Here is a 68,048-nt window from a genome sequence, read left to right on the forward strand (position 1 = left end):
TGGGAATGATGTAGGGATGTTGCAGTCAACAAAGATATTTTTATCAGGTAGATTTTCGATGAAGGATTTGGGTGAGGCATCCTACATTCTTGGGATACAGATCTATAGGGATAGATCTAAGAGAATGATAGGACTCACTCAATCAACCTACATCGATACCATATTGAAACGGTTTTCAATGGATGGGTCCAAGAGAGGACATCTACCCATGTGTCATGGAGTTTCTCTATCCAAGTCTATGTGTCCCAAGACTGATGCAGAGATAGAGAATATGACACATGTACCATATGCGTCAGCTATAGGTAGTATCATGTATGGGATGATATCTACCAGACCGGATGTAGCATTTGCTCTGAGTGTCACGAGCAGATATCAGTCTAATCCTGGTCAGATGCATTGGAAAGCCGTGAAGGACATTCTTAAGTACTTGCGAAGGACTAAGAATATGTTCATGGTTTATGGAGGACGAGAACTCAAACTGGAAGGCTATACCGACTCTAGCTTCCAAAGTGATGTGGATGACTCGAAGTCAACCTCTGGATTTGTGTTCATGCTCAATGGTGGTGCTGTCTCTTGGAAGAGTTCCAAGCAGGACACCACAGCGGATTCCACCACTGAGGCTGAATACATTGCAGCATCAGCTGCTGCTAAAGAGGCCGTTTGGATGAGGAATTTCGTCCAAGAGTTGGGCGTCATTCCTGAATTTGTTGGTCCAGTCCCGGTGTACTGCGACAACACGGGTGCCGTTGCTCAAGCAAAGGAACCAAGGTCTCATCAAAGATCCAAACACGTACTGAGGAAATACCACATAATCCGGGAGATTGTGGAAAGAGGAGACATCAGTGTCGAACGAGTGGCCTCTGCAGACAATATCGCTGATCCACTTACTAAGCCTTTGCCAGGACCATTGTTTGACAAACATCGCGAAGCAATGGGTCTACGTAGTATGACTAGTTGGCTATAGGGCAAGTGGGAGATTGTAAGAGTGGGTGCCCAGTGAGCCAACTGTGTGGCTATGGGCTTTGTTGACTCTTTGTATAAACAATCTTTTGTTTAATATTATTTACACTTTTATGGCAATGACTTTATATTACTTCATATTGTTATATTGTGATATACTATTGTTGTTTTGATAAAGACCTTGAATATACTATAGTGTATGTAAGATGTGGTAGAACATGGAGATGTCTATCATGAAATACATCTTATAGTCACTGTATATTCTAAAACCGTTCCTAGTCGATTGAGCCGTCCGATAATAAGGATAAGGATCGCTCGAGTTTGAGACTAGCATTTGCGATGCGGAGTACCACGTTTCATTGGTAGGGAACATGGAGATGTTCGAAGCATGCAAATGGATATTCATAGGATGAATAGTCGAACTACCCTATCCGGACTTTCCAAGTGGTTATCACTTATCGAGTGAATAAAGTCCGCGGTTTTGGTTGTACACCATTAGTCCTTACGACTTGAAACATCATGGAGACTCTATATGCTAGTACTGTGCTTTGACTCGTTTACCGACTCTGAGGGGGTCATCAGGTGTCGAGATTGGGTACAGTTACGACACATATAGGAGTCAATGCATTGTTGTCAAGGATTCACCACATACTTGCGAGTGTGGATATCCTATGCGATCTGAGGAGATATTAGTGTGACAAATCTCTGGCCAGAGTACTTGATGTGATTTAAGAAATGGTTTCTTAGTAGCACATGCGATGTCACTAATTTGATCTTCAAGATGCATTGCATAGTTATCGAATCTTGAGCGACTCTCGATATACCAATGGTTGTTGATTCGATCGGGATATATGGATGAAGGGACCGTACTGTACGCTAACCAAAATCTACTGGTTCTTGTAGGCACTATCAGTGATACCTAGGGAATCATGGGGCGATGTTGCTAGGCGCTTTACCATGATTCGTTGGGCAAGTCGGAAAGTGTTGTTCCGAGTCACAAGGAGTTGTGAGCCCACGGCTAGCTGTATCCCTGAACCATTGAGGGTCACACAGTGTAATGGAGTTTTAATCCCCGTTGAGATAGTTAAATTTAAAGAGTTAAATTTAATGAATAAAGAAGTTGGACTTCTTAAGAGTAAGGGAGTAGGATTTCCTAAAATGACATAGGGATGTACATTTTTGGAAACCACTGAATTCGGATTCAGGAAAATTTATTTTGACTTTAAAATGTGCAGAAATGGTTTCTGTGCACATTGGTGAAATCGGTTCATCAATCGGAGTCACGATGAATTTTATATTAATTTCTGAACGTGCGGGCTTTGCTTGTCGGGCCCTAACTTATGACTAATGGGCCCTAAGGTGTTAGTGGCCTGCATTATAAATAAGTTATTTCAGTACAGAAATTACACACGATAGCTCATAATTTTGAGAGAAAAATCGAAACTCTAGCCCCCTCTCTCAAGCTTGGCCGTCGCCCCCCCCCCCCCCTCCCTCTCTGTCTGAGAAATTCCGGTCTGTGATTTTGAATTGCAGTCTGGAATAGCGAATCAAATTCGTGTATTCTCTTCGCAGAAAACTTCTGATAGATTTTCTAGTGCAATCTATCAGAGGGATTAAACCTCTGTTCGTGGACCTGATTGAAGGCGTTCAGCGGTTCCAGGGAGCGACACCAAGAGCAGAATTGTTCTGTTGGTGTCCATTAATCTCGTTGCGAGATTTGAGGTAAAATTTATTTAATTGTTATTTAAATTTTACACACACGTAATTCAATCGATGAACGGTTGATACCCATACCATGGAAACGTTCCATGAAAAATTTTTAAACTTCCGCTGCACCGGGTATCAATCGTAATTGGTCTGGGAACTCGCCAGTTTTCCAACAGTCAGCATCCATATCATCTCCAAGGAAGTAAGTACACCAACATCCCCATAGAAATAAGTTGCAGCTACAACAACACCATCAGGATTTGATCGGATGAAATGAAATTTGACCAAGTGAATAAGTGATTATGCTCCTAATAAGCAGGACCGAGCAATGCATGGCACGATTTGGACACGCGATTGTGCATAGAGATGCTAGGATTTCAATGACCTCGATGGTACATGGATGTGAGCAGCTAGGAGGGGCGTGTGATCTCAAGGCTGTGCTGGTGAGATTTGTTTGCGCAAGGAGACGACTGGTGGAGAGGTGCAATCGCGTAAGATTGAAGTGCTGATGGTGGCTAGGTGCACATAAGGTGAAGCGCAGATGGATATGCTCGTTTGCTCAGATGGTTGCGCGGTTGGGCAGGCGGGGAGCACGATAGCTCAAAGGGGAGCGCTGATGGGCATTGTTTGCGCAAGGTAGTAGCTAGCTGAGGATGCGCGATAGCGCTACAAGAAGCGCAGATGGGAAGTTGTTGGCGCAAGGTTATGCGCCGTTGGGGAGGCTGGAGCGCAATAGCGCTGTGTAGAGCACGGCTGGTGAGCGAGATAGCGCTGAAACTGGCGTGGATGGGAGCTTGTTAGTGCTTGTTGGTGGTGCGCGGTTGGTGAGCGTGATAGCGCTTAATGTAGCGCATTTCAGCTGCACGATAGCGCTAGGTAGTGCACTGTTCTTGCATTAGTGTGGCGCAGAGGAAGCACGGGCGCTCAAGAAGAGTGGCGCGGGCGCGCTGCTTGTTCGCACTTCAATATTATTTTCTTCCTAGATGCAGCGCCGGTGCTCAAGAAAATTGGGCGGGGTGCCGTTTGCTCGAATTTGAGTTTCTGAGCCTGAAAAAAAAATTAAAAATTAAGAAAAATTAAGCTCAAAAAATTAAAATAAAAAAAACTTAAAACAATTAAATAACAAAAATTAAATAAACTGAAAATAAAAGCAAATAAAATAAAATAAAAGAAAATGCTTGGGTTGCCTCCCAAGTAGCGCTTGGTTTAAAGTCGTCAGCCCGACTTTCACCGGTGTTAGATCTTCCCTTTCTCTTTTACTCGCCAAATAAATTCCACGAACCGCCTTTTAAATTTTGCTTTTTATTTTTTTGTGGCCTTCTTCGTTGGTAAATTTGGCGCTTCCAGCTTCTCAACCGGCTCAATCAAGCACAATTCCTCGATTGGTGGGCTAGATGTCTTCGTAAAGAATTTAAAAATAACTCGTTCGCACTCCACACCCATCGATAATTTCCCCTTCTTCAATTCAATTTTTGCATCCGCTGTGGCCAAGAATGGTTTCCCAAAGATAAGTGGAGCACCATGATCCGCGTCAATGTCCAAAATTACAAAATCCGCTGGGAATATGAATTTATCCACTTTGACTAGCACATATTCAACAAAACCCAATGGATATGTGATGCTTCTATCCGCTAATTGCAATGAAATCATAGTCGATTTCATCTCTCCCAACTTCAAGGCCCTGTAAATAGACAATGGCATTAAATTAATACTGGCCCCTAAATCACATAGTGCAGTAGTAAAATGAGAACCACCAATAGAACAAGGAATAGTAAAACTCCCTGGATCTTTCAGCTTTTGTGGCATTTTCTTTTGTAACACCGCACTGCACTCTTCAGTTAGATTCACCACCTCGTTCTCTAGCAGTTTCCTTTTCTTGGACATCATCTCCTTCATGAATTTTGCATAATTTGGCATTTGCTCCAAAGCATCAGCAAAGGGGATGTTGATGTGAATTTTCTTGAAAACCTCTAAAAACTTGGAGAACTGCTCATCTAAAGCTTTCTTCTTGAACCTCTGCGGGTAGGGCAGTGGCGGCTTGTACATTGGTTTTGGCTCAGGTTTAGACTCCTTCTCTTCGACTTTTTCCTCAGATTTCTCCTCTTCAACAGTAGGTTCTTGGACTCCAACTTCTTTTCCACTTCTCAACTCTATGGCATTGAAAGAGTGGGTGCCCAGTGAGCCAACTTGTGGCTATGGGCTTTGATGACTTTTTGTATAAACAATCTTTTGTTTAATATAATTTACACTTTTATTAATGGCAATGACTTTATCTTTCTTCATATTGTTATATTGTGATATACTATTGTTGTTTTGATAAAGACCTTGAATATACTATAGTGTATGTAAGATGTGGTAGAACATGGAGATGTCTATCATGAAACACATCTTATAGTCACTGTATATTCTAAACTGTTCCTAGTCGATTGAGCCGTCCGATAATAAGGATAAGGATCGCTCGAGTTTGAGACTAGCATTTGCGATGCAGAGTACCACGTTTCATTGGTAGGGAACATGGAGATGTTCAAAGCATGCAAATGGATATTCATATGATGAATGATCGAACTACCCTATCCGGACTTTCCAAGTGGTTATCACTTATTGAGTGGATAAAGTCCGCGGTTTTGGTTGTACACCATTAGTCCTTACTACTTGAAACATCATTGAGACTCTATATGCTAGTACTGTGCTTTGACTCGTTTACCGACTCTATTGGGGTCATCAGGTGTCGGGATTGGGTACAGTTACAACACATATAGGAGTCGATGCATTGTTGTCAAGGATTCACCACATACTTGCGAGTGTGGATATCCTATGCGATCTGAGGAGATATTAGTGTGACGAATCTCTGGCCAGAGTACTTGATGTGATTTAAGAAATGGTTTCTTAGTAGCACATGCGATGTCACTAATTTGATCTTCAAGATGTATTGCATAGTTATCGAATCTTGAGCGACTCTCGATATACCAATGGTTGTTGATTCGATCGGGATATATGGATGAAGGGACCGTACTGTACGCTAACCAAAATCTACTGGTTCTTGTAGGCACTATCAGTGATACCTAGGGAATCATGGGGCGATGTTGCTAGGCGCTTTACCATGATTCGATGGGCAAGTCGGAAATCGTTGTTCCGAGTCACAAGGAGTTGTGAGCCCACGGCTAGCTGTATCCCTGAACCATTGAGGGTCACACAGAGTAATGGATTTTTAATCCCCGTTGAGATAGTTAAATTTAAAGAGTTAAATTTAACGAACAAAGAAGTTGGACTTCTTAATTAAGAGTAAGGGAGTAAGATTTCCTAAAATGACATAGGGATGGACATTTTTGGAAACCACTGAATTCGGATTCAGAAAAATTTATCTTGACTTTAAAAGGTGCAGAAATGGTTTATGTGCACATTGGTAAAATCGGTTTATCAATCGGAGTCACGATGAATTTTATATTAATTTCTGAACATGCGGGCTTTACTTGTCGGGCCTGAACTTATGACTAATGGGCCCTAAGCTGTTAGTGGCCTACATTATAAATAAGTTATTGCAGTACAAAAATTAGACACAACAGGTCATAATTGAGACAGGATTTTTGAAAACCCTAGCCTCCCCTCTCATTGTGGCCGACGCCCCCCCCCCCCCCCTCTCCCTCTACTCGAGATATTCCGGTCTGTGATTTTGAATTGCAGTCTGGTTTAGCGAATCAAATTCGTTATTCTCTTCGTAGAAAACTTCTGATAGATTTTCTAGTGCAATCTATCAGAGGGATTAAACCTCTATTCGTGGACCTGATTGAAGAAACGTTCGATCATCAGTTCCAGGGAGATACAAGAAGAGCAGAGCAATCTGTTTGGTGTCCATAAATCTCGATTCGAGATTGAAGGTAAAAATTTAATAAACGTTATTTAATTTTTACACACACGTAATTTAATCGTAAGGTTTGATACCCACACTATGGAATCGTTCCATATAAAATTTTTAAACTTCCACTGCACTGGGTATCAATTCTGATTGATTTGAACGCCGCGTTTTCCAACAGGCATTGCACTGTTCCTTAGGATTCACCTCAGTATTGCTAGGGAACTGGTCGCGGTTGTTGTCTTTCAATGCGTTTGCCAACTGCCCAATGCTAGTCTCCATGGATTGCAACACCGCGCTCATGTTGGCCATGTGCGTCTCCAAGCTGTCAAGGCGAGACTCAGTTCTGGCCATCCTTTTACCTGATTCCTGCACAAACGTACTAACCATACCCTCCAAAGACGGCTTACCCTCACTCTTATTTGTCATGAACCCCGAAGGATTCAACACATTATTATTGTTAGCATAAGAAAAATTTTCATGATTTCGCAAGCTAGTATGGTAAGTATTAGGGACAGGGTTACCTCGATAGCCTCCATAACCTCTTTGATTGATGTACTGAGCTTGTTCATGATAGTGAGATTCATCCATATCACCCAGCACATCTGCTGGTTCTGCAACACTCACTTTATTCAACGCAGCTACCTGTGTAGTCAGTGCAGATAATTGAGCAGTGATGGATGTGAGAGGATCCACTGCATACACTCCAGTTGGCTTCTTTACCCCCATACGCTCAGATGGCCATTGGAAACTATTGACCGTCATCTGCTCTAGCGTATCATAGGCCTGCACATGGTCCTTAGCAAAAATGTTACCTCCAACCGCAGAGTCCACATTAGTTCTCGTAGGCGCATTCAGTTCGTTGTAGAACCACTCGATCTGTTCCCAATCTGCAAAATTGTGGTTAGGACAACGTCTTAATAATTCTTTATATCTTTCCCACGCCTCGTATAGATGTTCAGTGTCCATCTGCCGGAAGGTGCTGATCTCAATCTTTAGTTGGGTGGTTTTGGCAGGAGGAAAATATTTTGCAAGGAATTTTTCTGCCATCCCCTCCCAAGTAGTAATGCTTCCAAGCGGCAGTGACTGCAATCAACTTCTAGCTTGATCCCTGAGAGAAAACGAAAACAAGCGTAAGCGAATAATATCTTCAGGAACACCGTTAAATTTTACCATATCAGTAATTTCTAAGAAGGTCCTGAGATGCAGGTGAGGATCAGTTGTGGCACTCCCATTAAATTGGTTCTGTTGAACCATGTTGATCAAAGCCGGCTTTAACTCAAAATTGTTTGCATTGATGGTTCCTCGAGCGATTCCAAAATAGTGAGCCTAGATCGTCGGCCGAAAGTGATCTCCGATTGGCACCATGGGAGCTTGATTGACGTTCTCTTCAGCCATTCTCACAATTTCTTCTTTTCTAATTCTTCTCAAAGCACGTGCAGTGCGCTCGATCTCCAGATCAAAAAGTAAAGAATCGCACTTTGAGATTGTCGCATAGACTGCAATTAAAAATAAGAAGAAATCAATTAGTAACTTAAAATAAAAAAAAACTCTAAATTAAAATCTAGACTAATTGGTAACAAGACTAAAAAAATAATCAAAATTTACTCCCCGGCAACGGCGCCAAAAACTTGTTGTGAAAAATGTTCGCAAGCGTACGAGTATCAAGTTTTAATATAGTGATTTAAATCAGATATCGATCCCACAGAGAGTAAAATGAAAATATTTAGTGCTTGTAATTAAAATAGTCCAAACTTTATCTAGAAAATAAAACTTTGGAAATTTGGCAGAAAAATAAATAAGCAATGAAGTTTTGATAAGCACGCACACAACTTTCAGATAAAAATCAATCAGAGAATAATGGTCTAGAGGTATAGATTTCACTTGGTTTCAACAACAATCAATCCTAATTAATTTAGTTTCATGAATTCCAGTTAATTAATAGCCAAGAACACTTAAGTTTATTATTTCTCTCTCCCGAGAAACAAATAATGTTTATCAACTACAATTAAATTCCAATATCCCTATTAAGAATTTATCGCAGTGATCTATCACAAAACAATGTTCTTTTTAAAAGCTCTGTTAAAATTATACACTCTCTCGAGCTGTATAAATAATTAACAGTGTATTTTCTAATAGTCCTATTCAAAATCTCCTCTCCTGAGTGCCAGATTTCAAATAAATATAACAAATCAATTATTGATCAGATAATTGAAAAGACAATCAATTCTAGAAAAACAATTAATCTAGAAGAAACTCAATTCAATAAAATCAAGAGTTCATGAAAATGTCTACACCAGGTTACATCCGACCTCTAGACTCTAAAAATTAGTTCATAACTGAATTCAAATAAAACCAAAATATATTCAAAAATCTAGACATGAATTCAGAATTAAATAAATAAAAGATAAAAGAACAAATCCGTCGTCGACGCCGTGTCCTATCTATCGAACTCCGTCTTCGTTCTTCACCAGAAATCTTCCAAAAGTTCACGATCCAATCCTCTAAAAATATTTCTCTCTGATGTGTGTTTTGTTTGTGTGAGGCGGCTCCTCCTTATGTCTGACAAAAATCTCTTTTTATATCGCATACAAAAGCCCACAAAATCAAGCCCATAAAAATTATTGCCCGATTTAATAAAACTTTCCAATCCACGATCGAGGCGGGCGCTCTAGGAACGACGCGTGCGCGCCTTAAGTTCGATGATTTCAATTCTCAAAGTTTCCATGATCAAGTGCGATAGCACTTATTTAAGCGCTAAAGAGAAGCACCGTTCTTTCTTCAATCAAGGCCCAATAACAAAAGCCCAATATAGTTTCTCTTCTTTCTTCTCTGATCGTTCTTTTCTTTTATTCTTTTCTTTCTCAATTCTTTTATTCTTTTAATTTCTTTATTTTCTTCTTCAATTCTTTTTCGAGCTTTGGACATGCTCGACAAAATTTGCTTTAGCAGCAACCGGAGAAAACAGTCGTCTTTCAGAGCTCTTGTTGTCTTCCTCGATACGAAGTCGAACAATGAGTTCTTCAACATTCATCACCTTTTGCTTGTGTTTCAAGTAGTTCTTGAAATCCTTCCATGTCGGTGGTAGCTTCTCAACAATGGCCGCCACTTGGAAGGATTCGCTCAAAGTCATCCCCTCAGAGTGAATCTCGTGAAGAATCACTTGGATCTCTTGAACTTGGCTGATAACTGGCTTGGAATCCACCATCTTAAAATCCAGAAAGCGGCCTACAAGAAAATTCTTGGCCCCCGCATCCTCGGTTTTGTACTTTCTGTCAACGGATTCCCACAGCTCTTTGGCCGTTTTCTTTTCGCAATACACAATATAGAGAAAATCTGCCAGTCCGTTAAGTACGTAATTTCGGCATAAGAAATCAGAATGATTCCATGCCTCCAAAGCACTGACGGATTCAACATCTCCCTCACCCTCCTTGAGCTTAGGAGCATCCTCCGAGAGGAATCTCGTCAGGTTCAACGTCGTCAAGTAGAAGAGCATTTTCTGTTGCCACCTCTTGAAGTTCGCACCAGTGAACTTCTCTGGATTTTCTCTGTGACTGTTTGGAACAGGAACGGCAGCACCACGTGGGAAAACAGGAGGAACGACACGATTTGGAACCGTGACAATAGGGGCAACCGGAGTAGTCTCACTTGAAGCAGAAGTCATTTCTTAAACAGTTCACGTAATGAGCACCAAATCTGTTTTAAGTTTGTTAGCCAAAATGCTAAACGCAAATTGATCAAAAACAATACAACAATATAACGAATGCTTAAATACTGAACAGTAATAAACAACTGATTAAGCAACAAGGAAACAGTAAAGCAAATGATAAATAATAAAAAAACTGTAAAGCAAATCGAGGCCTGTAACAAAGTACAGTTTTCTTAAAACAGATTCGTCGCCTCCACAAGATTCTTGAGGATCAACACGTACCGACGTCTGTTTCTCAGGATACAACGGTTGAACCAGTAGAAAACTAAGCACAAATTCACTACTCCGACGAACTCGAATCGTACCTTTACTTTATCACCAAAAATTAAAGAGGCCAAATGAAAAGCTAACAATATGAAATGCAAGAGACTACTTGAATGAGATCTTCAATATTGTGTGTGAAAATTTTTTTCAAAAATTGTGTGGATTGAGGAGATAGACACACTATTTATAAGCTTCAAAAAGCATACCAAGAGTCATACAAGTTTAATTGACTCAATTAATCTTGCAATAAACTCAAGAATATGGAGAGCCAAAAGTCTCAAATTAACTCAAGAATGTGGAGAGCCAAAAGACACTCCCACATTCATGAGCCATAATTTTTCATTCAAACCTATTTTAATTAAAATTTCCAACAAATTTAAATATATGGAACTGTAATATATATTAGCATTTCTTATCAAATTTTTCGACTCGACCTAACCCGACCGACCCGAAATAGTGTTGAATGTGGTGATCATATTGTTACACCCATCTATATATATATAATAACTGAGTTTTTGTCATTTTTGGCAAAATCCCGCCAAAATCATATTGCCAAAAACGAAAATAGTATTATGTTAATTAATTACATATAATTAAGTGAAAAATAAAATTTTAAATAATGCATAGATGATATATACACGTATATATAAATATAGATTGATATATAGATAAATAATGTTGCTAAATTACCATATATTTATAATCTAAATTCCATGATTTCATGTATTCCATATATGATTATTGATTTCCAAAGAAGTTAAAAATGAATTCCATGATTTCGTATATTCCATATATGATTATTGATTTCCAAAAAAATTAAAAATCATTTTTTTAGATTAAAAAAATCTCGCTTAATACTTTCATATATTTATATACATGCACAATATTTCATTTTCAAATTGACAATTACACATCTAAAATTTAAGAAACCAATCCTGATTTGTATTTCCGAATGAAGTTCGGATATTTAAAGCTATTTTTTATATATAGCATATGTTTATACGACATATTCATATTTTTTCACTATTTAATTAGGGTCCGTTGATTTCAGTAGATTTTTTTAAAAATAAGTGTTTTTTTAAGTTGACTTTCAAAAACACTTTTTAAAATAAAAATAAGTATTTTTTTAAGTTGACTTTTAAAAACACTTTTTAAAGTAAAAACTGAAATAATTTTTAAAAAATACTTATTTTGGCTTAAATAAAACACATTTTAGTTAATAAAAGAATTTTTTTAAAAAAAACATTTTTTTTCTTTATTGTCTACTGAAATCAAACGAGCTTTTAGTCATGTAATCTATCATAACATAATCACATCAAATCAAATAAAATGTATTTAAAAATTTATATATTTGTGTGAGAAATACATAATATTTCCAATTTGAACTAAAATTAACGTCCATCTTTCAAATGAAAAAAATTAATATTGATAAATATTAAAATTACACCAAAAATATTATATATATATATATAATTTCCGTATGAATATGAAATCAATAAATATTTAAATGATCAATATAGATAACATAATGTTTCTAATTTACCATATATATATATATATATATATATATATATATCTCAACTCCGAGATTTCAACATTCTATACATAATCATTGATTTCGAAAAAAAAATAAAAATCATTCTTAAAGATTCAAAAATAAAATCATGCTTAATACTTTCAAATATTTTAATCAATATACAATATCTGATTTCCAAAATATTGACAATTTTATCTTTATAATTCAAAAAACAATTCCGACACAATTAAAAATTATAAAACTTAACAAAACTCATTAAGAATTTTCAATATTAGTTTGAAGACACTTACTGTATAAATACTATTTACGAGCAGAAAATATTATTTAACATTTCAAATTTCAATAAAATATTTAACACTCAATTGCAAAGCAAATGATACATTTATTTAAAATGATCTGAGAACTAGACCTTTTAGATTGACATTGAGCGTTGAAACTACGGTTAGTATATTCCTACGATCTACCTTCATATCAAGACAAACAAAATCTCACGATGGAATGCATATTTTAAGATGTTGAGGTATACATAAACTTTTTGTGATTTGTTTTTATATTCAATCTATCTTCGATTTTATTATAACATTTTCTCCATTTTTTAGGGAACACACATACATATCATAATTTGTGTATTTTACACCGATTATTTAATGAAACATATATTTGAAACATTTTTTCACTGGGTTCAAAATACAAGTGAGAGTTGTTGACATCACCGGAAATATGAAGTTTTCTTATTGTGGGATAGATAGTATGCTGAACTTTTTGAAAAAAATATCTTTAGAGTTGAAGACTGAAATGAAAATCAGGTTTACGAAATAAGTTTTTGATTATTTTTTTCATTGTAGACGATTATTAAATATAAATCTTGCATATATTATTTCATGGTATAGATGCTACAGAAATGTTGAAATAATTTCAATATATAGCTTATCGAAATGTTTTGTTCAAAATTCAAGTGAGATAACCAAATTCATGGAAATAATGGAACATATATTGTCATCAAAATGGTAACATACCCTATAATTGTAGAAAAAATACGTTGGAAATTTTTTTGAGAGCCAGGAATAATATTTTTTCTTTGAAAGTCATTATTTCAAATTTAATATATTATTTTTTAACATTCTCGAATTGTTACAGGAATCCGATTTATTTTAAAAACTGAAAATGACATAAACTGGAGATGTGGAGGTGTGCTAATCATGAAATTAAGTATAACATCTAGAAGAATTTGCTACATTACCTAATAAATATTTTTTCCCACAGGTTTTATCGTCGTAATGTGAGGTTTCTATACAATTAAAATTTACAAGCAAAACTCTTATTTCACAAGATGGTTTGAAGGATTATACTCTGAAAGGAACGTAGATGAATGAGTTTTCTTCAAAAATAATAGAAAAAAAAATTAAAAACTACTATCAAGAAGGGAAAAGATTGAAATATATTTTTCAAAATATAGAGTGCTAAATTCAAATTTTATGTAGTGGTTGGAGTTTCATTCGTCAATGAGTTTTGATTGGTTTAAACATTTTGATAATTCAAGGATTTTCAATTATGTTGGTATTGTTCGAATAATTTTATTAATAAAGTTTAATTGCCGATTTATAATTTTTTTAATACATCCACTTTTTACTTTTGGTATTACATAATCTCTATAAAATATAAACATCTATGTTAAATTAATGCAACTTCAAATAAACAATTAATGATATAAAAAAAATTTAAAAATTGGACACTTAAACAATAATTATTTATCACAAGATAGTCATAATGATGGAAAATATCACAAGTTTTGGATTTAATCCCATAATATTTGATTTCTTAATATAGAACATATTAATTAAAGGAGTAATACTACAGGTACAACGAAATATGTACAACAAATCTTACAACACAAAAAATTCAATACAATAATTTAATTTATCAAAATCTCACGATACATTAAATGCAAAATCTCGCGATAAAATAGCAAAATCTCACGATATTATTGTTGTAAATATCGCTGTACACGATATTTGTTGTACCTCTAGCATTTTCCTAATTAAAGATTCAAAACATCTATAATAAAATTAATTTCTTAATTTAGTTTAAAACTCTACATAAATACTTTAGTTTCAATCAAATACATGCAAATATGACACCTTCTAGAACAGATTAAAAAACATATATTAAAAAATTCATGCAATAATTACAATAGAGTATGATCAATCTTATCAAAATTTCGAATATATTTCTTTTCTTAATATACAGTATCAACTAAAGATTCAAAACAATATCAATCAACATAATTTCCTTAATTTAATTTAAATTTCAACTTTTATATTCGATTTATTATGAGATATTTTATATTAGATTAAAAACATGCAGATTAAAAATTGATATGAATATTGTAATAATTTATTACATGTCAATCAACTTGGCCAATCAACTTTTCGAATATTTTCGTAGTTAAATTTTCAAAATTAAAACCATTCGAAAAAGGAAAATTACATAAGTAAGGGATTCAATCCCATAAATGTAAACATCTACGTTAAATTCATTCTTTCACATAACCAACTTAATAATACACAAAAATTAAAATACCGTACACTGAAAGCAATAATTATTATTAAAAAAATTTAAAACTTTATAACATTGTTAGCTTATGAATAATATCTACTAATTATTATTGCAAAAAATAGTCATGATGATGAAAAACAAACAAGTATGAGATTCAATCTCATAATTTTTGTTTTCAAAATATAGAACATATCAATCCAACTTTAGAAAATCAATAAATCAATCAATCTAATTTCTTGATTTAATTATATATTTAATATGAATACACGTTTTAGTTTCTAAATATTTCTGAAAAATATGACACATACCATAAAAGATTAAAAAAACATGTAACTGAAAAATTCAATGTAAAATTACAAGAAATCATGATCAGTCAATCAAATTTTTGTGTATATTTCCTTTGTTGATAATTGATATACAATATCAATTAAAGATTTAATAAATCAATCAAAATAATTCGTTAGTTAAATCAACCTTTATATATAATTTAGTTTTAATGAAATACCAGCAAGTCTAACATATTCCATATTAGATTACAAACATATAATTTGTGAATTCATACTAAAATTGTAATATATATAATTACCCCAGAATCAACTTTTTTAAAAAAAAAAAATTTATAATTAAGTTTTGGATTCAATCCCATAATCCATGCTTCTCAAATTTAGAGCATATTTAATCAAACCACTCCTCTCATCTTCTTGGAAAAAATTTACCACCAAATTCAATCTCAAATCCAAACTCACATATTTTCATAAACAATCATCACATAATCTCCCATATGAAGCATATTTAAGGAAGTATTTCAAAAATTTTAAGATAATTTGTTTGTTTTTTTTATTTATATGATATATAATCCATATTTCGATTATTCGTTCAAATATTCATTCTTATCATTTTTATCATTAATTTTATAAAATAACTTCACGTGCATCGCATGACATATTTTTTTTAAAAAAGTTTTTTGTTTCTTTTTAAAAGTACTTTTTTATCGTTATTCTTATTACTTATTGTAAAATTAAATTTATTTACAATTTAATTTTATATTCAAAATTTTCATTTAATCTAATTTAATTATATTATACACAAGATATAATCCGTGCATCGCACGGGTGAAATACTAGTTTATATAAATGGTTGAGAAAAAAATTCCAAGACCGTCCTTTTTTGACACAATGTGACAACCACAAATGGCCTTCTGAAGTTTCCATGAAATTAATCAAATTAAACCCCCACAAAAATGAAAATATTAATTTTCTTTGTTAATTGTCTCAATATGAAACCTATATGATTTTGACCAAATTTTCGAATGGTGATGGACTAAAAGTTATGAATTATTGTCCAAGAGAAAAACTTTTGGTAGGTTATCATAATATCTTTCGCGATATCCAAATTACTCATGTTTTTAATAGAAGTCACAATTCTACGAAATAATTACAAAAATTGACTAAACTAAAAAAAACGAAATTAGAAAAAACAATTGTACAAACACGTAACGTGCACAGATAATGAAAATTTTGTAATAAGAAGTTAGGTTTTTAATTTTTTGTCAATGGCCATGAAGAGGCTACTAATGTCTGCCGACGCGAAGCACCATCAGTTTTGGTGAGGGGGAGTTTCTTTTTCGGAGTTTAAAGTAGTAAAGGGTTTGGTGAAAGTGCGTCAAAATTTTAAACTATATACTAATATTTAGCTGTACGTATACTGGATTTTGATAAATCGAACTAACTAATAGAACCGTATTAATTTGGAAATTTATGTTTTATGATCGTGAATTTGCAAAATGATCTTATCCAGGTTGGTATAACTCGATTTTGATTGTTTTTTTACCCCCAAATTATGAAAAAATATATTCTGTTTTCTCTATGTAATTTTTATTTGGTAATTAGTTTTAAAAAAAAAGAAAATAAAGAGAAATTTGTGCTCTTCTGTAACCATTTTTCGGTATGGTATATGTTATACATTTTTCGATATGATAACTATGTCCACTCTCTAGTATGCCAAGCTTTCAAATTTATAATATCAGTTATTTTCCTAAATTATCTACCCAAATCGCCTTCGGATAAAAAAAAAATCATTTTGGCCACCTTTAGTTGAATTTCTGGTTCCGTCCCCGTATATTGCAGTCTGGCAGATATTGCTTATGGAAATCAACGTGTTTTATTCTGATTCAAAAAACTATCGTTACTAAAAAACGATTGAAATGTGATATTTGATTATATATAATTTAAAATATTTGGTTGCATGATTAACCTCGTTATTCGTTTATTAATTCGGACCCATTAGATGGATGCAGTACTGTAATTTTCTATTTTAAATGGATGGTGTATTTTTTTATTTTAATAGTTTTAGATACAAGGATGCATGCCTTTCTAATCCCCTGTAAATATATATATATATAGACACAACGATATTGTTGGGATCGGTTCAGAGGGTAGAGGGGGGGTGAATACACTCTGAAACTTTTCTTCTTCTTCTTTAAAAATGATCAAGTGAGGTTTAGTTCACTTAATCTGTTTTCTCAACTTCTAAAACGGTTTGAACAACTTAAATAGTGCGGAAATAGTTCAGAGGTTTTAGTGATGCAAAGTTTATAATGCAATGTATGAGCAGTATGTAAGATAAATAGCAGTAAAGACTAAGGCACGATTTATGGAAGTTCGAAGGTTTAATCCTTCTACGTCTCCCCTTCTTCCACTTAGGAAGGAATTCACTAGAAGACTTTGGTTATTACAACGTCTTGTAATACACCCACTTCAGACTTAGGACTTATCCAATGCCTAATCCGAAACTCCTAGATTTACACAGATAAGATTCTCAGTTCTTATCAGACTGGTGGAAGCTTTCAGAGTAGCTTCAAGTCTCTTCAACAATGAGTATAGTTGAGTTGAGCTTCTCAAACTGCAGAGCGGTCGAGAGGCTTGGAAACCCTAGGATGATCCTTGTATCAGATACGTGAACTGTAGGCGAGGGTTTATTTGAGCAGCAATTGAATGATCTTGTGAGTGTGCTCAAGTATTGCTTCTGTATATCAGATGAGGACTTCTGATATTAATCAAGTGATTGAGTTGATTGAGATTTTTCGAATTGCTTGTCTCCCAGTGCTTCACTTCTTGAGCAATCTTCCCTTTATATAGGTCAATCATCAACGTCTTTATTTTGAACGTTCTGATGCTGCATTGAATGCACATTTAATGCTCATAAATGCATTGATGATTCTGCATGAAGATCGTACACTGCAGACAACTTCCAGGGTCCAAAACTGGAATAAACGGTCGAATGCTTTATCTGTAGTCATTCTGTGTTTTTGCCATTTTGGTGCAACCTGTTGTCTCGATTGCAGGAGTCAACATATCTTCTGACACGCCGGTTCTGCTTTTAATAAAAGATCTTGCAAAGAACATCTTGTCACAGGTACTTGTCTTGAGATATCCTGATAAGCAGTTGGCATTCTACCTGTAGAGATATTTGTCCTCTGCTGGTTTGAATAACCAGTCGATAAGCTTGTGACTTTAACCGGTCGAGAGACAAAGGCGGTTGACAAGCTTCCGGTAGATAGATTTATCCTCTGCTGGTTTTGATAACCAGTCGATAGGCTTGTGACTTCAGCCGGTCGAGAGCAAAGGCGGTTGACAAGCTTCCGGTAGAAGTTGTAGTAGATTTCTGAAATACAATGGTTGGCAGCACATTCCTATACAATGAGTTGTTGTTTGTTATCACCAAAATATCGGATTCAACAATTTCCCCTTTTTTGGTGATGACAAAACTTAAGTGCTCCAAGAACAATATGAAAGCATTAAAATGAACTTCATTGAGAGAATGAATTTCATTAAGTACAATAAGCATTTTTATTACACCTACAGAAGAAAGACAAAAATAAGATGCAGCTGCGATAAGTAAAGAAGAGATAAGTTGTTCATCTTTTGAACCAACTGGCTCCTCCTGACCTATCGCCTTCTCTTCTTCTTCTGGCGGCTTCTTCTTTTCTTCTGGAATCTTCTTCACGTCTTCTTGCCTCTGCTGCTCTACGTTGCTCTTCTTCCCCCTTTTTGGCATCACCTTGGTTGAGTCGAAGGATGACCTCAGTGAGTTGAGTGCCAAGGCAGGCTTGCATAGTGTCTATTTTTGCATCGATTTGAGCAAGTAGAGTGGCTTGCATAGAGTCCATCCGATCATTCAACTGCTTATGAAGGCGGTTTTCGGATCGGATAACTTGTTCGGAGACGGTAGAGAGCGTGTTGATTTGAGTGCGATGATGATTAGTGATCTCTGTGGACAGACGAGCAAGGTCTCGAGATACGGTCTCGAAATGCCTAATCATCGTCTGGCGTGAATTATCGACCGATAAGGATGAGTTTGTTATGTCTTGAGAGAAGGACCTAATCGTTTGCATGAGCTCATGAAGCCGATTTATCAAGGTATGATCTAGAGCTGCGGCCATGGCTTCAATTAAAGAATCATCAGTCTGAAGCATTTGCCCTTCTGGGTCATTTCTTGGTAAAACCGGGCTAGACTCACGATGATGTGGTGCGGGTGAACTGGCTGGAGAGCTACCCGATGGACCTTCCAATAATGGTACAGTTGGAGATGTAATAGTTTCGACTGCAGCCAATATGGTTGGTGAAGTATCAGGATCAGCACTTGGTTCATCCATAATGAGATCTTCCATAAACTTTTCAGTAGATGGAGACGGTTGAAGTGCTGGATCAGCATCAGTCACTTGCTGTTCTGGAGATGCAGGTGATACAATAGTGCTTGATATCTCCGTTGGGGGAACTATTGCTTCACTACTGCAAGGAGCCTCTGTCACAGAGGTGACAGGTATCTCTTGTGCAACCACTTCTAAAACATCTTGTGAATGACCGGGAGAGGTGTGAGCGATCGTCACTGGAGAGGAGTGAGCAATCACAACTGCTTCCGGTTGAGTGACTGCTTGAACTGCGGTTGAGGAGGGGTCGACTGATGAAGATGCTGCCACACTCGATTTTAGAGCAGATGATTGAAAGAGGTCAGCAGTGATGAGATCGGTCAGAATCCCATCTGAAGAAGGGAGAGCATAGACGTCTTCTTCACCCTTATCTTGAGTGAGAAAGGTCTTCATCATCACTTGTGCTTCCAGCACATAAGCTTGTAAACAAGTTGCTGAAGCTGGTGTTTTGACATTGTTGAGAGCTTGGAAGTGCTGAAGTAGTGGAGTGATTTGACGTAGACTATCCTGTAATCCAGTCAAAATCACAAATTCATCGGTAGCGGTAGGACTCTTGGATTTGAAATTCTTGACACGCTCATTAATTAGCAGAGATAGCAGGCTTCCTCGAAGCTTCAAGTCTATGAGCTGTCTTCTTCCCAGAGCCTCCACGATGTCTTCAGTATCAGCAAATAGAAGCATCTTCTGCTCAATGACGTTTAGAGATTTCCATTTAGGAAATATTTGAGCGAGTGTCAAGTGAGTGCGGGAGTGATGCCATCTGTCAAAACGTTGTAGATGACGCTTGACAGTACGGAGAACGTGAGAGATGATCAAATTGAGTTCTACCGTAGCTGCTGGTTGAGCCTTGGATGTGTAGATCATCACACCTTTCCCTTTGTCTTTGGGATCAGCTAGAGTGACCTTAGGAGCTGATGAGGCACCTTCCCGGATTATCACACCCTGAGAAGCAGTAGAAGCAACAGCGATAGTAGTCTCGACCGTTGGCAGGGTAGGAGCAAGTCCAGAAAGAGACTTTAGCTTCTTGTGCTGCCTCTTCTTCTCGCCTGCAGGCGTGGATGACACAGCTGCTTTGGAGACCGAAGGAGATGACTTGCTGAAAGCTTGAATCAGTGGAACATTCTCACGTGATTCGTCTTCAGAGTCAGATTCGATGATCAGTTGGCGCTTGGCAGACTTCTTGGTATAGACTGGTTTGGCCACGACCGGAACCGTTGAAAGCGGTTGAGGGATAGCAATAACCTTTGCGGTTGAGGGCAAGGTGTCGACCGCAGTCTCTTTCTTGTTCAGGAATTTGAGAATCGTAGACTTGTTGAGCCATTTGGTGGGATGCAGAGGCTCAGTCTTGGAGAAGTCCACTCCAAGGACGCCCAAGATGTGGCAGATTTGCAAAGCAAATCCCTCGGATTGCCCTTTGCCCCTGATCATTTCACATAGAATATTGAACAGAATATCTGACCAGTTTATGTTGATCTTGGAGGCAATACAAGCCATCTATTGAAATTTCTCCAGCGTCACCTTGTCGTAAGATCCAGCCTTGGCCAGAAGATTCTTGGCCACTATATTAGTCAGTAGCCTGAATGGAGCTTTGAGAGATGTCTTCTGGGCCGGCAGTTTGATCGGAGCATCAGTAGTTGAGAACTCCTTCAACCAGTAAGAGCAGTTACCATCTGGAAGATCCGTGCATTTTGTCAAACCCCTGGAGGGCAGATCAAATGTGCTGGCGAAGAACTTCTGATTGAAGGAGTAGGTCTCTGTCTTGATCAAGCATTTGATAGTCCCATGCTCGATTTGAGCGGTTGCAAAGAACTCCTTCAAAACGGCAAATCGCAGATGGCGCTGCATTCCAGAAATTTCTTCAGTCCAGAGGCTTCAAGCATGGTGAAGACCTCAGTTATTCCCGCATTGTTTGCCTTAACAACGGAATCAAAGTTGATTGCGAGGCAAGTCTTCTGGATCGACATGATAGCTGTAGATAATAACTTGAGCAGAGAGTAAGCAAAATCTAGAGAGTAATTCGATGGAGCGTTTAATACAATATGAAAGCTTTAGCAAATGTGAAAGATTGATATACGAGTGTAAAGAAGTATATATAGGAACCTATGGGCCATAGGGTGACGTCATGAAAATTATTTTTGAAATTCAAAAAAAATTTTGAAGAGTATAATCACCGCGCCCAATTAATGTCATCTGGTTCAAAGCACAAGGCTGCTAGTACGAAGCCTGTCAGAGACTGGTTAAAGGCGGATGATATGCCAATATTTATGGCAATGTAATAGCTAAGCTTTTAATGGCATAATGGCAATCATTCCCCCTAAAAACATGCATACTAACTCAGATCTACTAAGCCAAGAATATTTCAAAAATATGAAAACTTAGCGTCCGGTAGAGGCTTGGTGAATATGTCTGCTGCTTGCTGATCGGTAGAGATGTATTCCAGCCTGATTTCCTTCTTTAAGACATGATCTCGGATAAAGTGATGCCTGACATCAATGTGCTTTGTCCTAGAGTGCATCACTGGATTGTGAGTGATGGCTATGGCACTTGTATTGTCACAGTAGATTGGAGCTTCACTCGACCGAATCCCATAATCATTAAGCTGCTGTTGAATCCAGAGTATTTGAGCACAACAGCTGCCAGCAGCAAGGTATTCTGCTTCGGCGGTCGAGGTAGCAATTGATGTCTGCTTCTTACTTGACCACGAAATTAGTCTATCTCCAAGGAATTGACATGTGTCACTTGTACTTTTGCGATCAATTCTACAACCTGCATAATCTGCATCTGAATAGCCAATAAGATTGAGATTTGAATCTTTGGGATACCAAAGACCCACGTTAGTAGTTCCTTTAATATATTTAATTATTCGTTTGGCGGCAATGAAATGAGATTGCTTAGGTGCTGCTTGAAATCTAGCACATAAACAGACTGAATACATGATATCCGGTCGACTGGCAGTCAAATAAAGTAGTGAGCCAATAAGGCCTCGATACATGGTTACCTCGACCGGAATTCCCCCTTCATCTTTATCAAGCTTGATTGATGTACTCATGGGGGTAGATGCAGTTGAGCATTGTTCCATTCCAAACTTCTTTACCAATTCCTTGGCATACTTGGACTGATTGATAAATATTCCAGTTTCAAGTTGCTTCACTTGAAGTCCAAGAAAGAAGTTTAGCTCACCCATCATGCTCATTTCAAACTTCTCCTGCATCAGCTTAGAGAACTTTGAGCACAACTTGGGGTTAGTTGACCCAAATATAATGTCATCAACATAAATTTGTACTAGTAACACATGATCACCTTTTATAAATTTAAACAAGGTCTTATCGACCGTTCCAATTTGGAAATCATGTTCCAGCAAAAATTTTAGTAATGTGTCATACCATGCACGCGGTGCTTGTTTTAATCCATAGAGAGCTTTATCAAGTTTATAGATATATTGAGGATGAGTAGGATTGACAAAACCTGGTGGTTGTTCAACGTACACCTCTTCTTGAAGTAGACCATTGAGGAATGCAGACTTCACATCCATTTGATAAACTTTAAAATTCTTGAAAGCTGCATAAGCAAGAAAGATGCGGATTGCTTCTAGTCTTGCAACTGGCGCGAAGGATTCCTCAAAGTCTATGCCTTCTTCTTGTCTGAATCCTTGGGCAACAAGTCGAGCTTTGTTACGCACAACAGTGCCATGTTCATCGAGCTTGTTACGAAACACCCATCTAGTTCCAATCACATTTTGATTTTTCGGTCAAGGAACTAGATGCCAAACATTGTTGCGGGTGAATTGATTCAACTCTTCTTGCATAGCTTCAATCCAGCTGGCATCTGATAGAGCTTCATCTATTTTCTTGGGCTCTACCTGAGATATGAAAGCTGCATGCAAGAACTCATTAATCATTTGACCACATGTTTTTCGAGGAGCAGAAGGGTCACCTATGACCAACCCAGGTGGATGATCTTTGTTCCACCTAAAATAATTCCCTAAAGGGTTGTCATCATTTGGTTGATGAACGTCCTCGTTTACTGGATCATCATTGGCTGGAGGATTGTTATCAACCGGTGGATCCACTTCTGGCATCACACACGGTAGAGGGAACTGGATCATCCTTCTTTGGAGGATATAGATCACTGTCACTCTCTTCCTGTAGATTTGTGTTTTCCAGTCTATGACTCAGATCATTTATGCTCCCTTGAGTTTGTTCTGTACAAAGAGTAGATTCATCAAAAATAACATGAATGGTTTCCTCGACCGTTAGTGATCTTTGATTGAACACTCGATAAGCTCTGCTAACGGCTGAGTAACCAATAAAAGTTCCTTCGTCTGCTTTGGCATCGAAGGCTGTCAAATGGTTTTTGCCATTGTTGTGGATAAAGCATTTGCACCCAAAAATTTTGAAGTATGAAATATCAGGTTTTGTGCCATTCCAGATCTCATATGGAGTTTTGTTGAATCGTTTATTAATCATAGATCTGTTTTGAGTATAGCAAGCTGTGTTAACTGCTTCTGCCCAAAGTCTTTGAGAAACATTTGAATCAGCAATCATAGTTCTGGCTGCTTCTTTTAAAGTACGGTTCCTTCTTTCAGCCACCCCATTTTGCTGTGGGGATCTAGCAGCTGACAACTCATGCTTGATTCCCTGATCATCTAGATAAGTCATAAGAGTGGTGTTTAAAAATTCAGTCCCTCTATCACTCCTGATTCTATCTATCACAGTAGATTGTTCATTTTGCAATCGTTTAAAAAGCTTAATCAGGTGAGGTGCAGTTTGATCTTTTGAAGAGAGAAAGATGACCCAAGTAAATCGAGAAAAGTCATCTAAAACAACAAGAGCATATCTCATTCCCCCTATGCTTCTTACTGGTATAGGACCAAATAGGTTCATGTGAAGTAAGTCTAAACACTTGGAAGAAGACATACACCCTTTATTTTTAAAGGTTGCTCTCACCTGCTTTCCTAGTTGACAAGCAGGACAAACTTTATCTTTTATAAAAACTCCTTCGGGCAGACCAGAAACCAAATCATGCTTCCTTAAGTTAGAAATGGACTTAAAATTTAGATGATTTAATCGCTTATGCCACAACCAATGTTTATCATGATGAGCAGTAAGACAAGTAGGTGAAGAAGTATGTGAGCAAGACCAGTTTACCTTGTAGGTGTTTAGGTCTCGTACACCGGTCATAAGAGTCTCACCTTTGTCATTTTTTATGAGGCAAGTGTGTTTGTGAAACTCGACCGAATGATCATTGTCACATAGTTGACTAATACTTATCAAATTATAGAATAGTTTGTCAACAAGTAACACATCTTTAATAATGATGTTACCATGGATAATCTTACCCTTACCCACGGTTTTACCTTTGGAATTGTCTCCAAAGCTGATCTTTGGTCCTTTGCACAACACCACTTCTGTGAAAAGTTCTGGATTCCCTGTCATGTGTCGTGAGCAACCGCTATCTAAATACCAGGTAGTGTCCTTGATAGAAGTGGTTTTCTCGCCCGTTTGGACTTTTAGTACCTGCAAAGAGTGAAGAACTTTTGGTACCCATATCTAGTAGGGTCCAGGTCGGATTAGCCCTTTCGGGACCCACACCTGGAATACCCTTACAGGTTTGCCCGTGTGTGTGTCCAGAAATCTGTGCGGTCGATAGGCAGTAAATGTGTGTGCTTGTGAGGTTGCTGTGTGCTGCTTGCCTTTTTGATTTTCATCAGTTAGCCTGTACCTCTTTTAAACTGGCCTGCAATTAAAGTACTGGTAAGGCTTTTCCTTTGACCATCTTTTCTTAGATTAGTTAGACTCATTCCATGGCCTTTTGAAATTAGATTGGTTTCCCTTTCTTCTTTCATTAGGTTTTGGTTTGATCCAAGTTCCTCTTTGATTAGAGATCTGGGGATCCACATATCCCAGCTCTCTATGCTTAGAGCTTCGTTCGTTAGATAATTTCTGATTTTTGTTAAAGCTGCACTTATCGTGTTCATATATCGTGCTGGACCTGACAAATCTTATTTTGTTAAGATTGCCTTTGTCCAGGCTTGACTGAATACAGGATTCCATAGACTGTTCAATTGTTCCAAACCCTAGACCGGTTTTGTCATGTGCCGGTCTTTGGATTTCTTGAATCTTGTCAATGGTTACAGAAGATTTATTCCAAGCCTTAATTGTTTCAAGTAGTTTTTTGTTCTCAGTCAAGGTTGCTTGGAACACTCTTTTCAAGGTGTCATTCTCAGTAGCCAGCAGACTTAGCTTGACCTTAAGACCATCAAGCTCTTTTTCCTGCATGCAGCTTGATTCGCTTGACTTATCTTTTAGGTCAGCTCTTTCTGCCTTTACTTCCTCGAATTCCTTGGATAATGCTTTGTATTCATTACCCATTTCGTGTAAAGCAGTAACTAAATCATTGTGAGTAAATTCAGGTGAGCCAAAGTCAAATACCTCCTCAGCTTCTTCTTCGATGTCGGCCATAAGGCATTCCACCTTTTCATCATCGCTGTCTTCTGAAGAGCTTGCGGTATTGGAGTTGTCAGAGTCAGACTCAGCCCACTTGCTTTTGCTTTCGTCTGCTACTAGAACCCTTTGGTCTCTTCCTTTTTTAAACGTCCTTTTATCCTCCTTACCCCTTCTTCTTTCGGAGAATTGCTTCTGATTATTGCTCTTACGCTTGGTGCAATCTGCAATGAAGTGGCCTGACTTGCCACAGTTAAAACAAGTAGGACCATCGTTTGTATGGTCCGATTTATGATAATTTTTAAATTTAGAATTGTTTTTACGCATAAATCTACCAAATTTCTTGACAAAGAGTGTCATGGCTTCATTGCTGATTTGCTCAGCTGAACTCTTTGGAGCTTCCTCGACCGGTGGACATATCACGGTTGAGGTTAAGGCCTTGGTTGGTTGAGAGGTAGATGGTTCATCTTCTGTTCTCATGTTGAGCTCGAACTCGTAGGCTTTGAGATCTGCAAAGAGATCATGTAGTTCAACCTTGCTTAAGTCTTTTGACTCTCTCATGGCCACTGTCTTGATCTCCCATTCTTTGGGCAAAGCTCTCATAACCTTCACAGCAATTTCACGGTTAGTATACGTTTTACCTAAAGCAATAAGATCACAAATGATACTACTGAACCGTTCATCAAATTCAGCCATGGTTTCCCCTGGCTTCATTTTGGCGTTGTCATATTTTTGAATGGCCAAGGTGAGCTTGTTTTCCTTTGTCTGGTCATTTCCTTCACACAGCTGAGTGAGCTTCTCCCAAATCTCCTTTGCTGTGGAACATGACTTGATTTTGCTGAACATATTCTTATCCAGTGTTTTGTATAGGATGTCCCGGGCCACATTGTCAAGATTGGCCTTCTTTTTGTCCTCAGTGGTCCACTCAGCTCTTGGTTTCTCAATCATTTGTCCTGCACCATCGGCTAGAGCTGGGTTGACCTTCATAATTTTGATAGGACCATCTGTTATGACATATAGCATGTCATCATCCTGTGCTGCAAGATGTGCCTGCATGCGAATTTTTCAATCATCATACTCTTCTTTAGAAAACATAGGAATTCTGTTGAAAGAAGTCATGATTTTAAAACTTTAGATCAGCAGTTGAGAAAGGAACCCGCTCTGATACCACTTGTTGGGATCGGTTCAGAGGGTAGAGGGGGGTGAATACACTCTGAAACTTTTCTTCTTCTTCTTTAAAAATGATCAAGTGAGGTTTAGTTCACTTAATCTGTTTTCTCAACTTCTAAAACGGTTTGAACAACTTAAATAGTGCGGAAATAGTTCAGAGGTTTTAGTGATGCAAAGTTTATAATGCAATGTATGAGCAGTATGTAAGATAAATAGCAGTAAAGACTAAGGCACGATTTATGGAAGTTCGAAGGTTTAATCCTTCTACGTCTCCCCTTCTTCCACTTAGGAAGGAATTCACTAGAAGACTTTGGTTATTACAACGTCTTGTAATACACCCACTTCAGACTTAGGACTTATCCAATGCCTAATCCGAAACTCCTAGATTTACACAGATAAGATTCTCAGTTCTTATCAGACTGGTGGAAGCTTTCAGAGTAGCTTCAAGTCTCTTCAACAATGAGTATAGTTGAGTTGAGCTTCTCAAACTGCAGAGCGGTCGAGAGGCTTGGAAACCCTAGGATGATCCTTGTATCAGATACGTGAACTGTAGGCGAGGGTTTATTTGAGCAGCAATTGAATGATCTTGTGAGTGTGCTCAAGTATTGCTTCTGTATATCAGATGAGGACTTCTGATATTAATCAAGTGATTGAGTTGATTGAGATTTTTCGAATTGCTTGTCTCCCAGTGCTTCACTTCTTGAGCAATCTTCCCTTTATATAGGTCAATCATCAACGTCTTTATTTTGAACGTTCTGATGCTGCATTGAATGCACATTTAATGCTCATAAATGCATTGATGATTCTGCATGAAGATCGTACACTGCAGACAACTTCCAGGGTCCAAAACTGGAATAAACGGTCGAATGCTTTATCTGTAGTCATTCTGTGTTTTTGCCATTTTGGTGCAACCTGTTGTCTCGATTGCAGGAGTCAACATATCTTCTGACACGCCGGTTCTGCTTTTAATAAAAGATCTTGCAAAGAACATCTTGTCACAGGTACTTGTCTTGAGATATCCTGATAAGCAGTTGGCATTCTACCTGTAGAGATATTTGTCCTCTGCTGGTTTGAATAACCAGTCGATAAGCTTGTGACTTTAACCGGTCGAGAGATAAAGGCGGTTGACAAGCTTCCGGTAGATAGATTTATCCTCTGCTGGTTTTGATAACCAGTCGATAGGCTTGTGACTTCAGCCGGTCGAGAGCAAAGGCGGTTGACAAGCTTCCGGTAGAAGTTGTAGTAGATTCCTGAAATACAATGGTTGGCAGCACATTCCTATACAATGAGTTGTTGTTTGTTATCACCAAAATATCGGATTCAACAGATATATATGTTATGCACCATGTTAATCACATCCAAATTCCAAATATTGGATTTCATGCATATTTTTGTTTCTGAATTTTTCAATGGTTAATTGCGATTGGTAGCCTAATTTTGACTATAGCAGATACATAAGAAGAAAAAACTTATAACCAGTTTCAATATTTTATACATCATTTTAATATAGAATACATACAATCATCATTTCATTATTTTGTTCGATTGAAAACAAAATTGCCGACAATGTAACCAATGTGTTGCAGCAGCTCAAAATGTTCCTACGAGGGACTGATGTGATTCTATTCGCGTTAAAATATTAATCTCCAAATTGCACAAAAAATAAAATTTATGTGCGGAAATTTATTGTGATAAACATTTTGTTAATAGCACTTAACTTTAGTTTTGTCTTTAGTTACAAAATTAATTAGTTATCATACAGGTAAGGGTGTTCGTGGGTCTATTCGATTTTGTTTTTTTTTTTTATTTTATATTTTAGAATTATAATCCGATATTCGAACCGTTTCCCTCCGGTTTGACTTTGGTTAGGTTTTATACCAAAACAGTTCGATTATTTTCGGTCAGTTACTTCGGTTTGATACAATTATTTTTATTAATAATATCATATTTTAAAATATAATATGCTATATTTTTACATGATTTATTTGTAATAAACTAAAAATTATTTAAAATGATCTTTCATTTACTAAATATTATCTCATAAAATATATATAATATAAATAAACTTATTAATTTAATGAAATTTCGGTTTTTCGGTTGGTTCGATTTTAACATATATGATCTGAAACCGAACCCAATAAATTTCGGTTTTAAAATTTATATCTAAATTTCAAAATATGATTTTTGATTCAGTTCGATGTTTGATTTTTTCAATTTAAATTTACGATTTTATTCAAAGTTTTAACACCTCTACATGCTGGTGTCTCTTTATTTAATCTATGTACATATTTATATCAATAAAATATGATTTATAAAGAAGAGAAAAACATTTCCTTTGTGTTGTAAAGCGAGGCGAAAAAACATCCCCTCAAATGATGTAAAAATCCCATATAGAAAACAAAAAAAAAAAAACGAAGAATGAAACCGGTTATATATAAATATATATATATATATATATATATATATATATATATATATATATATTTATCATGTACTTAAATTATGCAAGATTTTTGTGAACGACCCATATATTTTAGCAATTTCTCATATGTGAGAAAATTAATTGTTGCATGTGTACGGTATCAATGATAATAACAAATGTGGTTCAAAAAATAATAATGATAAAAGGATGTCCCTCCGGCAAAAACTAATTCGTTCCAGACAAATGCGTATCTTTTCAGATGGCCAAATAATTATAATTAAATGACAAATATACAAACGATGTCTCCATATCTATACATTTTGCTCTCTCTCTCTCTCTCTCTCTCTCCGACATTTTGCTTTCTCTCTCTAATCTACAAATGCATCGAAACATAACTCCCCTCACATGACGATACACTTTCCAGTCGCCATCGCCACCACGATGTTATTCTTTGCCGCCCTGTCATCACCTGCTCATGCACTTGGCGGCGGAACCTCCACCCTCGCCGTCGTATACGGTTCCTCCACCACAATATGCAGCATAGTGGCGGAGCAGCCAGTTCAGCAAATTCAATGCTGGAGAAACGGTCAAATGCTGCCGCCCATACTCCCCACCACCTCCTTCGACGCCGTATCCGGCGGCAGAGACGTGCTCTGCGGCGTCCGGTCCGGTGGGTTCAGTCTCCTCTGCTGGAACATCACCTTCACGCCCAAGCGAATTTACAACGACCGCGCAGCTCCGTTAACTTCTCTTACAATTGGTGACGCGCAGATTTGTGCGCTGAGAAACGTTACTGCAGTTAACAATGCCATTTGCTGGCGAGGAAATTACGTTCCTTCAACTCAAATGCCAAATGGGAATTCTCAGTTCGGCGTGATTTCATCTGGGCTTGGATGTACATGCGGAGTTTTGGGGAGTAACAATCGGGTTATGTGCTGGGGAGATGACAGCTTCGCTTCTTTGATTCAATCAAAGTTCGAAAACTTTTCGATGACGAATATTCATGTTGGTGGAAGACATGCTTGTGGAATTGATGATATGGGATTCGTCATTTGTCGAGGAAGCAACGATAATGGACAAGTGAATGTGCCTGAAAATTCAGCTTACCAATACAGGGCCCTGGCTCTTGGATGGAATCACAGCTGTGCAATCAGAAGATTGAATCGGACAGTTGTTTGTTGGGGTCGAAATGGCGAATTTTCGAGTAATATTACTGATGGGATCTCTTTTGAATCCATAGTTGCAGGCCTAAACTTCACTTGTGGATTGATTACAAGCAATTTCTCTGTGATTTGCTGGGGTCCCGGTTGGCCTAATCAGGCTTATTTTTCACACACTGTGCTGCCACTGCAGAAAACTCTTCCTGGACCTTGTGTTAACACTGCTTGTGAGTGTAATTTGTATCCTGAATCTCAAACTCTTTGTTCTGGAAATGGTCATATTTGTAGGCCTTGTGATTTACCAAAATCACCACCTGCTATTAGCCCTTCCCCTCGCTCGTCTTCCAGACGGCTTAAAAGAGGTTTATTCATTTTCGCCATAGTAGGGTCAATTGGAGGATTTGCAGGGATTTGTAGTGTGGTTTATTGTTTGTGGACTGGTGTTTGTCTAGGGAAAAAGAAGATTCATAACTCTGTGCAGCCTACTATTACTGGTTCTAATGCTGCACAACAATCAAATAGCTGTAGCCCGCCGTCGCGATCATCCACTCTTAGACGACAAGGGTCGATTTTGATGAGGCGTCAGAGGAGCGGTACTTCGTCGAAACTTGCTGACAGGGCGGAGGAATTTTCTTTCTTGGACCTACAGATGGCTACAGACAAGTTTTCTGTGGAGAACAAGATAGGTGCTGGGAGTTTCGGGGTTGTTTACAAAGGGAAACTGGTTGATGGCCGTGAAGTTGCGATTAAAAGGAGCGAGACGGGTTCGAAGACGAGGAAATTCCAAGAGAAAGAAAGCGCGTTCGATTCGGAACTGGCCTTCTTATCTCGACTACATCACAAGCATTTGGTTAGATTGATTGGCTTCTGTGAAGAGAAGGAAGAGAGGCTCTTAGTCTATGATTACATGAAAAATGGAGCTCTTTATGATCATTTACACGACACAAACAACGTTCAGAAGAGTAGTAGTTTAGTGAATTCGTGGAAAATGAGGATCAAGATTTCATTAGACGCGGCTCGTGGCATCGAGTACTTACACAACTACGCAGTTCCGCCCATAATCCATCGAGACATCAAGTCTTCCAACATATTACTTGATTCGAACTGGACTGCAAGAGTGTCTGATTTCGGATTGTCCCTGATGGGGCCGGACAACGATCAAGATTTTACGCCCACAAAAGCAGCCGGTACGGTTGGATACATAGATCCCGAATACTATGGTCTAAATGTCCTGACAGCAAAGAGCGACGTTTACGGCCTCGGAGTGGTGCTGCTAGAACTTTTGACGGGTAAGAGGGCGATTTTCAAGATGGGGGCCGACGGGGGTGCCCCGATAAGCGTGGTAGATTATGCAGTACCGGCCATAATGACCGGAGAATTAACCAAGATTTTGGACTCTCGGGTCGGTCCGCCGGAGACCAAAGAATCCGAGGCGGTGGAGTTGGTGGCATACACTGCAATGCATTGTGTGCATTTGGAAGGGAAAGATAGACCTAGCATGAGTGATATTGTTGCTAATTTGGAGAGAGCATTGGCACTGTGTGAAGATAGCCGTGGCAGCATTTCTAGTGATCCTATCTCCATTGTTTCAGAATGAAATTGTTATTATTGTATAATTCCAAGCATTTGATTCTTTTTCTTTAACTTTTTGTTTTTTGTTTTGTTGTTTCTTCTAATATTTTTTCAGCTAATTGAGTGATCAACACGTTGCTGGAGTGATCACTTTTCAACAAACATTGATCGTCTTGTACAATTCTTGACACGTGCATGAAACTATTCCAAATAAAATAAATCAATTTGAATGAGCTAATTTTACATTTTGATGGCATTCAATTGAAAGGTTCAAATCATCTACAAAAATGGCCCCTCGTGACCAGTCTAAAGTCTTCCATTGCGGAGTGGCTCTAATAGTGCAGCTCTCACTCTGGTTTTACCATTGGATCACGTTGATCCAGCGTTATAATAAAAAATAAAAATAAAAATAAAAAAAAAAAAAAAAAACCACGTTTCAGAAACGTATGTGGCGAGCTAACCACGATGACAGAAAGTGTTCATAACTTCTAGTTTTTCCAACAAAAATTTAAAACTTCACCCCTCTATTCCGACATTTTATGGAAACGAACAAAATTTTCTTCCCACAATAAGCACAATGGTAGTTGGAGGATGTCTTTATGATGCTTGTTCTAATAGTTAGTATGTTTTTTTCAAATAATCCAATCGATAACTGAAATCAAAATTTGATCCATGCTCATAGGACAGGCAAACCAATGTTATGTGCGAGATAGGAAAATGTAAGACAATAATGTATCTCTCTATTCCAAGGGAAGAACCGAAGAGGATAGGTTCAACTACTTACAAAAATTCTCTATGCCACCAACACCAAGTTCCTATCTTTAGTTTAGTTTCGAATGAAGGCAAAAAAAATAATAATAATAAAAGATTGTGTCCCGGAATAAATCACACTTTCAGATATCTTGTCCAATATAGCATGTCATCAATTATGAAATTGAGATGCCATTTGCAGATAAAGGATATAGACAGAAAAGTGACCTTCATCCATCACGAAAAGGGAAGCTTGAATGTGCTGACTATATTCGCGAATATCTTCTTCTCTGTTGAGTTTCAATTTCATTCATCCAATCTGAGAGCTGCATGAGACCTCTATAGCAAAAATATGCCAAAGCAACTATAACTAGAGCAACCATAAGATACAGAAGAAACCGTTCAAATTCAGCCACAATTTTCTGCAAAAGAATCAGTTTATTCATATGTTTAGGAAAATCTTAACAAGTAACAGTGTCACAAGTTCGCTAGAGAAAGTAGACCAACCTGAAATCTCGATATTTTCTCATCTTCAGTCACCCTTTGTTTTCGTTTTCTACGTTTTGCAACATTATTAGTCGTGTCCAGCTCCTTCACCTTCCAAAAGTGTAGATGAATAGTATTAGTAAATTTTTTCTTAAAATTGTAAGCCTGGTCCACAAAATACATCATGTTGCATCCCTCGATTAATTTGTAGGGTCACTCCCTGCCACTCACCCTCTCCAACGAGTTAAAAGATAATATGCTATGCAATTTTTAGCTTCTACGTATCCATATTTTGAAAATGACTTCATGTAAAAACTTATAGAATGGATGGCTTTACCTCGCGGGGCTTTGCATTACGAAAATGTAGCTCAGTATCAGTGACCTTCAATTTGCTTTTGCAATCTTCGCCACAAGGAAGAAGACTGAGTCCATATTGGTTCTTTGATACATCTTTGGGATCACAACCGGCTTTATGGTATGCTTCTTGAACATTTTGACACAACCACTCCTTTTTTATGGTTTGGCATCCACATCGGGCAGTTACCTAGCACAACAAACTTGAATAGTTTAATTAAGATGCCAAAGACAGCTCAACCCATCTTTCTTTCTTGTTCCAGTTTTGAAGGTGCTAATAAGCACATTAGGAATGTTTGGATGTAATCTCAGCTAACATTTTACATCTCTAGAAATAAAATAGTAAGCTGACACCTCATTTCCATTTCTGAAAACACATTTTGTGTTTCCTTTCTTGTTTCACCAAAAACAAGAAACATGCAAATGCCATCACTTGATTCTAATGAATGAATAACACACAAATGGTCCAAAGACTAAACAAAGCGCCCTCCACCCTCAACACACACACACACACACACATTTGTTTAACGTTCCTATTTTACTAATACTTCTCGCTTTTAACATTAATATATTTATGCCACATTCATTCTTCATTATATATAGATATTACTTTTTTCATTAATTCAGTGAGCTATGCTCTATAATTTTTTAAAAAACTAAATCTAGTTACAAATTATAATTTTTCATACATGTTTCCCAAACGGACCATGTCTCCCAACTCAATACAGTATGTTATATTCTACTTTAAAAAAATACACTATATTCTAAAATTTTAAAAGTACCATGTCTCCCAATCAATACAGTATGTTATATTCTACATTAAAAAGATACACTATATTCTAAAATTTTAAAAGTACCCCCAACCACATTGCACACATACATATACATGACGTGATTCTCTTAAATCCAACGCACTTTGATATATCAAAACAAAACAAAACAAAGCATCCATCACACTCAACATTAAAGTCTCAACAACATACATTCAGGAAAGTAACGTCCAAAAATATTAGAAATCAAACCAATAATAACCATTAGTTTTGAGATGTCACAATCATTACTTTAAAACAGAAACTGACATTTTGTTCATATAATTTAGATGCTTTGTTTTTAGCCAATCAAGTTTATAAGAGAACATTGTTTGATGCCTTAATTAAGGTAAATGGTTCTAAGATGTTGAAAAGGTAAGTTAAAAATGTGTGACCTTCTTAGAACATGTGTCTGGTGATGGACAGGGCCCATGATGACACGTCTCCGGACATAAATGGTAACAATTCGGCAATTTTCTGCAAATTCAACATTGTAATCAAATGTACGGTCTTTAAACACATTACACACCGATGTATCAACTTTATGCCTATTAGAAACAAGACAATAGATTAACATATTTCAGGAAATAGCAGATACCCAGGAGGAAAACAAAAAACAATTACGGATATGAAGCACCAGTTTCACTTTGCAGGGCTAAAATAAACAAACACCACCAACGTAGTAAAACTGTAAGATGCATCTAAACTTTATTCAATTAATCGTATCACATAAAATGTTTTCATTGTCTTTTGAACTATTTGATATCATGATAAAAGTTTTCAATTAGCCAAATTACCAAAAAATTGTCTGGATCATGGATTACCAATCTAATAGCATAAATAAAACCATCATCACTTTTTTTGTTACATTTTTGTTTACTTTCCTTTTTCCCAAGACGGATGATTTCCTTCATTAAAAATCAAAAGGTAAATATCACATGGCTCCAACTAGATAGATGGATTTGGGGCGAGTCAATTTCAAATTCACACCTCAAATCTATCATTTTCATTTGGGCAAAATAATATAGCCGGATTCTTTCCAAGTTTTAGACAAGCAACTTTTTTTATGCATTTTGAAAGTATATTAAATTACCACTAATTACATGTCAATACAGCCTACATGTATTAGCAACGCTTGCATGGTGAGCTTAAACCACAGGCACAAACAACCAGAAAGTAATTTCTATTAAGAAAAAGGTTAAAAAGCACAACTTAGACGATTGAAGTATTCACATGACTGGCTTGTTTCATTCAATAAATCTTGTCCCTGACATAGTCTGTCTTTTCAAGTAGAAGCATATCATAATCAAGAAAGCGAGTATCATGCAAAATACAGAAATTACCTGTGGCAAGGCCCTTTGCATGAACGGACATCCATTTGCTCTCTCCCAGACATTCGATTAAAATTTATGCATTCAAAAACATGTACCATAGACCCACAATGGCAAGACCGTTTAATGAGTGTCTTGCAAGGGGGACATTCTCCCGGATGACATGGCTGAGGGCAAGGATGAGGGCATGGGGGATCTCTTTCCTGCGTCAAAAAGAAGATATAACACAAAGTTACAAAAAAATGACAATCTTAGCCAGGCACATTGAAGAAAAATAAATAATTAGATTCATATAATTCCTGCTTAAGTAAATCGACAAAAAGATTCAATTGTGGTTAAGACTTCGATGGATATGATGGTAAAAACAGAAGATCCTCACCTTATGACAGGGAAGGCAGCACTCTTCACAAGAATTGCCAGTTCTTACTGCATCTGATTTTGAAGAACTACTTTTCAAGGAATGACATTCATAAGTGCAATAATGGTTTCCACAGGAAAGAGGATTTCCACACAAGTTGCCACAAGAAAACTCTGCTGAGTTTGAGCACACCATCTGAAAGAGGAGAAAAATAAGATATAGAACCCCCTTTTATACGACACAAATGAAAACCCCTATGGCAGTCAAGGCTTGTAAAACAAGTTTACATCCACCACTTGCCCATTTAGAGAAGTGACATACAAAAATAAAAAATATATATTGAGATAAGACAGAACATATGCATACAAAACATTTATAAGATAACTGTTGCCAGTATTTCAAGACCAACCATCCTCTCAGCTCCTATGTGAAGTCCAACACATTGCCTTAGCACAAGTTCTGGACAAGGAGGACAAGGAGAGCCAGGAATCACTTCACCCTGATGGTTAAACTTCTTTTTTTTGGGTTTTAAAGTGAATTCAGGAAGAGGAGGGAGTTTAGGTCCATGGCACCTGTATATAACATGTAAAGAATCAATTCATTAACAATGTCGCCAAAGGAAATATTAGATGTAATAATACCATTATACAAGGCAAACCTTAGTTTGCATTTGTGGCCACATAGGTATTCCTCATCACAAATTAGCCGACAAGTGGGGCAAGGTCCATAATGGCACCGGTGTGGCTGTAAAAGGAAAAAAATCTGTTCAATACCCTGTCATTTATGACTTAAATAGCATTACCACGGAAGCCACCATGCCTTGCATTTTGGCCCATGCCCACATAGAGTAGCTATACGGCATCGTTTTGGACATTTGGGAGGCTTTTGCGCTGCCTCTGTACCACAAGGTACCTGATTAAAATGAGATGATTAATAATGGAATGGTGAAATCTCAACTCCAAAAATTATTCCAGAGACTCCGACATTTTTATAATTTCATGCAACTCGCGAATATTTTGTTGCATGAGATACTAGCAACACAACCAATAAAGTACCTCTTTGATAAAATGTAAAACAGTAAAAAGAACCCTAGGCCAACATAAGTACTTAATGAAAGAATCATACAAAAAATCCATTTTCTTAATGACTATTATCTTTCATTTCACCATGTATTTATATCTCTACAGTTAAGGTGCACTTAAAAGTGTCTTGAGGGCAACCGAAGCAAAGGATAAGCCTTAGGCCCAGGCACATGCCTAGAGAACTTTTGATTACGACATTCTTTTTTCTATTAACTAATAAGAAATGCAGGGACACATTTTATTTGAGTAAGAATATAGACAAGAACCACCAAAATTCTTAATGCTTTGACTACTAAATTGAAATCTAATTAACAATCCATGGGTTAGCACCAGAAACCCATTAGATTTTACCTCGAAGTATGTTTCCCCACATGAACAAGAAATTCTCACCATCAGCGGGCAAGGAGCACAAGAACCTCTACAAGAAAAATTTGCCAAGTGATCATCATACTAGTTATATGGACCATTATAATTCTGTGTGTGGAGCTCGGAAAAATAAAGGAATTCACTATTGGGAGATAAATTTAATTAGTGTTTGTCAATGATTCTAGATTTATTCATCATTATATCCATGTTGAGCTCAGAAAATAAAGGAGTCAATGCTTGGGAGTTCGATTTAATTAGTGCTTATGAATAATATAAGATCGAAACATATGTCGGCATCTAATATCGAGAGTATAAGTCTTAATATATAACTACTCGTTCCTCATAGCGGCCACTCAAATCTACACTAACTGATGATTAAAATGAAAAGATAAACATAGGGCTCTTCAGCTCACAAAATAAAGGTAAGTGATATGATGGACTGGAGCATGAGATTTAGTGATTCAAATTTCTTGAAAATCAACCAATTTGCATTATAACGAGCCCTCCTACTCCTACATAAGGAATTAGTCTTTCCTAGAAATACAATCATTTGTAAACTTATGTGCATCAAATATCCATCAATCACTCACAAGATTCACGGCATCATTCCCAAATATCCTCTCACTGAAAGAATTCTGATATCATTTACTCAAAAATTAAACTTTCTTATCCAAAATGAAGTGAGAAAATTTTCAGTCTTTGGCCTTACCAGAGAAAAGAAATACCCAGTGAAAAAAGCACTTCACAGAAAAGATAGAAGCCAGAATAAGTTCAATCAAAGTTTGCTGGATATACTTCATGACTGCAAATGACGAGTTCATACTTCATAGTCACAGTAACTCATTTCAAGTGTTTTATTTCATCATTTCATTAGCTTTTGCATTCGATTGCGTTTGAGAGCTTAGGCACCCAACTAACTTTCAAAAATTCAGATGTTTCCTATGAATTCCTCCACATATTGCGCAAAACTATGACAACAGCAGATACCTATGACATGGAGCTGGGCACTTGTGGTTCCTACATCTGAGCCTCTTGTCACAAACCTGCAGTCCAAAAGCCATCCACTTTTATAATTACATCTGCCCATTATTGAACATACAACACAAACAAATTATACCAAAACCAACCTCAGAGCAAGGCGGGCAATCTCCATCACAGCAACGGCGCTTACAAGCATGCCGCTCACAGTCCCTCACATTCAGGCACTTCCTCTCACATGTCAACTCTTGAAAGCACGGAACCTGTTCTAAATTCAGTGCACATACGCCATCTCACAGACATTATAAACATAGCCTAAAATAATAAGGATGAAGGAAAAGAACATAATACGTTTCATAAACAACTGACTAATACCTGTTTCTTCAAGCTTCTACACCTACACGATTTTGTTACCACTGTCCTACACGTCTCAATGCAGGGTCCTCGATGGCACCTCTCTGGACACCTATGGAAGCCGCAACTCAAAAGCTTATCACAGGTTGCTCCACACAATGGCACGACCACGTCACATGGTGTCCCTTCGTATACTCTCTTGCCACAAGGACAAGTTCTCTTACCTTGGAGTGGGCAATCCTTGCAATCACCTCCGTGACACCCCCTTTCGCATACGTGCCTCCCGCAGCTCAACATCTTATTGCAAGGATTCTCACACCTGAATTTCCGCTCACAACACGCTCTCTCCATCTCCATCTTCCCGCATTGACACCTATAAGCCCCCTTCTCTCTACATGGATGGCACGACCCATCGTGGCAAACGTCGACACACCTATGAACTCCGCACTCCAACAACTTCCCACAAACACCGTCGCAGGAGAAATTCTTGAACCCACATCGCCTCACATCCTCCACCTTCCCACAAAAGCATTTATTCCTGACTAACTTCGGGCAAGTTGCGCAAGGACCTGGGTGACATAACAGCAGACAGTAATGCCCACAGTTGTACTTCAATGCCCGGCGGCAGATTTCCCCGCAAGAATGAGGCAAAATCCATGGATCAGGTTCTGGATCCTGAACTTTCCCACAGAAGCAGTAGTAGTTCTTTGGCGTTTGAGATTTCGGGTACTCGATACGACACTTGGGACATGGCCAAACGAATGAGTTTTCATCTGGGATCACTGCAGCCCGTAAGGCGGCACGTGAGGCAGCAAGGGTGGTGGACTGGTGGGCCCAAGACTGGATGCACAGAAGGTGGAAAATGGCGAAGCAGCGTGAGGAGCAGGACCAAGTGGGATCGGTGGGTTTGATACGTTCAAGACAAATGAGGCAGGAGAGGGCTCCTGATCGCGAGGAGGTAAGAAAAGATTGGATTTTTACGAGGTCTTGATCAAGCTGGCCGTGATTGACCGAATTGGAATGAGAAATGTAGGATTGAAAAATTGACGAGGAGAGATCCGTGTGGCGGTGGTGAGCGGAAGAGTTCGTAGGGGAGGAAGAGTCGGGGTCGGAATCGGAGTCGGAAAGGAGCGGCGGAGAACCGGGTGGCGGGGTGGCGGAGGGCGGAGGCATCCTGGAGTTAGCGAGGTAGTTGACAAATCCGATGAGCTAATTCCGCAACAAATTTACATACAAGTAGGAAAGTAAATTTAAGATAATGTCATGATATATATTCTTTAAACAATTTTTTTTTTTTTTGAAATGATTATTTAAACAATATTATAATCTTAAAAAAAGACAATATTATAATCTTTTGTTATTCGATAATATTAAAATACTGTAAATATTATATATTCTTGTTTTCTGCAGAGAAATCACAATATTGATCGGTTGTGATTTTTTTATTTTTATTTTTGAGTTGAAAGAGTAGAATCTAATAATTGGATCTTGAACTCAAGATCTCTTCCATAATAATTAATAAGGATCTTTGAAGCCAAATGAGCTAAATTTCATCGACAATTTGTTATGATTTTAAAATTGAATTTTAGTTTTTTATCTCTCATTTTTAAAAATTTTGATTTTTTGTTTCACGATTTTATTTTTTTCCTCTTCCAACAAGTGATTATAGGGTATTTTCAATGCTTGTCAACAACACGAACAACATAAATATAATTATTTAAAAAAAGTAAATTAAAAAACAAAAAAAAACTAAAAATATCGGAATTTAATAATATGAAAGACTAAATTCAAAACGTCTTAAATCGAACATATAATTATTTTTCTTTTCATATGCATACTTCAGGGGTATATTAGTTTTGAAATTTTTTTGTTAAGCAACTTTCATTGCAATGTTGCATCATACACCCTCCGTCTCAATTATATAGTTTACGTTTTTTTTTTTTTTCAAATATATAGTTATATATCATATTTAGTAATTTTTTTAATACTTTTTTACTAATATATCCTTATTAACCACACCTTGAAAATTGTGCAATCATTTTTAAATACATTAAATAGGGATAAAATAGAAAGTTTGTATAAAATTTATTTTCCAATGATTTTTCTTAATATGCGTGAAAAAATAGGACTATAATTTGAGACGGAGAGAGTATAATTTAAAGTATGTGATTTTTTGAAATTCAATTCAACACCAAATTTTTTTAAAAAAAATTAATCAGATATAGGCTTGTAAAAACTAAATAAATTTTTTTTTTTCAAATATACATTGATATAAAATCAAATCAATCTATTCTAGAAAAACCAGATTAATCTACATTTTAAGACTAAACATTAAAATTTACTAAATTTTATGCATAAAAATAAATACGAAAACCAGAATAATATATATGTTGCAAGATTAAAAAGTTACTAGATAATATGCATAAAAAAAAATACGCAGTAAGATTAAATAAAAAATGAAAATAATGTTCGCCTTTTAACATTAAAATAAAATATTTAGTATTAGCCAATAGAAGAAAATGGTTTTTATCAGATATCGAACCGCCCCGACCCGATTATAAATTTCCCTTATGGGTCTACAATTTGGTATGGAGCTCGCCCGGTTAATGTTTCCCCTTTTTAGACAAAAAAACCCTAGGAATTTGAGAGAAGATCTAATTTGGGCAAAATGGCTGCGGATAAGAACCCTAAAAAGGCCAATCTTTTGGACCATCATTCCATCAAGCACATTCTCGATGAATCTGTTACTGAGGTAGGACGGTCACTCTCACACATCACGATCACACACTCGCCAATGGTTCTGCTGAAGTCTTCTTTTGGTTTTTATTTTCTTGCACTTTAAACATTTACTGTTTTTATATGTGGGTTTTTGTGCCCGTAGATCGTTAAGAGTAAAGGGTATCCTGAAGATGTCAGAATGAGTAACATTCGGTTGCTGATCGGGGTGATCATCATTATCATCGCACTTTTTGCACAGTTTTACTATAAGAAGTTTCCTGACAACAAGAATTTTCTTCTCGGCTGCATAGGATTATATCCTTTTCATGGCATGATTTATTTTTTTGAATTAGATGTGTGGAATCTGGAATATGCTTTTTGTTTAATGACCATGTTGTGGCGGAATGTATTTTATGTGATTGGAAATTGGTTATCAAGAAATTTTGGAATTGTTGGTACTCGGGTTCGTCACAGAAAGGGCGTCCTGGAAATGAGAATAGAGGCTGCCGTGACAAAGTTCAAGGCTAAATAGATGTGTAATTATAATGTCGCTTTTTTATGCAGGAGTAATGTTATATTTGTTTATATCTCAAAATCAAATAGGTAAGATCTTTTTGAGTGTGAAAGGATGAATGAATATTTGCATGATATGACTGCATAGTGTGTCAGTTTGATATTATTGTAATTTGTTTTACGAATGATAAAAAAAAATTAAGAAACCAAAAATAACAAATAATTGAGTTATTTTTTTTTCTTTTTTTTCTTTTTTTTTTTTGAGATAAATTATTGTTTTTTCCTATGAACACTTGATTGCTGATCCTTGACGCTGGCAAGTATATAGTATTCAATGGAATCTTACAACTAATAATATACTTGAAGGAAAAGAATGCCATCCTATTCACATATCCGCCAACTGTAAGTTATTTCTGTGCCTTCTTTTATGAATTCTTGGTGTTGGCTCGTCTTTATATATTTATTTATTATTTTTCTTGTGAATGAATGAGATATGCTTCTTTTAGTTAGACCTACATTTCAATTTTTGGCCCAATCCATTGTGTACTGTGAAGTATATATTATTTTTTTGTTTTCTTATGACTTGATCAGCTGATTGATTGCTAATATTAATTATTATCTTAAACAACTTTCTATGTTTGTGATTTATTTTTGGATACTGAGTAGTTTAATGGATTTTCTAATAATAATGCGTGGCTAACAATGTTTGTTCAATATTATCAAATCAATGCATGATGATGTTTAGACCAGTCTTTGACGAACGCAAATTCTACGCTGTAATATGCAATAGACGTTTATCTTACACTTAAAAGTTTATTCTAAAGTGTGGACCTTTGATCTTGATCATTTCATTCTTGCAAAATCCCTACCAACTTCATCTTTTTACTCGACTTTCAACCATTGTATGGTAGCCAAATGCTGCTGAAAGTTGCAAAACAAATGTGGTTGTATGAATTACAAAACATTCATATTATTCTGTAACACCTACCATTCTTTGATGTCATGTCGCTTGTTAGGACCAGAACCACAATGATGTGGTTTACGGAAGGGTTTGGATAGATCATTAGTGCTGAAAGAAATTTGTCTGCTTGATTTTGTTCTTCTCCGCTTGTGATAGAGTTGTCATTTTATGTTCTTGATAAGTTGAAGATTGCGAGTGAAGCTATAAATGAGTATTGAAATGATGATGCAATGATAAATATCTGATGGTGTGGATAATACAAAAAATTATAGGAGTTTGAACTATAGGAGATCCGACTGTTTGGAGCGTGTAAAGCTCTTGACTTAGAAAATGCATCCTTTTCCTTGATAAATTTAATATGTTCATCTCCTCGGGGCTTGGGGGTAGAAATATAGAAGCCATGATCTAAATTCACTAATCATCTCACATATTATTTTTTCTAGGCATTTTTTGAATATTTTTAATGAATCAAAAGCAAGAGGACAGTGTGGAAGATGATAGTATGCAGTTCTTAGGTGCTAAATTGGTTTTACTAGTGAGTGAGATTAGTTTGACATAGTTGTTGGAAATCCTCTGAAGGCAGTTGTTTGATAAACTGCATTTATAATAAATACCTGATGAGGTTAGATGCTTGTTGCATCTGTGAACAAATGTGCTAACAAATTTGCATAGCACATTTGTTCATGGATTCATTCTGCTGTCTGAAAGTAACTGATACGGTTTTATAATATGGAGGGCAGGGGCCGCATGAAATTTCTCAAGATTCTATTTTAATATCGTATTTGAAGCTCTCTGCAATAGATTATAGATTTACCTTTTTAAAAAAAAATATGGTTATTCGTTGTATTGCTATCATCCTGATTATAAGAGGTCTCGTTGTAATTTATCACAACTGGGAACCAATATACTAGGACTGAACTTTTTTTTTTTAATTGTACTAGGACTGAACTTTTACCTGCTGTTTTAGCGATTCTATTTGAAGCTAAAATCATTTAATGTGTTCCCTCATAAATTTCCGTAACTAATCACATCTGTGATTAGCATTTTAATCTTGCATGCATGGTGAGTTCATTCACCGGACCTCAAAGAGTTGAAACGCCCGTGGTATTTTTTTCAACAGGGATCTTTTAACACAACTGGATTGGTCTTCACTTCGAAACTGCCAAGATTCTCAGATATGTATACCCTTATCATAGGGAGTGCCGATCCCCAATCAATAGCTTCAAAGCCACCAGTTGAATTCACTAAAACCGTCACTCAATGGTAATCTCGAAATGCCCCCTGTCAAAAGAAAACCTTTCGTACCTTCTCTTGTGGCTTACATTCACATTTTCGCTACATATTATGCAGGTTCACAAAGGATGGAGTTTTGGTGGAGGGACTCTTCTGGAAGGATGTTGAAGCACTCATAAAGGAGTATGCAAAAGAAATTAAGAAGACCAAGTGAGCTAAAGCTTCATATATATTCTCGCGGAACATGATTAAAACATGAGGAGATGCAGACTAGATGCACGCCCTTGTTCTAAACCGCGGTAATGCTATAGTTGTACGCCATTCATTTGACTCTTAATCGAAATGATTGAACCCAATTCATGGGAATCTTAGCTGACAACTGTGCTTCTACTTTTTTCTCCTCCGACGAACAATGCATTTTTCCGGTCTATCTGCTTTATCTGCTTAATGTTGTGCTCGTCTCACAAGAATCATTCGGGCCATGATATCGATGCATGTCTTACCTTGTGACTACCTCTCTTCTTCACATCTAAGACTCTTTCATCTTCTATTCATGCATTTTGTTCGTGAAAAGTTTCCAAAATCTTGTCGCATTTTTTTTTTTACATTTAACCTTTTCCCTGTTCCTGGGTACGTTCATTATTTTGATTCAAATTTTCGCAATTTCGAGAAAGAGTCTATTGTTTTATGTATAATTTAAATTATTTAAATCGATGCATAGTCAAATTTACGAGATATTCAACATTTTTCTCCAACTTTGTGGCTTATTCCAATTCTTCTTACTCTGGTGTTCAAAACATGCTTAAATCGTGTCCATGTGTATACAAAATATTAGATACATAATACATGTCATCTGTCAAGAAATTACGTACGACAGATATTTAGTATACATGTCAAGAAAAACAACAAATTTTAAATCAGTGGAAGATAGAAGAGGAATAGTTGGATAATTTGCCACGAGGACGATTCTGAATCACAGCAATGTGCAATATTTAGTGAGAAAGAACGCGTCATGCGGACGATAAGATATTAACTTTATTTACAAAAATTTTGATGAGACTATGTGGATAAATTTTGTGAGATGAATATTTTAATTGAGTTATTATTTTTTATGTCAAAAATACAATTTTTTATTTTAAAAATAAATATGAATGGATTTGATCTATTACATATAAAGATTCTGAGACCATTTCACAGTTGTTGACCAACTCTTAATGATTATATATAGAGTAATACTCCTGTGAGACGGTTTCATCCGTGAGACGAGCTAACTTTACCCATATTTATAATAATAAGTAATATTTTTAGTATAAATTGTAATACTTTTTAATGGATAATTCATACAAGAGATCCGTCTCATAAAAATGACCCTTGAGACTGTCTCATAGGAGTTTTTGCCATATATATTGCTTCATTTGATATGTATTTCATGTTTTATAAATGATTAAAGTCATTTTTTTTATTTGTATATATTGATGTGGTATCTAAATTCCACAAAATATTTAAAGTTTCTCGTATTATGTGATATTAAAAATATCTCGATTTGATTTTTCGTTGGATCTAGGTGGTCGGTAGTCTTAAATATCAAATTTTAATTTTTACCTGTTAAAAACAAATGTTTATTTCATAGAAATTTGAGGAAGCAATACCTTCTACACAAATGAGATGGATTTGAATTTGGATTTGGATGTAAATGTGAATGTGATGGCCAAGATTTTTTTGTGCCATCATTTTGGAGTTTTTTGTTCGACTTTGTCAATGTGTGCACAAGTATACTATTAATAAACTATTTTCTATTTTGGTGTTTTTGTTTTATATATTATAATTTATCAAGATCAAGATCTCGAATTTAAAATGAAATCCCAAGTTAGAAATTCAATTACAATAAATATTTTACCCCAATTCAAAATAAAAACAATAAATATTCTCAATAATAATAATAATGTCACTTCTGATAAGAGAAGTTAACTATACTTACAAAGGATATATAAAATAATCATATCAGAGGGCTGTATAGATTAGACAGGTTTGGCTGCTCATATTTATTACATTTTCTGTATAATTGCAGTAGAGCTATGCTCATTAAATATTTTTATATTTGTTATTTTCGTGAAGTTTTGATATAATTTTATTATTATGATATGATACATAGTTTTTTTTCCCGATGAAATTTTCTTTTATGACAATAGAAATAATGACGAAATCAGAAATATCAATCTAATCGAACTAGAATTTTAATTTCTTCAATGCTTTAATTTTTTGAATTGAGTTATCCGAATTAATATCAAATTAATCCAAAATTATTCAAAATTAATACATAAAAAATTTCAAAAAAAAATTTGTGCCACTCAGGCTTCACATACATTATCTTTTGATATACATTAAGTAATTTTCGGTTAATGAAGTAGCTTGCAAACAACGTTATTCAGGTATACCACGTTGGACAAAAATCTCTATGGTATGGTTATTTCAAGAAGGTTTTTCGTAATAGAGAAATCGAGCACGTGACTATTAGTTATGTTGGGATATCAACCAAAATCCCATATTGGTAGATCAAGTAAATGATCATGTGTTAATATATGAAATGATATCTCTATTGGTAAAGAGGTCTTTTGGGTGGGTTCCCAAAATCAAAACCATGAGGATTAGACCCAAAGTGGGCAATATCATACCAATGTAAGATATCGGGTTTCGTTGTTCCAATAAGTGGTATCAAAGCCATGGTCTAATCGAGCCAATATGGGTAGAATCCTCGGAATTAAACGAAGGAGGTGAGGAGGTGAGGCTCCCGTTAAGATCCGTGTTAAGGTCTCGAGGGGTGATGATTCCGGGAATTCATATAAGGTGTGTGCCTCAACGCAGTGAAGTGGAGTAGCCTCGATTGGAGACGGATTGAGGGGAGGCTCGAACCATGTGAATAATGGTGTGAATTCGTTTAAGGGGAAGATTGTTGGGATATCAACCAAAGTCCCACATTGATAGATCAAAAAAATGATCATGGGTTAATATATGAAATGATTTCTCCATTGGTAAAAAAGCCTTTTGGCTGGTTCTAAAAACAAAACCGCCTTTTGGGTGGTTCTAAAAACAAAACCAGGGGAGGATTGTTAGGTTTGGTCAACCAAAGTCCCACATTGTAATCTTAAAGGAAAGATCATGGATTAATTGTTGGGATATCAACCAAAGTCCTACATTGGTAGATCAAGAAAATGATCATGTGTTAATCTATGAAATGATATCTCCATTGGTAAAGAGGCCTTTTGGGTGGTTTCCAAAATCAAAACCATGAGGGTTAGACCCAAAGTGGACAATATCATACAAATGTGAGATATCGGGTTTCGTTGTTCCAACAAGTGGTAGATATCGGGTTTCGTTGTTCCAACAAGTGATATCAAAGTCATGGTCTAATCGAGCCAATGTGGGTGGAATCCTCGGAATTAAACGAAGGAGGTGAGGAGGTGAAGCTCCCGGTAAGATCCGTGTTAAGGTCTCGAGGGGTGATGCTTTCGGGAATTCATATAAGACATGTGCCTCAACGCAGTGAAGTGGAGTAGCCTCGATTGGAGACGGATTTAAGGGAGGCCCGAACAATGTGAATAATGGTGTGACTTCGTTTGAGGTGATGATTGTTGGGATATCAACCAAAGCCCCACATTGGTAGATCAAGAAAATGATCATGAGTTAATATATGAAATAATAACTCCATTGGTAAAGAGGCTTTTTGGGTGGTTCTAAAAACAAAATCAGGGGAGGATTGTTAGGTTTGGTCAACCAAAGTCCCACATTGGAATCTTAAAGGAAAGATCATGGATTAATTGTTGGGATATCAACCAAAGTTCCACATTGGTAGATCAAGAAAATGATCATGAATTAATATATGAAATGATATCTCCATTGGTAAAGAGGTCTTTTGGGTGGATTCCCAAAATCAAAACCATGAGGGTTAGACCTAAAGTAGACAATATCATACCAATGTGAGATATCGGGTTTTGTTGTTCCAACAAGTGGTATCAAAGTTATGGTCTAATCGAGCCAATGTGGGTGGAATCCTCGGAATTAAACGAAGGAGGCGAGGAGGTGAGGCTCCCGATAAGATCCGTGTTAAGGTCTCGAGGGGTGATGCTCCCAGGAATTCATATAAGGTGTGTGCCTCAACACAGTGAAGTGGAGTAGCCTCGATTAGATACGGATTGAGGGAAGGTCCGAACCATGTGAATAATGGTGTGACTTCGTTTGAGGGGAGTATTGTTGGAATATCAACCAAATTTCCACATTGGTAGATCAAGGAAATGATCATGAGTTAATATATGAAATGATATCTTCATTGATAAAGAGGTCTTTTGAATGGTTCCAAAAGCAAAACTATGAGGGTTAAACCCAAAATGAACAATATCATATTAATGTAAAATATCGGGTTTCATTGTTCCAACAAATTAAATATTTAACTATTTCACCAGCTCAAATACCTCTTAATCAGATAGTTTTCTTCCTTACTTTTGGTAAAGGCCTTTGTTTTTTGTTTTTAACACATGACGCATTCTCTTTGGATGAAAGTATAACTAATGTAATTAATTATTATTAGTTCTTCGAGCAAACATAAAGTTACTAAGCGCCATAAATTGGTTTTATAAATTTGGTCACTACTAAATTGACAATGACATTGCACTAGAAATTATTGATGTATTTCTCTCATACGAAGAAGATAAAAGGTAACCTCTATAAATTATTGTTTTTCTTACCTTTTTCAGCAAAAAAATGATCATTTTTTATTTGTTTATTTACTCTCTCAAACTCTACATAATATTTGGAAAAAAATTATTTAAAAAAACAACCATAAAACTCTTTACAAATGACTGAATGAGGTTAAATATGATCGATATTTTTTTAATAAAAAAGTAGACGATATATTAGCCAATTAATATTTTGAGAGAATTTTATATTTTTTAAACTTTTTACAAGTGTAATTAACCCGTAAAATATAATAAAGAACAACAAATTGTTGCTAACTCTATTTCGACACAATATGTTTACTTTGAGCAATCAATTAGATGGAATCTTACAAATTTGTGAAGAAAAAATTTATAATAACTTATTTTTAAAATTTTCAACACTATCTTAGCGATTCTTTTCAATTTCATATAGACTCGAATGTTCCTTTTTAGATTTCAGGGTCGAAAAAACTTTCCTCACAACAAATAATCATTTTACTTTATATTATATATATTGATTATAAATACTTTATGGTATATTTCAATACAACACATTATAGTTTTTTAAAAAAACCTAAGCAATATGAAGCATCTATCTACATATCATTTTTTATAAATTCATTTATCAAAAATATGTGTTAAAAGATATTGAAAAAGTGAGATAGAGTGTCGCATTTGGCATTTACAGGACAACATGCTGAATCTTCTGGACTCAACTCGCACATCCGGTTCATTTTTGCCACGTGGCGCCACACCTAACCAAGAATAGTTTTATATTTTAAATCCCATTTTAAATAATGCCAAAAAGGCCAAAAAGAATAATAATTAAAAAGAGACAAATAATATATTTCTGGGGCACAATGATAAAATAATAAAATACTCTGGGATAGCTGCTATAGTTTCCAGAAAATAGTATTTGGATAATATATGATGTGATTTTTTTTTTTTGAAACCACAACTTGCATTAAAAAGAAAAAACCAAATCACTGTTTATAATATTACACAACCAGCTTGGTACTACCCCTTTACCCATTCGAAAGGCACAAAAAGCGATAAAGTTTTCCTAGCAAGAGTGTGTGCTACAATGTTTGCTGATCTTCGCATATGATTGAATGAAAGGAAAGTCGGAGTATTGTCATAATTCTAAAAAAATCAAAATTTTTAACCCCGCTGATGGATACTTCATTCTCCAATCCAGTTGAAATCATATTGTCATAATTCTAAAAAAAAATAAAATAATAAATCATATTGTCATAAAGACGAGTGACCAAAAGTTCAATTGGACGGAGCAAAACGAAATTATTAATCCATAAATAAAAACTAAATTTATCAAGTATAATATTAATTTTTCATGCGCAATTTATTTAATTCCAACATTTAGCTATTTTTAATGATTAACCCAAAATATAAAAATTAAAACACTCAATTATACAATTCAAGAGTCTCAAAGGATTATTCGGTCTCCATTTTGGGGAAAAAAAAAAGGAAACGAAAAGAAAATATTATTACAACGAAACGTTAAAAAAAGGAGGGGACAGAAACATAAACAAAAACACGTACAAGAAGCGACGCATTGATTTATGTACACAAGCACCAGCATGCAAGGATGATCGGAGATGGGTATATACACATCACAAAATCTATGACTTGAGGAGGGCTGTCGTATCCAACGGCTTTACGGTGGCCGGGAAATCGGTTCTTTCCCCGGCTAGCGAATAGTATGCCAGAATATGGGCGGGATCCTCCACGACAACCCGGCCCCCGTCCAACTCGTGAACGTAGGACTGTCTAGCGGGTATCAGCTCGATATTCCAATTAGGTCGGACCATAGTTAACAGATCGCAGCCATTACGCGACGCTCGGTATCCTTGCACCCACAAGTACCTCAGATATTTAAGCTGCAGGGCGGCCAAGGACAATGCACGTTCGCTAAAACAGCATCCCCTCACTTCTAACTTCTGAAGGCTAGGACACCCTTTGGAGAACTCCAGGAGACCCTCATCCGATCCCCCGACGTAGCCAAGAAGCATCCACCTAATGTTTGGACTGTACTTCCCAATGTAGCCGAGGCCAACGTCTGTTAGTCCCCCCGGTCGGAGATACAAAGCGAACCTTCTGAGTTTATGGCAACCTATTAGCAGAGACCTGACTCCATTGTCCAGGGGCAAATCGGCGATTCTCTCCTCACGGTCCAGCAAGACCAATCGGAAGTCGCATAGGTTTTTCGAATATGTACCCATACATTCCAAGGATGCATTTGTAATATCAGACACATATACGGCTAGGTATTCAAGTTGAAGGCATCCTTGAGCCAGAGCCATGATTCCTCTCTGTGAGACGACACCTTCTTCGTCTTCCATTTCATGTTCATCAGCTCCTCTCTCGATGCGAAGTCTTTTCATTTTCTTACAAAACTGGGCAAGAACCTCCAACCCTCTATCTCCAATAACATTTCTAGTCTGTTTAATAAAGATGGAGACATAGCTTGAGTTGGAGATCAGTATAGAAATCTATTGAATCCAGAGCAAGTACAAAATGATATGCTGGCTATGCATCTAAAAAGTAAATTCTTTGTTTTCCTACATTACAAAATTTACCTCGAGAAGTTCCAAGTTCGGGCATTTTTGCAGCAAGATACAATGGGCTTCGGTATCAAGCAAAGCGTACAGGAGATCCAACTTTTTAAGCTTGGATGCGACCGGATATATGATGGGTAGTTCAGCTTTGCCCAAGTAAGTAAGCCCCAAACAACACAGTCTCGAAGGTAATACTACAGCACCATACCTTTGCAATTGCACATTAAAAACACCTTCACCGACCTGTCCAGGAGGCTCACTAAAAGATCCACCAGCAAACTCTTCTAATGAAGATGCAGCTCGGAAAAAACCAACAAGGTCAGAAAGATCACATTCACTAATTTTCATCGAAATCAGAGATGGGCATCTTCTTGCTATCAGTTCAAGGTCTTCAGATCTGACTTTCGTAAGATCAGTCATGTAGAAGTTTAAAGTCTCCAGAGCCGTATTGTTCGAAGCAAGCTCACGCAGCCATTCACCATCCTTCTCGACTATCGCGCTCTCTTCCATAATCAAAACTCTCAGATTCCTGAAATTATCAGTTTTAAATTCTCAAATTCCAGTAACAAAACAATAAATTCTATTCCCTGGACCAGAATTGCATTCCGAGTTTAGCTATGTAGCTATGTTTATTAATTAAGACAGATCCCAGGTATGAAAATAGCGCAAGCCGCAAGACACGAAAAGAATTCCAACTCTTAAAACAAAAGTTTCAGCAACTTCGCATGAACTGCAGATGCGAAATTGACATCAGAAGACATTAAAAGAGATGTTGTTTTCAATTCCCAAAAGACCAATCAGTTGCAGAGGGGCGGGAATGAGAAAGATGAAACACAAAATGAATCAGATCAAGGGTATATTTCATGCATTCTGGCTTCAGGGACTAACAACAGGGAACCAATTTATTCATCTGAAAAGATAATCCCATCGGAGAACCGGAATATTTAAATGACTTTAGCACGAAGATTGTAAAGATAAAGAAAAAGGAGATGGATTTAACTACATACAGCCTAGAAAGTATTATTTGGATAACCAATAACATAAAGAGCGTCTCACCAATGGTCCATACACTAGATATCCATCAAATTAACCCTCCAACCCCATCTTTTTGATATACTACAGCACTTGGTTCACGGAAAATTCGATCCTGTAGCAGAAATATCGCCCTTCACTGCAGATCCAAGGGCCATATTTGGTCCTTACAGGTAGTAGACCCCTCATGGAAAAAATTTCGGCTCAATTAAAGCACTTGGATATGCAGTGGTGGCGCAGGATCGCCTTTTCCATTAGTTCACTTAGAAGCACATGAAAAAATCGCACCAAATGCCTATGCACCAGGAGGACCGGGGAGCAACCTAATGGTTTGGGGGCCAAAACTAAAATATTTGGAGAAATTCCACATAAATTCCATCAAGGACACAAGGAAAACCATGATTGAAGACAACAAGTTCCCCATAAGAAAGGATTTGCTTCTAGCTTTATCCAACAGCTTGAAGATTAAAACTTGGATTGAAAAATTGAAACTTCCCAACTCACATTCACTAAATTTATGAAATAATACAAACTATATCTATGAAAACAATCACATCAAAAGAAAAAGAAATATCCACCAGGAAACATGGAAGTAAGCAGTTATGTCAGAACGGAAAATTCAAATTTTGACTTTTTCATCGCGAGACACAAAATTCAAAATCTTCCTAAATATCTGTAAATTATGTGGAGTTCGATTTCAAATCAAGAAACCCATAAGAGCAAATCATAAATCCATGTGGCCACAAAGGTGAAATCAGAGATCCAGCGGAGTTATTTCAAGAAAGAATAGAAGAAAACCAAGTCCACCAAAAAAAACCCGAAAAGGAAAGAGCTGATTCCAAAACAAGAAACACCCGATAAGGGAAAATAGTGAGTCGTGATTTGGAACCTGCATAAGCGCCCGATATGCAAAAGCCCATCTGTAGAGAAACCCGAGCATTTATCCAGTTTCAAGACTTCTAAAACCTTCCCAGCTGCCGAGTTAGCCAGCAGCTCGAGATCCGAATCCTTGACAATCATCCTCCGGAAGTGCAGAGCCTTCATCTTCCCAAAAGACCTCACGATTTCCTCCACCCACGGCGTCACGTATCCGCCCCAGTCCTCCGGGATCAAATTAAACATGGCGGCGCGTGGCTTCCCCTTGAGCTTCAGCGACTCGAGCTGAGGGAAGCGCAGCGACAACCTCTGCGGCTTGGCCGTGTAGCAGAGGGCCATGGTCACGTGCTTGCGCGTGATGGCGTCGATCGCGCACCACCGCTTGCACACCATGGACACCGCGTCCCGGTCACGTGGGTCCTTGACATACGGAATCACACACTCCCAGACGGTGTCATAAACCCCAGTACTGCAACTGCTGCCGCTGATCCTAGTCTTATTACTACAGAAGCTGCTCCCATTCAATTTCTTGGAATTCCTAGAGTCTCCCATCCTAGAATCCCGGCATGGAGATCAAAAGAAGAGAAGGCAAGAAAAGAAAAGAAAAGGGTAGCAGATGGGGATATGGAAGATAGTGGAAATGCGAGGACCAACCAGCTGTGAGATCCAATCCAAGAGTATTTAGTGCAGAAATCTGGAGGAGACGCAGGGGGAGGTTAATAGAGGGTTAAGAGAGAGTGGGGCTCCTTCAAACGAGAGTTGAAAGTAAAGGACAGAGGAGATGCTGATCCATCCAATAGGGGTAAGAGAAAATCTTCTCCCCATTTTTTATTTTCTTACAATTATTTTGGGGGTTTCCGCCATGTCTTTTTTTTTTTTTTTTTTTTTTTTCTTTTTACTATCAATATTCAACACTAATAAATGTTTCTCTATCACTTTTCTTTCTTTCTTTTCCAAAACTGAAATAATTTGTAAATTGACATAAATATTAGTAAAACTTTAATACTCAAATTAAATATAAGTGAGTTCGAGCTTTATTCAAAATTCAAAAATGTTATTTTTTTTTTGATTTGAGTCTAACTCAAAATATTCGAACATGAATCTAAAGTATTCGAATTTTTACATGGATAGTAAGGTTCGATAATGAAAGTTCAAACACGTATAATTTGTTAAATTAACATCGTAGAAAATAATTTATATGTAATAGTTGTTATTTGTTTTTTTTTCTAGAACGTTTAAATGAGAGTTACTTTTTAAAATATAAAAATAAATTAAAATCACTAACTTGCACATTTGATTAAAATAATTATTTATTGAGTGAAGCGTAATTTTGAAGCTTCACTTAAAAATATCAAAATTTGTTATACATCTTTCGATTTATTAAATAGTAACATATAATATATTAAGGTTGATGAACTATCAAAAAAAATAATTTTGTCTCAATTTTGGCTTGAGTTCGATAAATTCATATACGAAACAATTATATATGGAGTCAACTCAAAAAAATATCAAACTCATTCGATTCATTTAAAATACTAGTTTTGAGCTAACATGAGTAGGAAAAAATTATAAATTATAACTTTTCTGATATCAAAATATTAGATAGTTCAAAACACCTGCATAACATACCACTTCCTCGACTCGACAATAAAATGAATGATCAAAGTAATTTTAAAATGGCATTTAAATAAGTCGTGTTGTAATATCTGTTATATTTTAAATATCTAAAACACCATGCTATAACGATTATTATTCTAACTGATCATAATATATAAATTCATTTACACAATAAAATAACCAGAACAGCCGTAGTCATAATATTATTATATAAACTAGATATAGAATTGTTTATAAAAAGTCATCCTTAGAATTTTTAATGTTAATATAAGTTCTCGATTATTTGAACATTAATTAATTTATAAATTCAAAAAAGATATGATATATTAACGATTTTAACAATAAAATCAACTGTAGAATATAAAATATGTACATAGGTATCACTAATTTACATAAGAAAATGAAGTGATATTTATGTGCAGGGGATTTTTATATTTATTAATACAGATGCAGATTTTTATTTTATGTGGCTTTGATTTTCTAATTTTCGTGCGTGGAATTGGCCCAAACATTATATATAAAATACAAGACACATTACAAACAAACAAATAAATAAAGGACATTATTTTGTCCTTAGAAGGGTAAGTAATGTTTTGTTGGTATATATCAAACGGGCAATTTTTTAAAAATGTCTTACTATATGTTTTTTTCTTAAAAAAATATAGTCAATATTGTTGTGAAAAAATAAAAATTTATGGTAAAAAGTAAAAACTCCAAAACTCAAAATATATCAAACTCTACACTTTATAATATTTTTCTCTCAACTCAATTGTATTTTTCATCACAAATGAATACCTATTTATAGATCCACATTTGAGATTAGTCCAAAAATTAATACATCATCTACATCATCACACACTAATTTTTCACATTTTACAACTCAATATTCAACATTCAATATTCAATATTCAACATAATAATAATAATATATTTTTCAACACTCCCCCTTGTGATCATGATCGTGATATGATGATTGTCTTCATTACGTGTTTTATACTGCCTCGTTAAAAACCTTACTAGAAAAAAACCCAGTGGAATAAAAACCATAGTAAGAAAAAAAAAGTGCAGCCACGTAAACTCTCCCTCATGTTAATATGAGTGATTCTTCACATATTCCGCAGATTGCGCATCCCAATGTTGTATATATGCTTTCTAAATATCGTCGTGGGAAGTGCCTTTGTGAAGAGATCTGATGAGTTCTCACTTGATTGAATATAACAGATATCAATATCTTTATTCTTCTCAAGCTCTTGAGTGTAGGCAAAGAACTTTGGGGGTATATGTTTTGTTCTGTCACTTTTGATGTATCCTTCTTTCATTTGAGCAATACATGCAGCATTGTCTTCATACAACGTCACAGACTTCTTGTCTACTGATAATCCACAAGAAGTTTGGATATGTTGTGTCATTGATTTTAGCCAAACACATTCACGGCTTGCTTCATGTAGCGCAATAATCTCAGCATGATTTGATGAAGTTGTTACGAGTGTTTGTTTCTGTGAATGCCAAGAAATTGCGGTGCCTCCATGAGTAAATACATATCCGGTTTGGGAACGTGCCTTATGTGGATCAGATAAATATCCAGCATCGGCATAACCAATGATACTTTGATTGGTGTCTTTTGAGTACAAAAGTCCCAAATCTGTCGTTTCTCGTAGATAACGGAATATATGTTTAATTCATTCCAGTGCCTCTTTCTTGGATATGAACTGAATCTTGCCAATAAATTTACAGCAAAAGATATATCTGGTCTAGTGCAATTTGCAAGATACATAAGGGCACCAATGGCAATTAGATATGGTACTTCTGGACCAAGAATAACTTCATCATATTCACATGGACGGAATGGATCCTTTTCTATGTTTAATGATCTTACAACCATTGATGTACTTAATGGATTTAATTTATCCATATTAAAACGTTTAAGGATCTTTTCTGTATAATTTGCCTGGTGAACAAAAATTTCACATTCTTTTTGTTCAATTTACAAACCCAGACAATACTTGGTTTTTCCAAGATCCTTCATTTCGAATTCTTCCTTCAAGTACATTATAACCTCTTGAATTTCTTTATTCGTTTCAATGATGTTTAAATCATCAACATATATAGCAATAATTACACATCCGGATGTTATTTTTTTGATGAAAACACAAGGGCATATTGGATCATTTACATATCTCTTTTTAATCAAGTGCTCACTTAGCCGATTATACCACATTCGGCCGGATTGTTTCAACCCATATAATGATCTTTGCAATTTTACAGAATAAAATTCTCTGGGTTTTGAACTTTGTGTCTCAGGCATCTTAAATCCTTCAAGGATTTTCATGTATATATCACTATCAAGTGATCCGTATAAGTAAGCCGTAACAACATCCATCAGACATATTTCCAAATTTTCAGACACTGCCAAACTAATTAAATATCGAAATGTAATTGCATCCATAACAGGAGAATACGTTTCTTCATAATCAATTCCAGGCCTTTGAGAAAAACCTTGTGCAACAAGTCTAGCTTTATATCTAACTATTTCATTTTTCTTATTTCGCTTTCGAATAAAAATCCATTTGTATCCAACAGGTTTTACACCTTCAGGTGTGAGGACTATAAGTCCAAAAACATTATGTTTATTCAGCGAATCCAATTCAACCTGGATGACATCTTTCCATTTCGCCCAATCATGACGAGTTTTACATTCACCAAAGGTTTTTGGTTCATGATCCTCGTTTTCATTTATGATGTCACATGCAACATTATAAAAAAATATCTCATCAATATCTTTTATATCTTTTCGGTTCCATATTTTTCCAGTATTAATATAATTGATAGAGATTTCACGATTCTCGTCAGCTTGTGGTTCTGACAGAACATTTTCATCATCAGGTGTTTTTTCTGGAACACCATTTTCTATTTTATGATCATCGTGTTTCTCTATGCCTTTTTTTTTTTCGATGATTTTTATCCTTGGAACCGATTGGCCTTCCACGCTTCAAGCGTTTTATGACATCATGAGTGTCTTCAATTTGTTTTTTTAGAATTTTAATTTGAGCAGGGGCATTTACAGCATGTAAATATGATTTTGTTACCCCTTTTGTGTCTGCAAATGCATCTGGCATTTGATTTGCAATTTTTTGCAAGTGCACAATTTGCTGTATATCTTTCTCACATTGTTTGGTCCTTGGATCCAAATGTAACAATGATGGTACATACCATGTGATTTCTTTCTCGATGTGTTTCTTTTCTCCCCCTAACATTGAGAATATTTCTTCATTAAAATGACAATCAGCAAAACGTGCTGTAAACACATCGCCTATCTGAGGCTCAAGATATCGAATGATTGATGGGCTATCATAACCGATATAAATAACGATTTTTTTAAGGACCATTTTTGATCGTTGAGGTGGTGCAATAGGCACATACACCATACATCCAAAAATTCTCAGATGAGAAATATTTGGTTATTTACCAAATGTAAGCTGCAATGGGGAGAATTTATGATATGCACTTGCTCTGATGCGAATTAATGCCGCAGCATGTAAAATTGCATGTCCCCATATAGAAATAGGGAGCTTTGTTTTCATAATCATTGGTCTAGCAATCAGTTGTAGACGTTTAATCAATGATTCAGCTAATCCATTCTGTGTATGAACATGAGCAACAGGATGTTCAACAGTAATTGCCATTGACATACAATAGTCATTGAAAGTTTGGGAAGTAAATTCTCCAGCATTATCAAGTCTTATTTTCTTGATTGTATAATCGGGAAATTGATTCCGCAATTTTATTATTTGAGCCATTAGTTTTGCAAATGCCACATTCCGAGTTGACAATAAGCATACATGTGACCATCTGCTGGAGGCATCGATCAATACCATAAAATATTGAAATGGTCCACATGGTGGATGAATTGGCCCACAAATATCACCCTGAATACGTTCAAGAAATATGGGTGATTCTGTTTGGATTTTAGCTGGCGATGGTCTTATAATAAGTTTTCCAAGAGAACATGATTTACATTGAAACTTATTATTCTGAAAGATCTTCTGGTCTTTCAATGGATGATCATGCGTCATCATTATTGAACCAGGATGTCCCAATCGATCATGTCAATTGATTAATATTGAAGAACTATTAACCACCATATTTGATTCAATTGGTCTTATATGTGTATAATGCAATCCAGTAGGGAGCATTGATAATTTTTTAACCACATATTTCTTTCTTGATTTATATGTGGTAAGACACATATATTTCTGATTTCCATAAGTTATCGTCTCAGTATCATACCCATGAGAATATATGTCATTAAAACTCAACAAATTTCTTTTTGATCCTGGTGAATATAAAGCATCATTTATCAAAAATTTTGTACCATTAGGTAACAAAAAATGTGCTTTTTCACAACCTTCAATCAAGTCTACAGGACCTGATATTGTATTCACCATTGTTTTTGTTGGTTTTAATTCCAAGAAATATCTTTGATCTCGGAGAATGGTGTGCGTTGTACCACTACCGGGTATGCAAACTTCCATGAGTTTATCTTTGCTCATAGCATTTTCCATACTTCAAAAAAATGCAATAAAGAAAATCAAGGATAATATATATATGCAAAATATAGCATGTTTCATAAGAATACATGAAAAATATAGCATGTTACATTTCAGTCTCACCAATATATTAATCAATGTTCTCGAAATCATTTGAAAAAATCGACAGCATTGAAATAAGTTGAACCACTTAAATGGTTACTGTTTTTAACAAAATTGGTCTCTTTTTCTTTCCCCTTTATCGATACTTTAAAGAGCTTACATAAGTGCTCAGGGGTACGTGACCAATGTCTTGGAGTGCCACATTTATAACAAGCACTTTCATATCTTTTTGAGTGATTTTTATTTTCACTCATATTTTCATGCTGCCTTTTTGGGTGGTTCGTGACGTTCTTTTGAGATTAGTTATTGAAGTAACTATCTCGATTATTTTCATATTCACGGCCGTGACCACGACCGCGATCATTTCTACATCCACGTTCATGACCACATCCTCGACCTCAACCAAAATCTAGTTTATGCCTTTGATTTTGGTTTTCATTTTTACTTACGATATTTGCTTCTGAAAATGCCGTAGATACATTGGGTCGGGATTTATGATTTCTCATTAACAATTCTTTGTTCTTTTCTATTGATATCGAGAGCAACGAATTCAATCTTTGCCAAATTATACATGTGGTACTAGAAAAATAACAATGCATTTTATTAGTTAATTTCCATTAATATGACAATACAAAATAATGGAAGAACGAAAGATTACAAGTGCGTATACAAATAGAGAAAAAGTATGTGGTGGAAAATCGCTGGTGAGTACAAGACTCGTGAGCATGATGATCATAATAGTTATGAAAAATAGCCTTATAAATGCCATCATCTCCATCTTCGAAAAATCGAGTAAAAATATTTTGAGAGAAAGAGTGAATTTTGGTGTGATTGAAAATAAGTTTGAGTGAACATATTTATAGGCCAAAAACTAGCCGTTTGTGACCGTTGAGGGTAAAGAAAAAATCGAGTATATGTTGAATAAAAATTCGTGATAATGATGCAATGCATATAATGATAATCATAATTAAATAATTATGTATATCATATCACATTATTATAAGGTCAGTGTCGTAGACAGTCTTTTATATAATATTGTGAAATTATACCAATATAATTAGTATAAAAACAGGTATAGTATATCATATCACATTATTATAAGATCGGTGTCATAGGCAACCTTTTATATAATAACATGAAATTATACAAATATGATTATATTGTTTAAGAACCTTAGAGGCTTTTATACTTGTCGTATCCCTTATCGGGAGTGTGGGATGTCGTCTTAACATCCTCCCAGGATTTATAACAAGTTTTGAAAAAAACTTATTTTTTTTCATAACATGATATTATATATTAATATATACACAATAAAAATATATAAACAGTAAAATAAAAATTCTTACTTGTTGAATATTTTTGATTTTTTCTTGTATTTTGGAGCGTCGGAAATTATAGAGAACCTTCGAGCGATCGTGCTGATAACGTGTTGTGAAAAAGTAAAAATTTATGGTAAAAAGTAAAAACTCCAAAACTCAAAATATATCAAACTCTACACTTTATAATATTTTTCTCTCAACTCAATTGTATTTTTCATCACAAATGAAGACCTATTTATAGATCTACATTTGAGATTAGTTCAAAAATTAATACATCATCATCTACATCATCACACACTAATTTTCCACATTTTACAACTCAATATTCAACATTCAATATTTAATATTCAACATAATAATAATAATAATAATAATATATTTTTCAACAAATATATATATATATATATGGAAGTTATTTTTTTAAAAAAAACGCACAATGAGTCTATTGTTCAAGTTGTGACAGATAAAAATATTATTTTTGAAAAGTTATTATTCATTGAGTATTAAGTTACATAGTTTTTATTGTATCTCTTTACATATTTATCAAATTTTGGATTGTTGTTGAATATTTAAATTTTTAAACTAAATTTTCAAATGTTATCTTTTATGTATACAAATTACTATCTAAAAATTTATTTAATCGATTCACCATATATCTTTGCCAACATGACATTTAGATTAAGCGCGAGTAAGAGCTTGGTGATTTACCTTAAGATATCGTTTGGTTTGAGTGATGGTATAAGTAAAACATAGATAAGTAATATAATGTAATAAAAAATAAATAAGAAATGATAGTTAAAATAGTATTGGATTTGATTGATAAAATATAGTTTATTTGATTTGATTGATTAAATTTTATATAAAAATGTTAAATGTCTATTTTGTTTTTTAACAATAAATAAAATAAAAATTATATTATTTATAAGGGATAATATAGTAATTTAAATTCAATGATTTGATTGATGTATTATAAATAATTAATTATTTGATTGATGTAAATAAATAGTTAATATATGGATAAATAATATAATGAGAAAAACGTGGGATGAGATGAGATGAGTTATATATATATATTAATAATATGGTGAACAAAACGGTGCCTAACACTCTGTTTAGGGTTTCACAAAAAAGAGAGTTATTTCATATATAGAGCACAAAAAATTATATATCAACATCAATTAAAGACGTGCAAAACTTTCGTATCACCATTGACGTCTAATCTATGAAGCAGAGATGCATCCATGTTCCGCGGAAGTTCAGAAACATCATCGAACATCATATGACAACTTCATATTTTTTTCAACTCATAAATTTATCCAATTAATTGTGTTTAGTTACTAACAATTTCGAGATAATGTAATAGTTTATTGCATTATACGACGAGTCAAAACCAAATTAGTCTAGAGTATAGACGCCATTTGAGCTAGGCTCTAGGTTTTTCGATCGATTGCTATTTGTCGTATTAATGAAAATGAATGAGCATTGGGGGCATTAAATTCAGCATACTTTTTAGTGATGAATATTTACTCTTTTGCTTACTCTAAAGTTGTTAAAATTTAATTTTCAATTGAATGAGACTATAAAGTCAGAAATAACATTCTAATTACTAATTACTCAATCTCAAAGTATTAGAGAAAATGATATATAATATTAGATATAGATTCACACTGAACAGGTCATGCCACTGTTCTAATACTATAACACTGTGTTTGGAACTAACGGGATTTGTGCGATTTAGAATTACAAATATCATTTTAGTATTTGGTAAAAATGAGATTTCAAACTGAGATTGATAATTTGGTGAGATTTAATGAGATTTCATTTAACTGACTGAAATTTTAAAGTCTTTTTCGTAAATTTTACAAAATACCAATTATCTAAAAATTTATATTATCAATTCACACTATTATATTTTAAATTATTAGCAAACACTAGAACAAAATTCAATTCCATGAATTTGAAATCCAAATCCAATTTGAATTCCAAATTCAATTCCAAATCTCATTTCTTATCAACCCAAACACACTCTTAAGGATTTCGAATTCTGGTAATGTGAAATTAAAATTGAAATTGAAATTGAATAATCAGTACGTGGTTTGCTTTCGACTTTTTAATGATTTTGCTTCTGATTTCTGACGATTTTCTAATTTCAAAACGAGAACTGTAATTTATATATTTAGAATTTAACGATGATCTAAGTTTAAACTTTAAAGGAATATAAGAGCCTAAAAAGGAAGCAAGCTAAGACAGGGAAATTGCTCAAATGTTCTGTCCTGCTGTCCACCATTCTTATATTGACAAATCTTTAATTTCGAACAAAGATAGAAAGTAAACTATATATCCATTACGGATGTTCGAATGGTAGAGTATGTGAGCGTTAAACCAATGATCATAAGTTCGATTCTTTCTGTTAGTATATCAAGTAAGTATGTCGCATTGGATTTATTAAGTGTAATTTACATGTTTAGATTGATTTGCAGGGCACTACATTAACTCAATGCTTATCTAATACACACTAAAATATGATGACTATGAGTTCCATCATCCAAAGAAAGAAAGCAAAAAGTTAGTTAAATAAATATCAATTTCAGTCGGTCAAAACTTGATGTTATTTTTACTTTCGGTTTCTTGCAATCGGAACCGAACCGTAAATATGTGATTCCAGCATCAAGTTTGGAACTAAAACCAAATCATAGTTTCGCTTTGATTTATAGAAGATGCTTCCAATTTTAATTCGTGATTTGTAAAGAATTATGATCATGCCTTATAATATATGCATATCATGTGTATGTATATATAATGGCAAATTTTTATTTATTATTATTATTATTTTACAAAATGCACCCATTAAACATATAGATTTCAAATTTGATTACATGTAAGAATGAGGAGAAATACCATGCTATATGATACTCACTGAAATTGGAGGGCCCAATCCAAAGTTTGAATTCAATTTAAGCCCAAAGCTTCAAGTCTATAATAAACCTGAAACCAAGCAAATAATGCTAGAAAGAACAAGGAGAGTGTCCTGGCATAGCTCATGCGACGCTCAAGTCAAAGCCGAAAAAAAATGAAGAGAGGAGCTTGAGCGCCCATTGAAAATAAAAGTAATGAAATCAAAATAAAGTGAGCAAACCCGATATTTATAGGAGATAATGTAGGGGGGCCACACATATTCCATAGAGAACCATATGCGTGAGACTCATGCACTATTCTTCTGGGTCTCCCCTCCTAGGGCGATTCAAGGTGTGGCCTCGCCCCTTTAGGTGAGTTTGGAGCTAAGAGCTCGCTCACCTTGGATACCCTAACTACTCTCATCGTCACCTCAACCCTTTGGTTCATCTCCACCTCCTCTCTTCCCAACTCCTAGACTCATCTTTAATTTTTTAGCACACCTCTTTAGTTCATATTTACCCTTGTCACCTCCTTGGCTATAATTGGTGCAACTCCAACTATACATGTTTCATCTTCACCACATACCATTATGGACCGACCATATCATTTAGAGCTGGAGTACTCAAGTCTTGATTCCTGACTATGAACTCGAATTGAGCCTAATTATATGATAGACCCACTCGTCGGTATCACAATACATGGAACAATAATAAAAACAAAATATAACCGAGTAACTTCAATTTGAAAATAATGGGTTGAAGAATTTTCCCATAACACGGCGTCAGCCAATTGTAAATATGCAAGGGGTTGCATGTTTGTATAATCACTTGTTTTTTACAAGTATTTTTGTTAAAAATTAGAAATTAAATATGTATATAGAATTAAAATTCGTATTTAAAAATTTCTTATTTTTTTTAAAAAATTGTACATCAAATTAATTAGTCATGCAAAAAAACAAAAAGGGGACATTTTGGAGATTCAAAAAACTTGACACTAATTTGTCTCTGTTATGATCAAAATTGATATCTAGTGCATAAGAATATTAGATAGACGGACATATATATAATAAACCTTTCATAAATGTATATTCTATGTACATTAAGAAGTGAGACTGTTTCAAGGGCACTTGTACAACCCAATGGCATTATCATATCATAATTTAATTAATAAACAAACTTGACAATTCAAAACAAACATATATAGCCACCCCATGTGGTGTTAGATTTGTTAGAGTATGTAAGCACGTGATCAAATGATCACGAGTTTAATTTTATCTATCGACACTTTCTCAGTTGATCATGTTATGCAGAGTTTGTGTAGTTTGATTCAATTATCTGATTGACGTGATTCGCAGACTATTATATTAAGCCCGAGAATTTACATAATATGAGTAGCATTGTCGACGGTAGATCTCCCCTACCAAAAATAATAATAAAATTACTGTTATTAATCTTTCAACAGCATGCACGCAGCAACACAGTATATAGCGAGCCGAGAGTTTAACTCTTTATCTTTAAGACAAATTTGCCCGCCTAGGTGCTTACGGGTTGATCAAAATGTCTCCCAAGATAGAACGCTATCTCCAACTTCGATTAGTAGCACTACAAAATCGAAGCACTATGAACACTTTCAAGTGTTTAAGAAACTCAGACTCGATATGAGTATGCAAGAGAAGAAAAGAGAATTCAGAAATGAGCGAGTTGGAATGAATGGGGAGAGGTCTATTTACACTGGTTCAGGCGAAGAGACGCACTGATTCAGGCCGAAGAGATGCATACGTTCAGCTGAAAGGACGCACTGGTTAGGACCCAAAAGTCGCACTGATTCAGGCTGAAGCGTTGCACTGATTCGGGCATTCGGAAGCCAAAAATAAAATACTTATTTAATTTTTGTCCAAAAAAGTTATATCATGTCAAAGCCCAGCCCACGCCCATGCCCGTGTCGTGCCGTGCCGAGCCGGCTAGACGGCGGCGCGCGCGCGTGTGGCTAATGGTTCGAACCTAGCATAGTCGAGGTCCGCTCCCTTTAACAAACATGGGTACCCCTTGGGACCCCAACCCATTGTCTCAATTTAGGCTATATATGTAGACATTTATTGCCACATTTTACTAATGTGGGACTATGAGCATCAATGTCTCATTCACCACCTTTATTCCAACAACAATTGTCAAACAATTTTTCCAACAATCCTCCACATGAATGTGATTTATGCGAATATGTATGCATATGCTAAAACAGAGTTTCTTAAATTATTGCATGGGGAGAGGTAGCTTGCGGCTTTGAACCTTCCTTAGTAAAATACTATCGGATTTACTAGGCTGCCTAGTGAACGTGATGTCTTGAACTATTCAGCTGTTGATGTAAACCAAGACAACAGTATTCACACAATAATTTTTCTCACACTTTATTTGTTCTCATGGTTTTGTCCATTTTGGCCCTGGACAACATCTTGGATTCTTAAGTGTTTCATTGAAGCGGCCCGTCTTCACACTTAAATAGGTGACCTCCTATTATATGAGTATCCTGTCATACTCTATTTCTTATAAAAATATAGGAATCATTAAAATTTTGTTAAAACTTAACTTCACTACTTGCACAGGTTGCACTTTATCCTAGGAATGAGAATAGAACGAAGTTCTAAGTGCACACGAATATTCATAACTTGATTTTCCCATTGAACCAAGATCTTGGGATTTCCAATCTACAAGGTTGGGTTTCTGCCATGAATTATCCTTTAATTTTGTAGGTTTTAATCTCATTCCTCTTGATAAGCAGTTTACTTGATCTCTCCCTAAACCTTTTGTCAATGGATCCGTTAAGTTATCTTTTGATTTTACATAATCAACTGCGATAACTCCATTTGAGATCAACTGCCTAATGGTATTATGTCTTCTACGTATGTGTCTTAACTTACCATTATATATACTACTTTGTGCCCTTCCTATAGCCGACTGACTATCGCAATGTATCATTATTGCTGGCACTGGTTTCGTCCAACACGGAATATCTTCTAAGAAATTACGGAGCCATTCCGCTTCTTCTCCCGCTTTGTCTAAAGCTATGAATTCCGATTCCATTGTTGAACGAGCTGTACACGTTTGTTTAGAGGATTTCCATGACACAGCTCCTCTACCGATGGTGAATACATATCCACTTGTGGACTTCGAGTCTTTTGTATCTGAAATCCAATTTGCATTACAATATCCTTCAAGTACAGAAGGATATGTTGCATAATGTAATCCATAGTTCATTGAATACTTTAAGTATTTAAATACTCTTTCCATTGCTTTCCAATGATCATGACTCGGATTACTTGTAAATCTACTTAATTTATTTATTGAGTATGCAATATCAAGACGAGTACAATTTGTAATATACATTAGACTCCCAATTATCCTTGCATATTGTTGTTGAGATACGGGTTCAACTCGATTTTTGGATAAATATAAAATTAAATCCACGGGTGATCTTAACGGCGTAACATCATACGCGTTGAATTTTCTAAGTACTTTCTCAATATAATGAGATTATGTTAGGATAATTCCTTCAGGCGCTTTTATAATCTTAATTCCTAAGATAACGTCTGCTTTTCCCATATCTTTCATATCAAAATGTTTTGTCAACATTTTCTTAGTTTTCATGATTATATCATGATTACTACCCATTATGAGCATGCCGTCTACATATAGACAAACAATTACATACGAGTCATGTGTTCCTTTTATATAAACACATTTATCACACTCATTAATCTTGAATCCATTTGACATCTTTGTTTTGTCAAATTTTTCATGTCATTGTTTAGGAGCTTGTTTTAGCCCATACAAAGATTTAATGAGTTGACACACTTTTCTTTCTTGACCAGGAGCAATGAATCCTTCAGGTTGTGCCATATATATTTCTTCCTCTAACTCACCATTTAAAAAGGCCATTTTTACATCCATTTGATGTATTTCGATATTATTTAAAGCAGCTATTGCTATAAGTACTCGAATAGACGTTATTCTCGTAACAGGTGAATATG

At 35.7% G+C, this 68,048-nt stretch overlaps 5 protein-coding genes across 5 annotated transcripts; 2 read left to right on the forward strand and 3 right to left on the reverse strand.

The window, feature by feature from the left end:
• Window positions 1-9,419: 9,419 nt before the first annotated feature.
• On the reverse strand, window positions 9,420-10,181 carry LOC140860708 (uncharacterized). Its single transcript, XM_073263715.1, has one exon. The coding sequence runs from the start codon at window positions 10,179-10,181 to the stop codon at window positions 9,420-9,422; it is 762 nt and encodes a 253-aa protein (XP_073119816.1).
• Window positions 10,182-29,633: 19,452 nt separating this feature from the next.
• LOC140866013 (putative serine/threonine-protein kinase-like protein CCR3) lies at window positions 29,634-32,279 on the forward strand. Its single transcript, XM_073270868.1, has one exon. The coding sequence runs from the start codon at window positions 29,732-29,734 to the stop codon at window positions 32,081-32,083; it is 2,352 nt and encodes a 783-aa protein (XP_073126969.1). The 5' UTR covers window positions 29,634-29,731; the 3' UTR covers window positions 32,084-32,279.
• A 497-nt stretch (window positions 32,280-32,776) lies between these two features.
• Window positions 32,777-40,126, reverse strand: LOC140863082 (NF-X1-type zinc finger protein NFXL2). The gene is made up of 13 exons (XM_073266231.1): window positions 38,948-40,126; window positions 38,722-38,835; window positions 38,582-38,637; window positions 37,580-37,646; window positions 36,966-37,058; window positions 36,805-36,890; window positions 36,556-36,718; window positions 36,168-36,341; window positions 35,801-35,991; window positions 34,853-34,934; window positions 33,632-33,838; window positions 33,316-33,405; window positions 32,777-33,230 (listed from the first exon to the last, which is right to left on the reverse strand). The coding sequence occupies exons 1-13, from the start codon at window positions 40,097-40,099 to the stop codon at window positions 33,075-33,077; spliced, it is 2,631 nt and encodes an 876-aa protein (XP_073122332.1). The 5' UTR covers window positions 40,100-40,126; the 3' UTR covers window positions 32,777-33,074.
• Window positions 40,127-41,540: 1,414 nt separating this feature from the next.
• Window positions 41,541-44,790, forward strand: LOC140865493 (signal peptidase complex subunit 2-like). The gene is made up of 5 exons (XM_073270155.1): window positions 41,541-41,678; window positions 41,808-41,959; window positions 42,478-42,559; window positions 44,239-44,381; window positions 44,469-44,790. Exons 1-5 carry the CDS (start codon window positions 41,595-41,597, stop codon window positions 44,563-44,565), a joined length of 558 nt encoding a protein of 185 aa, XP_073126256.1. The 5' UTR covers window positions 41,541-41,594; the 3' UTR covers window positions 44,566-44,790.
• A 5,606-nt stretch (window positions 44,791-50,396) lies between these two features.
• Window positions 50,397-54,395, reverse strand: LOC140863075 (coronatine-insensitive protein 1-like). Its single transcript, XM_073266210.1, has 3 exons — window positions 53,558-54,395; window positions 51,658-52,165; window positions 50,397-51,519 (listed from the first exon to the last, which is right to left on the reverse strand). Exons 1-3 carry the CDS (start codon window positions 54,094-54,096, stop codon window positions 50,701-50,703), a joined length of 1,866 nt encoding a protein of 621 aa, XP_073122311.1. The 5' UTR covers window positions 54,097-54,395; the 3' UTR covers window positions 50,397-50,700.
• Between the last annotated feature and the right edge of the window lie 13,653 nt (window positions 54,396-68,048).

Source organism: Henckelia pumila, chromosome 4, assembly GCF_033568475.1.
Source record: "Henckelia pumila isolate YLH828 chromosome 4, ASM3356847v2, whole genome shotgun sequence".
Classification (NCBI taxonomy): Eukaryota; Viridiplantae; Streptophyta; class Magnoliopsida; order Lamiales; family Gesneriaceae; genus Henckelia; species Henckelia pumila.

Bases quoted from the DNA above. Each gene is read 5' to 3' on its own strand.
- LOC140860708 (XM_073263715.1), bottom strand. From the start codon at position 10,181: ATGACTTCTGCTTCAAGTGAGACTACTCCGGTTGCCCCTATTGTCACG.
- LOC140866013 (XM_073270868.1), top strand. From the start codon at position 29,732: ATGACGATACACTTTCCAGTCGCCATCGCCACCACGATGTTATTCTTT.
- LOC140863082 (XM_073266231.1), bottom strand. From the start codon at position 40,099: ATGCCTCCGCCCTCCGCCACCCCGCCACCCGGTTCTCCGCCGCTCCTT. The intron at 37,059-37,579 runs GTAAAATCTAAT...CATTTTAATCAG, and splicing joins GTGGGGAAACATACTTCGAG to GTACCTTGTGGTACAGAGGC. The intron at 36,891-36,965 runs GCATGGTGGCTT...TTCCTTTTACAG, and splicing joins GGCATGGGCCAAAATGCAAG to CCACACCGGTGCCATTATGG.
- LOC140865493 (XM_073270155.1), top strand. From the start codon at position 41,595: ATGGCTGCGGATAAGAACCCTAAAAAGGCCAATCTTTTGGACCATCAT. The intron at 41,679-41,807 runs GTAGGACGGTCA...TTGTGCCCGTAG, and splicing joins TCGATGAATCTGTTACTGAG to ATCGTTAAGAGTAAAGGGTA. The intron at 41,960-42,477 runs ATATCCTTTTCA...TGACGCTGGCAA, and splicing joins CTTCTCGGCTGCATAGGATT to GTATATAGTATTCAATGGAA.
- LOC140863075 (XM_073266210.1), bottom strand. From the start codon at position 54,096: ATGGGAGACTCTAGGAATTCCAAGAAATTGAATGGGAGCAGCTTCTGT. The intron at 52,166-53,557 runs GTTCCAAATCAC...TGATAATTTCAG, and splicing joins CATATCGGGCGCTTATGCAG to GAATCTGAGAGTTTTGATTA. The intron at 51,520-51,657 runs GTAAATTTTGTA...TTTATTAAACAG, and splicing joins CGAACTTGGAACTTCTCGAG to ACTAGAAATGTTATTGGAGA.